Raw genomic sequence first — 68575 nt, forward strand, 5'->3', positions numbered from 1 at the left:
GGCCAGGCCCAGAGAGCAGAGATAAGGCCCCTGGGCTAGCCGACCACAAGCTCGGGGTGGGAGGTCTTCCCCTCACCCAGTGAAGCTAGAACTCTGCTTCCTTCCCTAGAGGTAAAGACCCCAGGAGGGCATCTGGGCAACTACCCCAGCCTTTTGGCAGCTTGGGGCCTGCCTTTCACCCTCCAGCACTCAGCATTGGTTACATCCCAATTAACTCATCTCTTGTTGGAGTGGGCACCAATCAAAGAAAGAAAACCTTGCCTGTCTGTGCACCAGGGAAGCAGGAGCATGCAGTGTTGCCTGCCAGTGGTTGGAAGAAACTTCTCCGGACCTTCAGACAGTTAACCTGATGGCCACTGGGGACCCCTCAGGCCGGAAGGCCCAAGTCCAACACCCCAGTTGTTCAGCGCCCTTTCACAGATACCTCCTCCATGCCAGGCCCCATCCTGGGTGCTTGGGCCACAGATCCAGTCACTGCCTTCACAGAGAACATGGGATTGATTCCATGCAAGCCGCACCCAACCCACCCTGGGAAAGCCAGGGGAGCTTCACAGAGGAGGTGATATGCAGCTGGGTTTTAAAGGGTGAAAGGGATTTTCTCAGACAGAGAAATAAGGAGAAAGGCACTCCAAGCAGCAGGAATGGTGTGGGGAAGAGAACGTCTCACAGGCCCGTGAAGAAAGAGCACATACAGGATTGGACAGTGATGGTAAATGGAATGGCTGGAATGAAGGGGAAGACAAGGTTGGGAAAGGGAGCAGGGAGAGACGAGGCCCCAGTGTCGAGGAGGATTGGGGCTGGTTTTGAAGGCCTCGAGGCCGTAAGGAAGACTTGGAACTCTATCCCATGGGCAGCAAGGAAACAGTGGAGGGTTTTCCGTTGGACTAGGGCTTGTGTTTCAGAAGAAGCTCTTCAGCTGAGTTGAGCAAAGGCAGTATCCCAGGGACAAAGTCAGGGGACCAGGAGGAGGGCTCTGGGGTCATTCCAAGGGGCACCAGTGGTGGTCTGACTCCTGAGATGGCAGTGAGGTAGGAGGAAAGGGGCAAAATCCACAGGGAGGGTTGACAGGCAGGATGTGGGGCACAGGGGGCCTAGAGAAGTCCAGGTCAAGTCCAGGTCAAATCCAGCTTTCCAGATGCCACGCAGCAGGACAGAAAAGCAGGTTTTCAGGAGAAAACGTGGAGGAGTTCAGTTGGGGGCCTGTTTAGTTTGGGATATCTGTGGAGTACCAAGGGTAGATGAGAATCTGAGAGGCAGGGCTGGGAGGTGCTACCCAAGGTTGTGCACGGTCGGTACCATCTCTGGGTCTAGAATGCAGGCCTGGTCCTACCTATCCCCACCACGCCATTCCCAGGCCTGGGCTTCCTCCTTCTACCTCTTTCATGGCTTCCATACACACTCTTCCCCTCCCAACCTCCATGCGTTTGCTCTTCCTTCCTTCCTCTGTACAAATCCTACCCATCCCTCAAGTTCCAGCTAGGGTCCCACCTCAACCCAGGGCCTGGAGTAAAGATCCAGGCCCAGAGGCAGGGGAGGAGAGCGGGGGATTATGACAGCAAGTGCAGAGAACTGATTTAGAGCCCACCTCTGCTGCAAGCTGGCTGTGTGACATGGGGTAGGTCACTTTCCCTCTCTGGGCCTGTTTCCCACCCCTTTCAAAGGAGAATTAGGAAAGGCCCTTGGCCACAGGGAGCTCACAGTCTAGAAAGGACCATAAGGCAAAACATGATCAGTGACTTTAGAAGTATATCGAATGCCTGAATTATGCACATGGGGAGAAGTTTCTGGAGAAAGACTGAGTGGTGTTTTCTCTGAGCCTTGAAGAATGGATGGAAATTCAACAAGTAGAGATAGAGGCAGAGGCGAGCACCCCAGGCAGAGAGAACAACCGGTGCGGGCAGGCAGAGAGTTCGGGGTGTGTTCAAGGAAGGATGAGTATTGAGATTCTGGTTTCTTTCTGAGTCAACAGTTCGGGCTTTTTGTAAGCTGGCAGCCCAAGCCAGGCAGCCTCCAGTAAACACCTGTTTGCACAATCGAGGTCACACACAGGGAGGTGTTTGCACAATGACCTGTTTACACAATCTCAGCCGACTGCTGTATTCCAGCCAAGCCAACCCCTGGTGGACGAGCACAGCCACCATTTCCGGGTACTCACCCTGGCTGGCCCACCTGCTCCTGCCTGGGCCCCTCTAGAACAGGCGGCCCCTCGCTCCACCCAGAAACCCCACACGTCATGTGCAATAACAGAAACTGAAACCCTCCATCAGACCCTCCTCAGGGCTCCCTAACTGGGGTTTTCCAGCCCACTGAGGACACTCTGTCCAACGCAGGACAGGGCGGGGCCAGAAGTGCCAGAGGAGGAAGTATCCACAAAGCAGGCACTGGGGGTGTGTGGAGGGGATGACTCCACATCTGTCTCCTGCTTTCCATCTCACCAGAGTAAACATTTATTGAGCATTTACTACGTGCCTGGCTCCATTTCACAAGCATCACATGCATTAGTTCACTGATTTCTTTCAAGAAACCCATGAAGCAGAATCTACTATATTCCTCATTTTAAAGATGATGAAAATGAGACTCAGAGAGGTTAAACAACTTACCCAGGGTCATAGGGCTAGTAAGTGGCAAACTCAAGAAGTCTGACTCTTCAGCCCCTGCTCCTCACCTCGCTACACTCTCATGACTCGGCCTGAAGTCTAAGTTTCACCTCAGCGCTGCACCTCCATTTCCTGACGCAGGTCCAAAGTGGAGAATGCAGCGCAGAGGGGATCAGTAAAACCTTGTTCTGAAATACTGAACTATACAGGGAGTGAAAAAGAACGGAATTTTGTTGAACACCTATTATGTGCTGGTTATTGTGCAAGGCTCCCATAGCTCATTTAATCCTCTGAAAACCCCTGGGAGGCTCCTTATCCCTGAGGCAGATAAGAAAAATGGTGCTTGAAGAGGGTAAACAACTTCTCCAAGCTTCCACGGCCCAGTAATACGGCCCAGTAATACGCTGAGAATCCCCTGCCTGGAGGCAGAGATGGTTTCCACCCTCAGGGAATTCACAGCCTAACGGAGGAGGCAGACAGCCCACAGGCCACCGCAGTACGGCAGGATCACCAGGAAAGACACTCAGAGCAGACTGTTCGTCGGAGCTGCCTCGTCGTAGGGCAGGACTGCCCAGCGTCGCTGGAGGTAAGGGGATCAGCGAGAACAGACAGGGGTGTTCCAGAGCCTGAGGCAGGTGGGAAAACATCAGCGAATTCTGCATGACGTGTGTGACTAGAGCGTGAAGTGGTCGCCTGGAGAAATGGAGACAGACAGGCAGAGGGAGGAGGTGTTGAATCTCAGGGGATCGTGATTGTCCGATTAAAGAGTTAGGATGGGAGGAAGGTACCCGGAAGAAGGAGGACCAGCGTGGTCAGGTGTGTGCGTGTAGGACACTCACTCTGCAGGGCGCTGGCAGAGAGCGGAGGAGCCCAGCAGGCAGGTTGGTGCATCCCTGTGAAGGGTGCGGAGACCTGACAAAGGCAAGGAGAGGAGGTGGAGTCAGCGCGGTGGACAGGACAGGGCTCCATAAAGGCAGGCACTAAAGCTGTTTTTGCACACCCCTGTACCCGGGCAGCTGCTCTGGGACCATGTTTTCCGAATGATGAACAAAAGGCCCATTCTCCTTCATTCTGAACTGCTTGGTGTGGGAATGTGGAGAGGGGGTGTGAGGAAGGACTCCTGGGTCCCTGGTCCGGTGAATTGGGGGAGGTAGGGATGGTGCCTGATTCACCAAGATGAGGCGCGTGGGGGTTGGGAATGGGTTTGGTGAGGTGGAGGAAGATCAGTCCATGCATTCAACAAGCCTATCTCGAGGGCTCACTGTGGGACAGGCAGTGTTGTACATGCTCCAGATAATGTTTTAAGTAAAATAGACTAAAATCCTTGCCTTCATGGAGCTTCCACACTGCTGGGAGAGGAGGGGCGGGAGCAGCCAATGTCAGATGGGGAAAGGGGTACAGGGGGAAAAAGAAGTAAGGGGTAGGAGGCTGCAACTTTTTTTAAAGGGTGGTGTCAGAGAAGGCCTTGATGAGAAGGTGATATTTCAGCCAAGACCGGAAGGAGAGGAGGGAGTGACCCATAGCATTATTCGGGGCGGGGAAAGAGTCCAGGCAGAGAAACAGAAAGTGCAAAGACCCTGAGGCTGGAAAGGAAGCCTAACAAGTTCAAGCAACAAGGAAAACAGAGAGGGGAGCAGAGCAGGAAGGGGAGAATTATAGGAAAGGGATCAGGGAGAGAACGGAGATACCCCGTGTTGAAGAGGACCTTGCCGATCACTGGGACGGGTTGGACTTTGACGCTGAGTGAGGTGGAAGCCGCTGGGGGTCCAAGCAGAGGATGACATGAACCGACTTCCGCTTGGTCAGCATCGCACCGGCTGTAGGTGGCACCGCGGACAGGCGGAGGGATGAGGATGAGCGGAAGCAGGAGACCAGGGGCAGGTCATCCCAATGACCTAAGTTTAAGTGATACTGATATTTTCCAACTTTTTATCATAAAAATATTCAAACGTAGAGCCAGATTGAACTTTACAGTGAATGTCCGTCTACCCAGGACTTGGGTAATTCTGTCGAAAGAATCCATGGGACTTGCTGAGCCTGCAGGGCCTATGAGACATCTCCGGGGAGGTGCCGCAGGCGGCCGGGTATCTCACCCTGGAGCCAAACTGCAGCCCAGGTCTACCCCGTCACACCAGACTCAGAAAGCCCATTGTTTCCGAAAGGATCATAGGTTATGGACACTCTGCTAGTCCGCTGGGACCTAACCTTTATTAAAATGTTGTAAATCCAATACACTATGAATAGTCTGACACTTCTTCAGGAAAAGGCACTGAAAATTATAAACAATTGCAAGGGAATCATAGGTGTAGACAATGAAAGATATAAAATGTAGTCTAGCTCACTCAATCCAAAAAATGGGCACACCCCAGCTGGTGTGAATCAGTTGGTTGGACGTCATCCCACAAACCAAAAGGTCACTGGTTCGATCCCCGGTCAGGACATGTGCCTGGGTTGTGGGTTCAGGCCCAGGTTGGAGCGCACACAGAAGGCAACTGATAGATGTTTCTCTCTCACTTCAATATTTCTCTCCCTCTCTTTCTCCTTTCTTTCTCTCTAATATCAAAAATAAAATCAAAATTATTTTAAATGTTTGGTTTAGCTAGCAGAATCCTTGTGCTTCAACATTACTAACTTCCGGTGAGCAGATGAAGTCCTGAGCCTCATGGGTCTTCCCTCTGTGGTCCCAGAGCCCCCATTTCTCCATCTGCTCAATCTACAGGCAATGATGGAGAATACGCTGTGAAGAGGGGGGCAGTGAGGAAGGTACTTTGTCTCACAAAATTCCCTGCAACCTGGAAGCTGCCCCCCTGAGTGTTGTGATCAGGGCCCCGAGGTTGGTGCCAAAAAGAGGCTTAGAGCTGAGCAAACCTTCCAGCCAGGGCCTGTCTCTGAGCGATGCTCCCCCAAGGCAAGGGGCATGGGAATGGCCCCCCGCTGGGTTGGAGCCTGGGCCGACTGGGCCTCAAAGCTCTGAGGTCAGGAAATCCGGAGACAGAGGAGCAAAGAAGGGGAACATCGTTGCCACATCCCCTAGCCCCTTTAAGACCCCCGAGGCAGGAAGGCTGCCCAGGCCTCACCAGCTTCCCTCCCAGGCTCCTTCCTGGGAGGAAGGGGCTGCCTGTGCCGCAGCAACAGGGCAAGGGAGGGAAGGAGGCTGGCAGGTGTTGCAATCCACAGTCCCCCGGCCTGTCAGAGGCCAAGCCATTAACGACAGGGCTGGGGAGAGAAGCCAGACTGCAGCTGTTTTCAGGAACTTGCCTAAAGAGAGCAGAGACCAGGGAGGCCAGGCGGCTGCAGGGCTGCAGGCTCCAGCGTGAGTAGCGGGGCCCCGGGGAGAGCTGAGCCTTGATGAGGGCTCCCAGTCCTGTGGCCACTCCCTGCCCCGAGCTCTGCCAGCACACAGGGGGCCCAAGCCTGGGACCAGAGCTCCTGCCTTTCGAGCTTGTCCCTTGGAACCAGGAGCCCCGGACACTAAGTCTCTTTCCTAGAGATGTCCCCACTTCGGGGGGAGGGGGACATTGCATCAGGTAAGTCACGAACAGCCCTATCTGAGGACACCGAGGTGGGCCCAGGGAAGGGCCTAATTGTTTTCCCTCTCAGCGTTGCCGCCTCTCGGAGCCTCTGCGTCTCCACCCCTCCCTGTCTCTAGCTCCGTATCATTGACGCTCCATTTCTCTTTCTGTTTCAGCCCCTCTCTGGCTTGCCTGTGCTCCGAGTTCTTTCTGTCTCGGAGTCTCCATGTGCCTCTCTCTGTCTCTCACGTTTCCCTCTGTCTTTAGAATCTCAGACTCCCTTGGGTATCAGACCATTTATCAGCCTCCAAGTGCCTCAGTCTCTCTGCTGTCAACATCCTTGTCCCTTGGGCTCCTTCCTCTCCCTGTCTGACTCCGTGCCTCTCCTGCCTATCTTTGTCTCCACGGGTCCCTCTCTGTCACTTCAGCCTGTGTGAGTGACTTCACATGCTTCATCTTTCTGCCTTCTGTGTCTCTGTCTCTCTGAACCGAATCTGGGAAGGTCTCTTCCCCTGTTCATTCCCAGCTCCCTCCTCCCTCCCCCCTTCATCCCATAGAAACAATGTCCAGGTGAACTAGAGGAGAAAGCACAGGCAGAGAGGGGTGTGAACAGGAGAAGGGAGGGCACGGGGAGAAGGCTGAGTGGAGGGACAGAAGAGGGAAGCAGAAAGCGGGGGTGTGTTGCAGGACTCCACAAGCAGTGCAGGTTGCTGGGACCCGGGAAGAGTCCAAAGTGCCCAGAGGAGATGCTGGAGCCAACGGAAGACTGGAGGGTCACGGAGCTGCAAGTAGGGGGCCCAGAAACGGGAGTCTTGCAGCCACGCAGCATGACCTAGACAAAAAAGAGGGGCAGTCCCCACAGGCTGTGACCACACAGCCCTTAGGCAGAGCAGGGGGGCACTCAGCCACGCTGGGTTCCACAAGGTGGTGCCCAGCTTCACAGCACGTGAAAATAACAGAGTTATTGAGTGCTGTCTCCTTGCAGGCTCCGTGCTGAGAGCTTTTGTCACGGATCATCTGGTTTCATCCACACCGCAGCCCTGAGAGTGAGTGCTATTATTATCCCTCTTTCACAGATGGGAAAACTGAAGCTCAGAAAGTAACTTGGCCAAGGTCACGGAGCTGGTAAGTGGCAGCGCTGTGATTCAGACCGGCTGAGCTGACTCACAGCTGGGCTCCCAGCCCCTCTGCCCCAAGAGAGGAGACCACGCTCCAACGGGCCCCGATCTCACTCAGCTGGGCTGGGGGCACCCCAGGCAGCCATGGGGGACCAGGGACTGATGCCAAGGGTGCCAACACTCAGCAACTCAGGGGGAGTAACACCTGGCCTTTGGGGTTTGAGGTTTGGTGGCCCATTCTGGATGGGAGCCAATGGCAAATGGTCCCTCACTGGGCGTGGCTGGGCCTGAAGCTGACTGGTGCAGCAGGTCTGAGGAGGCTCAAAAGCACATAGAGGTAGAAACCAGAGCCCCCAAATCTGGGCCAAAGAGGCTAAATCTTCCCCAGCAAGTGTGTGGGGGTGTGGGGAGACAATCAAACGGCATGCTGTAGTGAGAAGGTTGCCAACCACTGACTGGCAGACTGAGGGGCTGTGAAAAATGGGGCAGGTTTCTCACTACCACAAAGCTACCTGGCTGAGTGGCAAGCGGAGGCTGGAATCCAGCTTCTTCTCCACTGGCCTGGTCCTGGTGTGGGGCTGCATCTGGCCAGAGGGGCACTTTTCTCCCGATTGGCAAAAAAAGTGGCTTGTGGGCCAGCAATATGAGCAGATCCTGCAGTATGAGCAGATAGACTAGGACAAGGTGTCAAACTCAATTTCACCAGGGGCCACATCAGCCTCACCATTGCCTTCAAAGGGCCGAATGTAACTTTAGGACTATATACATGTAACTCCTCCTTAACTAGGGGCAAGGATCTCAGCACTGCCACTGGATAAAACAAGGTGGAGAGCCGGATTCAGCCCTCTGGCCTTGTGTTTGCCGCCCGTGGACTAGAGGTTTGGTTTGGTTAAGGGCCCTACAAGCGAGTAAACAGTCTCTGGTATCTGGCCAGTTCTTGTTCACACCTCTGTGTGGGAGGGAGAGAAGGGAGAGAAGCTTTCTCTCTTGTGAGCACAGGGGATCTCCCGGGACACCGCCTGTGTTTTTGTGGATGTACAGGCTGGCTCGTCAGCAACTCCCACTGGCCTGCCACCAAGAGTGTCGGTTAGTGCGGGGGGATCGGGTGTCTGGACCCAAGACCCCGACGGGATCAGAGCGGGGGGTTAGGTGGGAAGCCCACCCCCAGCATACTTCCTGAGCTTGGAACTAGCTCCGTTCCAATGCTCCCTCCACCCGGGGAACTGTCACCGTGACTACGGGACACCTGGCCCTGGGACACCGGGTCCCAGAAGGCCTCCAGAGGTCTGTGCTCAGAATGTGGGGTGTATTAGACACCTTGCGTGTCCCTCCCCTGCACCCTTTTCCCTTCAGCCATTGCCAAGGCTTCCCACAGGTGTAAGCCGACAGCCCCTTACTTCAGCTGCTCCATGGAGTTGTCCCTGTTTGCCAGGGAGCATGTCTGACACTTCTGCCGTGGCTCACCCTGGAGGACCTGCCTCATACTCACGCATGAGCAACCTGGGTGTGCCAGGCGGTTAATACCCCAAGGGACATCCCTAGACCAATGGGGACAGGTGTCAGTGGATAAATGTTTCCATCTTCCCTCCCATTCAAGGGACAAACTGTCCCTTGGGTGGACACTTCTGAGGTGTGTACACAGATCCTTGGAGAGTTCCAGCAAGATTGAGTCCCAACTGTTCATAGAGGCGGCGACCAGCTTGATGGGTGACCTGCCCTTGCACTGGTTTTCCCTTCTTACCCGTTTCATTCTCCCTACTCCTTCACTCTGTTCCCGGGATCTCCCTAAAATAAACTACCCACAGGCAAGCCCTCACCTCAGGCTCCTCTTTTGGAGTGGGGCGGGCAGCTAAGACAGAAGGGAAGGGGAGACAGTGCTGTTCCTTGCTCCTCCTTTCCCTGCTCTCCCCTGGAAGGCAGTATAACAATAGCAGTGGCTGTCACTCATAGCCATTTCCTGTGTGTCAGGTCTTCTTTCCAAAGCCCTGTGTAGTAAATGCTATTACCCCCATTTTGCAGACAAAGAAACTGAGGCTCACGGAGGTCAAGTAACCTGGCCAAGGCCACATTGTGGCAGAACGAGGATTGAGCTCGGCTCTGACTCCAAAGTCCAAGACCTTAACCATCCCCCCACCCCACCCCACCCGCCTGCATGTGAACGCCCAGCCGGCACCATGGTGGGGCTTGGAGCCTGGAGCCTGCCCACAGCTGCTCTGATCCTCCTGCTGCTCCCCAGAAGTGAGTGGGGCTGGGGCTGGGGGGCTGGGGTGAGAGGGGAGTTACAGGGAGAGATATCGGGGGTAGAGGACAGAATGAAGTCCCCGAACTGACACACTGCCCAGGGAGTTCCTAGAAAATCCCTAATGAATCAAGAGTGGACCACAGATATGGGATAGCCGGGCTCCTGTCCACAGACTTTGAGGAAGGTGAGAGGCTGAGCAGGTCAGCCTGGAAAAGGCCAGAGTCCCCAGATCCTGTCTGCAAGTTTCTGCTAGGCTGTCAGCAGGAACCTCTGACTTCTGTGAAGTCTTCACGGGCAGCAAAGGGATCAGGGCAGGAGCCATAGGAGGTAGGTTTCATCCTGAAATAGGAAGCCCAGGCAGAGTTCTCCTACTATCAACACTCTGTCTCAAGAGGTGGAGACCCTCCCATCTCTGGGGGTACACAAGTTGAGGCTAGGATTGACAGGGATCTTGCATGACAGGGGTCAGCAAACTTTGTCTGACAGTAATATTCAGGCTTTGCAGGAACAGGCAGTCTCTGTTGCATGTTCTTATTGGATTTAGGTTTGGTTTGGTTTTATCCCTTTAAAAATGTAAAAGACCACCCCAGCTGGTGTGGTTCAGTGGATTGAGCACTGGCCTATGAACCAAAGGGTCACCAGTTCAATTCCCAGTCGGGGCACATGCCTGGGTTGTGGGCCAGGTTCCCAGTAGGAGGCGCATGAGAAGCAACCACACATTGATGTTTCTTTCCCTCTCCTTCTCCCTCCCTTCCCCTCTCTAAAAATAAATAAATGAAATCTCTTTTTTTTTTAATGTAAAAGACCTTCTTAGCGGGCAGGCCATACACACACAAACAGCAATCCTCGCCCTGTTGTCGAGGACATAGCATCAGGTGGAGTTTTGAAGTGAGCAGTTTTGCAAGGCTGCTTCCTGTCTGAGATTCTGAGTCTGGGAAGTGGTGAGACCCCATGAACTTGCTCTGTGACCCCAGACAAATTGTTCCTTTTCTTAGAGCCTCAGCATCCCCAACAGGAAAATGGTCCAAAGGACGCGTGAGAGAGAAGGCACGGTGGGCAAAGGGCAGTGCTTTATTCAATACCTATGCACCTCGGGCTAGGCTGTGCTAGGCACTGGGAATGCAGAAGTGAGCAAAACAGGCAACATCTCCGGCCTCGGGGAACCTATGGTCTAGCTGGGGACACAGACAAGCAAGTAACCACATGACTCCAGAAGTATGGAGGATATTCAGAGCTTTAGGAAAGCTCAGGGGGCTTGGCCTGGTCTGGTTGGTCAGTGCCTGGTCTGGCTCTCCTCAAGATGCCTAAATGTTAACCAGGTGAAAGAGGGGTGGGAGGAGAAGAGCACCTCAGAAAGCAACAGCAGATGCAAAGATTCGGAAACTGAAGAGAGCATGGTGTGTTCAAGGAGTAGCGAGAAGCCAGGGTGACTGGAGCTGAGAGAGGCTGGCCTGAGCTGGAAGTGGGAAGGTCAGACGGCGGCAGGCAGGCCACGCGGGCCATGAGAAGGTGCTGGGTCTTTATCCTAATCATGGTAGCAAATACCCACCAGTCAGATACTGTTCCAAGTGCCTTATACACGATATCGCATCGACTGACTCCAGCAACACTGAGGTAGAGACTATTTGTGTCCCCACTTTATAGATGAGAAACCTGAAGCACAGAAAGCATCAATAACATACCAGCGTCACAGAGTTCCTAAGCAATAGGATCCGGCTCTAAACCTAGGCAGTCCAGTCCCAAAATCTCTTGCTCTTATCCATCCCTCGATGCTGCCTTTTGGAGCAGTAACGCGCTGCTGAAGTGCTGTGGTCGAGGTGTGGAAACACAATCAGATCTGAGTTCTGAAAAGATTGCTGTGGCTTCAGGGTTCTTATCACTCTAATCACTGCTTTCACCATCCTCGGGGAGGGTTCCAGGGAGGGGTGTAGACTCTATCTGGTCGTGTGCTGGAGCAGGCTTGCAAGAGCTAATTGTGCACACCTCTTCTTCCCAAGTTCACATTCAGTGAAGTTGTGCCGGTAGCTTGCAATCCGCTGCAGTGGGAATATTTCACCAGGGAAAGCAGCCCATACTACACATCGGGATCACTCTGCCTCTGCATAGCCAGCTGATGAGCTTTCGCCTACACTTCACTACCTCTGTCTCCTCCCCAAGAGCCTCCCACAGTCCCAAACACAGCTCCCCATTCCAGCTCCTACATCTTGGGGGGTGAGGCAAAAAGGGGGAGGGCCCTGAGTCTAGGAGTACAAAGTCCTAGCCTCCAGCCCAGCTCTGCCAGGCAGAGGAGTCACGTGTGGCCCCCTGTCTTCCATCCCAGGCCTGGAGGAGTGCGGGCACATCAGCCTCCCGACCCGCATTGTCCACCTGGGAGATGCCGTCACGGCCTCCTGCATCATCAGCCAGAACTGCAGCCACCTGGGCCCAGAGTCACAGATCGTGTGGAAATTGGGGACAGAGCTTCAATCCGGGGGGAGGCAGCAGCACTTGCCGGATGGGACCCAGGAATCCACCATCACCTTGCCCCACCTCAACGACCCACGGGCCCTTCTGTCCTGCTACCTGCGCTGGGGCCACAGCCTGCAGATCCTGGACCAGGCTGAGCTGCAGGCAGGCTGTGAGTCCCTGCAGCCATCCACCCGCTCTGCCTCCAGTGCCCGCCTGCCAATACCAATAAGAGCTATTCTTCCTTGAGCTCTTGCTCAATAAGCACTTTATGGGCTCGACATTAGGTCATCTTCCTTCCTAGTGGATTGTGCTGTTTAGCCCCATTTCTCAGATGAGGACAGTAAGGTTCAGAGAGGGTAAGCAATGGGCTGAATGAAGGTCACAGACTGGTAAGGATGGACTGAAGATTGGCAACAGGCAGTGTGGCTTGGCCGCCTGTATAGTGACTGCTGCTCTCCGTGGCTGCCGTGTACGCCCGACCCCCAGCCACAGGAGGGTGTGTCTGGGGAAGATGTTCCCTCCCAGCCGGGCTTGCTCCCAGCTTCTCCCCCACCCCAGCTGCAGCCTTCTGCACACATTGTGAAGAATGGAGTTTGAGCCAAGCCCACACCTAAGAAAAAACAAAGACAGACAAGGTTGTTATATAAGAATCAGTAATAGTAGATAGAGCTAATGCTTACATAGCACTTACTAAGCGCCAGGCACTGCTCCGAGCACTTGACATTAGTAAGTCACTCATCCCTTACAAGAACCGTAGGGGTAGGTATATTACCATTTACCCCATTTTACAGAGCAGGAAATGAAGCAGTTAAGGGACTTCGAGATCACACAGCTGATGAATGGCAGGACCAGGATGAAAACCCAGACTCCACTCTGTCACTGTTGAAGGGGGTGCAGTTGAGGGGGTCGAGGTTCCCTGATGCTTGTCCCTGGGCGTGCCTGTAACTCGGTTTCCCCAAAGGCCGCACCCCCGGCCTTTGAGCAAGAGACAGGCGGATAAACAGAGTGACCCCAGAGGGAATGGCCCCGAGCGGGGAAACAAAGCCAGCTGGTCCCAGTGGCAGCTTCCCCAGTGGTCCTACCCAGACCCTCACGCTCCCTATCCTGTGCGCAGACCCTCCGGCCACGCCCCACAACCTGTCCTGCATCATGAACCTCACCACCGACAGCCTCACCTGCCAGTGGGAGCCAGGACGTGGCACCCACCTGCCCACCAACTTCACCCTAAAAAGCTTCAAGTGAGTAGGGGTCTCCGCTCCAGCTCCGTTCCTTGGGGTCCTGGGGTGGGGCACAGGGAGGACCATGGGGGTGGAGGAGGCCGGAGCAAAGATGGCAGGGAGAAGGGGGCCTTGGTGTCCCCTCTGCTGACACCCACACCTGGCCCGCTGGCAGGAGCCGGGGCCACTGCCAGGTCCGAGAGGAAGCCATCCCCGACTGCGTGCCTGAGGACGGGCAGAGCCGCTGCTCCATCCCCCGCAAGCATCTGCAGCTCTACCAGAGCATGGGCATCTGGGTGCAGGCGGAGAACGTGCTGGGGACCCGGGAGTCCGTGCAGCTGTGCCTGGATCCCATGGACGCTGGTGAGTGACGCACCGGGTTGGGGGGGGGGGGGGCAGAGGCCTCCTCCACNGGCACCGGGTTGGGGGGGGGGGGAGAGGCCTCCTCCACAAAGGACAGACCCAGAGAGGCACCAAGAGGGAAACACAGACCCAGCAACGGACAGACAGACCCTGGGAGACCTAGAGATAGAGAAGGGGGACGGAGACCAGGCGGGTGCAGCTGCAGGCAGAGGAACGGAGAAAGCGCAGGCTCAGAGACACCCATTATTAATGCTTTCGGCAAATTTCCTGAAGCGCCGCCTATGTGCTAAGGCACTGTTCTGGGTGCGAGGGATACAGCAGTGAACAAAAGGGCAAAAATCCTGTCCCTGGAACGTTACATCCTAAGGGGCAAAATAAGTAAAATAGAATGTCGCTGAGGGTAAGTGTGATGGGGAAACTGAAGCAGGGGAGGGACAGGGAGAGCTGGGGGTGGGGAGCAGTCGCTATTTCAGTAGGTGGTCTGGAAAGGCCTCACTGAGAAGGTGACATCTGACAAGATCCTTGAAGGAAATGAAGGAGTAAGGCACTGGAAACATGGAGGGACAGTATTGCAGGGAACAACCAGGGCAGAGGCCCTGGGGCAAGACAATGAAACAGACCTGGAGAGAAAGACACATATTCAGAGACAGGCCACAGAACCACGATGACATAGAGATGCAGAGACGCAGAGAGGGCAAGGAAGAAGGACACAGGGACCACATGGATGGAGAGCCAGGGAGAAAAATGGAGCCATAGGCAGGGGGAAGTAGGAGCCAAGGCAGTGCCCCATACAATGGGGCAGAGAAAGGGCCTGACCAGCCCTCTCCTTGCAGTAAAACTGGAGCCCCCGACACTGTGGGCCCTGGACCCCAGCCCTGAGCTGGCCAAACCCCAGCCGGGCTGCCTGCAGCTGCGCTGGGAGTCACGGAAGGAAAGCCTGTACATGGAACAGAAGTGTGAGCTGCGCCACCAGCCACAGCTCAGAAGAGTCGGCTGGACCCTGGTGAGGTGGAGGGCCACCTCAAGAGCCTGGGGTGGGGTGGCTGAGGAGAGAGTCAGTTGAGCTGGCCCTGAAGGGCACAGGAATCCAGGCTCAGACCCAGGTCCTACCCCACCAGGTGGGACCCCTGCCCTCCAGCAGCCTCCAGCACAAGCTCTGCGGGCTCCTCCCTTCCACAGTCTACACCCTGCAGATGCGCTGTATCCGCTGGCCCCTGCCTGGCCACTGGAGTGATTGGAGCCCCAGCCTGCAGCTGACCAGTTCACTACAGGGTAAGTGGGCAGGGCGGGGCTGGGAGCAGCCGTCAGGACCCAGGCCCGCCTCCAGGGCCCTCCCTGCCCAGCACCCCCTCCTCTCACTCCATCCACAGCCCCCAGCATCAGACTGGACACATGGTGGTGGCAGAAGAAGCTGGACCCCAGGACCGTGGATGTGCAGCTGTTCTGGAAGGTGACCCCCTCTGAAAGCCACCCCTGAGACCTCCTTCAACCCACACAGACCCCTGTGGGCTGGGGCTCAGGAGTCTGCCCGGTCTGGGAGGCTTGGACGCATTTGCATGAGATTTGCATGCAACTCTGCATGTGCCTAAGAAGCAGGGCAGTGCCCTTCTGGACTCACCTATAGCAAAGGGTTGGCTCGGGGAATAGTTGAGTGCCTGCTGCACACACCGACTCGCTTCTCCCCTCCTAGGACCTGGCACAGGGCAACAGAGGGAGGGAGGGAGGGAGCCTCCCACCCAGCCTGGAGGGCTCAGCTCCTGTTGTCCAGCAACCCCATCTAGAAGCTCTCCCCCACTCAGGGTAAGATGGGCATCCCCCTTATCTTTTTCCTCCTGTGCCCACCACAGCCGACGCCCCTGGAGGAAGGCAGCGAGCAGATCCAAGGGTACCTGGTCTCCTGGAGACCCTCAGGCCAGGCTGGAGCAGTCCTATCCCTCTGCAACACCACGGAGCTTAACTGCACCTTCCACTTGCCTTCCGAAGTCCAGGAGGTGGCCCTTGTAGCCTATAACACCGCTGGGACCTCTCCTCCCACCCCTGTGGTCTTCTTGAGGAAAGGTGAGGGGGGCGGCAGCTAGGAGAGCATGGTGTTTAAGCATGTACATCTGAAGGCTTGACTGCCTGGGTTCCAACCTAGTCCTGTTGCTTGCTAACAGTGTGACCTGGGCAAGTTACTTAACCTCCCTGGCCTCTGCTGACTCATCTAGCAAGTGGGGATGATAACAGCACCCACCTCAAAGGGTTGGCATGAAGATTACATGAGCTAAGGCATGCGCCTGGCACCAAGCAGCTGCTCGCTAGGCGAGAGCTATGACCATCAGGAGCCCGACCCAGGTTAAGCTGGTGGTGGCGCCTGCACACAGTCCATCCTGCCGAGCGAGACAGGAGAGAAAGCCCGTCTGCGGTCTGTGCTTTCCCAGCTGCGGCACGGTCCCTTAGCAAACTGCTCATTCTCCAGGGGTCAGCTGCCGCCACCCCCAGGGTCCCCTGAACATGGGTCCTCACAAGGTGAAACTGACAATAACAAAAGCTAATATTCCCGCTGACTAGCCAAACGACCTTCGATGTTACTTAATCTCTCTGTGTATGTTTTCTCATTGACAAAACAGGAGCAGCAGTAGTGTGCCCCCCCACCCTGCACCATGGGACTTAGCACACACCAAGGACTATACCGGGCACATACCAAGAACTACACAGTGATAGTTAGGTTTGTGATTGTCGAGCAACGCTCTACACCAGGCACCACATACTAGGCTTGTCCCACGCATCATCTCACCTAATCTGCACCAAAACCCTGTGAGGGAAGAACTTTTATCATCATTTCCATTTAACAGATGAGGAACCTGAGGCTCAGATGTTAACTTGCTCAAGGTCACCCAGTTTGTAAACAGCAAAGCCAGGATTTGAACCCAGGTTTCTGGCTCTAGGGCCTGCTTTCTTTTCACCTCCATTCCATCTTCTTCTAATGTCTACAGGCCCGCCTCTGGGTGGACTCCATACCGTGGCCAGAGACCCCCACAGCCTCTGGGTGGGCTGGGAGCCCCCCAGCCCTCAGCCTCGGGGCTATGTGATTGAGTGGGGTCCGGGGCCCCCCAGCCCCAGTGGCAGCCATAAGACCTGGAAAACGGAGCATAATGGCAGCATTGCAGGGACCCTGCTGCAGGGTGAGGCGGCCCTGGGTGGGGGCAGGTGGGCGGGGCTGGGAGGTGGGGAGGCGGAGGGCCAGGGGCAACCTGAACCACCCCAACAAGCAGATTCCCGAGTCTTCCATGATCCTTCACTGGTCTCACCTTATATATGCAGAATCAGGAAGTTCTTCTTACAGTCTAACTGGATCCTCTCTTGCTACAGCCCTGACTCTGCTACCTTTCTAGTTCTCTTTCCCAATTTTTTTCCCCTCACCCCTACCAAATGACCTGCAGAAGAGACTGCAGAGGCCAACCCTGCAGTGTGACGCCCAGGTTATCCCTCACGAGAGGTCTGAGGTCAGCCTCTGAGGGTCAGCAGAGTTTATCCCCTAATCAGGGTGCCTATCCCCTCCTCTCTCTGCAGAGAACATCAGGCCCTTTCAGCTCTATGAGATCACTGTGACCCCTTTGAACCAAGGCACCATGGGAACCTCCCAGCACATCTACGCCTACTCCCAAGAGACGGGTTCGTCAGCCACCAGGCCCCTTCTCAGAACCCTCTCCTCTCTCTCTAGTCCTGCTGGGGCCCCAAGAATCAGGACTGAGGGAACATCTCCTTCCTCCCCTCTGTCTGGCCCAGACATGGTTCCTCCCAATCCTGAGATTGCCCCAAGCTTACGCTGGACCCTGGCGTAAGCAGCTAGAAAGAAGTCAGGTGGTGGGGTGATAGAAATTAGGCAGTGAGTTCGGCAGAATTCAGGGAGCAAGTCTGGCAAAAATCAATCAGTTGTCCTGACAGAAATGAGGTGCCACATGGGATAGAAATAGAGAGAGGGCCTGGCATAAATTCAGAGAGTGAGTGGCAGAAATTGAAGACTGAGTCAGGCAAAGAGGCCTGGCAGCAATCAGGGAGCAGGGCTTCGGAGCCAAAGAGAAGCAGGTTCCGACCCTGCCCGGCTCAGCCACTTTTTAGCTGATGGGATTCAGTCAAAGTTCCTGAAAAAATGAGGCTTGGACACAAGTCCCCTGGGACTCTCTTCTGTCATGCACCCGGCGCTACGTCCCCGTTCTAGGGTCTGGGGAGCCACAGGAAGTCCCGCTGGGCCTTCCACTCTGCCCCCCATCAACCCTGCACTTCTCTCTCCTCTGGCAGCCCCCTCCCATGCCCCAGAGCTACATCTGAAGCACATTGGCAAGACATGGGCCCAGCTGGAGTGGGTGCCCCGGGCCCCTGAGCTGGGGAAAAGCCCCCTCACCCACTACACCATCTTCTGGACCAATGCTCAGCACCAGTCCTTCTGTGAGTCTATCCTCAACCCCAGAATGCCCAGGAGGGGGTGCTCAGCAGCCAAGGAGAGAGCCTCAGCCTCCAGGCCCAGGCTAACCATTCTCTTCTACTCCCAGCCACCATCCTTAACGCTTCCTCCCATGACTTTGTCCTCACTGACCTGGAGCCTGCCACCTTGTACCACGTCCACCTCATGGCTACCAGCCAGGCAGGGGCCACCAACAGCACAAGCCTCACCCTGATGACTTTAGCCCCAGGTAAGGGGAGAAGGGGGCTGGACAGACAAGGTCAACAGGGAGGGTGTCTCATGGAAAGGATCTCCATTTTGGAGTAGACTGGGCTTGTCTGGATCTCCTGGTCCGAGGAGGAGACCCAGCGCTTCCCTCGGATCCCAGTCTGAGGGAAGCGGTCCAGCCTTACTAGTGTGAACGCTCACCTCTTTGGCTTTCCCCTCATCCCAGGGGAGTCCAAGCTGCACATCATCCTGAGCCTGTTCAGCCTCCTGCTCTTGCTCGTCTGCCTCTGTGGGGCTGCCCGGCTCTGCTGCAGACCCAGGTGAATCAAGAGACCGGAGACCCTGATACCCCTCCCCACCAGAAAGTGCAGGCCGGAGTGGGCCAACCCTTCCCAGCCTTCCCAGGCCTCACGGCCCATGTCCGGGAGTCAGGTCCCCACCTTCTCCTCTCTGCCCTTAGCAGCTATCCCTTCCGCTGCTGGGAATGGGTGTAAGAAAGGATGGAAAGATGTGAGGGCATGCCTGACCCTGCCTTCGCCTGCCCCCTTCTCCAGCAGGAAGAATCCCCTCTGGCCAAGTATCCCAGACCCAGCCCGCAGCAGCCTGGGCTCCTGGGTGCCTACCACCATGGCAGAGGTGAGAACTCTGGAGGAAGAAGGACATGGGGCTGGGGGTGTTGGCCCAGGCTCAAAGCGAAGGGATGCCCCTCTGGGAATGATACTCAGGTCTTCCCTTCACTTCCTGGCAAGATGCCCTCCCTTTTTAAGTAAAGCAGACCTGAGTTTGCATCCAGTTCTACCCATTTCAAAGGCTCAGACATCTCACTGTGAAATGGGACTAATCCCACACAGAATCGCTGGGGAGAGGAACCAAGCTAAGTCTGAACAGCACCTAACACGTATTATGAACACATGAGGTATTCTGCAGGTGCAATGCTTCGAGTTCCAGCAGAGGGCAGTGGGAAGGTCCCCACTCAGGACCTTCCCCAACTCAGGAAGGGGCAGTGGCTGGGCAGACATCTGAAAGGAATCATGCCCTTGCTACCTGTCCTTTTGTGCAGGAGGCCTTCCAGCTGCCCAGCCTCTGGGACCCCAGCTTGCCACCCATCACCAAGATCACGGTTCTGGAGGAGGAAGAGAAGAAGCCAGGGCCCTGGGAGTCCAATGACAGCTCAGCAACCAGTAGTCTTCCCACCCTGGTCCAGGCCTATGTGCTCCAGGGGGACCCAAGAGCACCTTCTATGCAGCCCCAGTCGCAACCTGGCAGCAGTGACCAAGTCCTTTACGGACAGGTGCTAGGCAGCCCCACCAGCCCAGGACAAGGGCACTACATCCGTTGCGACTCCACTCAGCCTCTCTTGGGGGGCCTCACCCCAAGCCCCAAACCCTATGAGAACCTCTGGTTCCAGAGCAGCCCACTAAGGACCCCAGAGCCTCTAGTCCCAAACCAGGAGGATGACTGTGTCTTTGGGCCACTGATTGACTTCCCCCTTCTGCAGGGACTCCAGGTCCATGGGGTAGAAGGGCTGGGGGGCTTCTAGGGTTTCCTGGGATGCCCCAGACTGTCTGCCTCAGGAAATGCAAAGACACTCCCAGTTCCCCTGAGGCCTAGTTCCCCTGAGGCTCCTGGCATGCCTCTGCCACGCTCTCACTGTCCATGGGCTGGGCCTCCCTTTTTTTTTTTTTTTTTTTAGAAAGAAGGGAAAGGAGGGAGAAATAGAGGGAAACATTCATGTGTGGTTGCCTTTCATGTGTCCCCTACTGGGGACTAGACAGCAACCTAGGCATGTGCCCTGACTGGGAATCAAACCAGTGACCCTTTGGATTGTAGACCAGCACTCAATCCACTGAGCCACATGAGCCACGGCCCTCCCACTTTGAAGGGCAGAGACTGTTTCATCCAGCCTGCCTACTGATCTTTTGTGCTTATTTCCTGCAATTTCAGTCTCTCAAACTGCTTTATGGTTTGGTTTAGTTTGGGTGTTATTTTGAGGAACACTGCATGTGCCTGAGTCTGGGCTCTTTTTCTTTTCAGAGGGGCGGAGGGATGCACCCTTCAAAAGGCTGGTTGGTTTATTTTTCCTTCATTCATTCAGTCAACCAGAACCCCATGTGGCAGCAGGGACTCAAAAATGACACAGCTCAGTCCATCCTCAAATAGCTCCCACGCTAGTGGTGGAGACTTGAAAACAGGTAACTGGGACACAGTGGCCAAGGTACCTGGAAGTAGTCACAGAGCAGGATACAGACCTCAGAAAGTGGTAACCCCTGTTGGGAAAATATAATTAAAAACAAAATCTCCCACCAACCTAGAAAACCTCTCTAGAAGGAGAGAACAGGAAGAAAACAGTTTTATTATTGAATGAGCATCAAGCCAAAATGGGATGCGTATCACAGGCAATTAGAGGGCTTGCAGAGACAGAAAGAAATGGTACTTTTACATAGCCAGGTGGATATGACTTCTTGCACACATTTTCTCAAAACAAACAATAGTTCTCAAGCAGGACTTGACAGAACCATTAGTCACACAGAAATCATCCTCAATTCACCTGGCAGATGGGGCCCTCACCGGTGTTTGCTAATTGCATTTATCCAAAGGAAAAATAAATCTCTCCTATCTTTATGAAAGGAGGTAGTTTGCAAGTTGGAACTAGGCACCAGGTGAAGTTAGGCTCCTACGTCCCTCAGAAGATGGGAGCTAGGGGCACTGTCTTCCTTAAAGATTGCATTTCAAAGAAATGGCTCTGAGGGCCTCGAGAAAGACATTTCTGGGTTGTAAAACTGGCAAGAGGCTTACTTAGCTCTAGCTATTAAAGAGATTTACATACATTTCAAAAGGGCAAAAAACATTCACAATTACAAGTATTCTTTTCCCCTTTTTTTGCATGAAGAATTAAAATTTATTTTTCCTACTTTCAATTTGTATTTGTTCTTACACTTCACATTTCACAAATATTATCACAGCTAATACTTACTGAGTGCTCACTATATAAGGGGTGCTTCGCACACAAGTTCCTCAGTCCATCCTCTAACAACCTGAAAAGGACATGCTGTCATTACCATCCTCATTTGATGGATGAGTTCACGGTGACCCAGAAAGGATGAGTGAGTTGCCCACACAATCGCAGTGAGTAAATGGCGGCGTTAGGATTCCAACCCAGAGCTGTCTGATTCCACAGCCAGCGACCTTCACCATCAGGCTACAAGGCTGCCAGAGAGGAGACTTAAATCAAGTCGTTCTACTGGGCCTCATCCTGGGTTTGGGGGTGAAAGGGATGTTGAAACACTAGATTCGGGGGGAGAAGGGTACCACAGACCTCAAGGCTACCCCCCAAAAATCGCAGCCAGGATCAGGAATGTAGAGTGGGATTAAGGGCGGGATGTCACGTCCAAGGAAAAGTGGCATCTTAACATGTATACAGCACTGCGGCCAAGTACACTCCACTAATGCGGCCAAGCAACCACCACGTCCCCGACACCGAGCCACGGCTAACCAGACCAGACTTCGCTCAACCCACTTCCTCTTCCAATCCACCCTCTCGGTCCTCCTCTGCTCCGGCCTCGCAGCTGCACTCGATTGATCAAGCCTGAGCCAATATGGCTGCTCCCGTGTGACCCGGTCTGTACCGCGAAGGCGACCGTGTCGCCGCTCGCTGGGGTCAGAAGTCACCATGCTGAGGGTGGCGTGGAGGGTGCTGAGTTCCATTCGCACCCAAGCTCCAGTCCTGGGGCCACCGGGAGGAGGGTGCGCCCGAGTTCCATCTGACCGCTGGGGCATTCCCTCACCTCCTCGCGGTGAGGAGCTGAAAAACGGAATAGTAGGAGTAGGGAAAGGGTGGATGGAGACAAGGGAAGACGAAGATAAGGGAGGAAGTGCCGCGTTAGGATTAGAGAGAAAGGGTGGTGGATGGGGAAGAAGTGAGGCGAGGTGGGCGAGACATGGGGCAGCGTGATGCCCAAGAAATGGGATGGCGGCTAGGCGCAGAGGTGCAAAGACCGTGGAAGGAGGGTCATAGAAAGGAAGAGAAACTGAACTATTTAAGGGTATGGCCTCAGCCCTCTCTTTTATGCATAGGTTTCATCCTCCGGGCCGCCCGTGGATATGCCATCCAGAAACCAGGTAGGAGCTCCTGGGTGGGACTTGGGCGGAACTTGGGGTGGAAGAGCCTGCCTAGAAGACTTGGGGTGGCCAAGGGGGCCGAGGCGGCCAGTTTGGCCACTGGATGGTGTGGGCCAGAGATCCAAAGCAGAAGACCCCCAACGTCCCCCTTGTCACAAAGCAATACCCTGAAACTTCCCTGCGGGGCAAAGGAGGTGGAGCGCGTGAGCAGGTGAACCTTCAGACTGGGTAAGAGGAAATGAGGTAGCCAGAGGGAGCCTACCCAGGCCTACCTGATGTATAGAGCTTTGTGCCTGCCCTTCTTTGGCGGAGGGTATGGTTTCCCCTTCCAAGGCAGCCTGCATATCGGTAAAGATGCTAGCCAAGTTAATTCTGCAGACTCTCATTCTAAAATGAGTGTAAGAGTATCTGCTTGAGAGGATCGTCGTTAGTATTCAGTGATAACACATGAAAAGCATCCTGAGCACTGTGTGCGGTAACCTGTAGTGTATATTAGTATGTATTGTTATAACTTGCATAGTGGCAGAGTTGGGTGTGCCTGGAGAGGACAGGTTACTTTCCCCCATCTCTCTCTCCCTTACCTCTCAGGAAGGATTGGGATGCACATTCCCGGGCTGAGTTTCCTGTGGTCTGTGTTTTGTGCTGACATTTCAAGTGTTCTAAAGCTAGGAATTCCTTCTCAGCCCCCTTATTTCACTCATTCGGTCAGCTGGCAAGTGTTTGTTGAGTGCCTGTTCTGTGGTGGGCTATGGACCAGATTGGGGAGGAGGATTCAAAGGGAGTCAAATTCAGTCCCCCCACAAGAGGACCCATCCTATTGGGGATCTGATAACAGTAGAGCCAGACAGGTGTGAGAGGTGAAGGCACAGTACAGGGTCTTAGGAAAGGCCATCCACTCCCAGCATGAAACATCCAGACAGGTGCCTGGGGAGTTTGCAGAGGAAAACTGAGCCCAGAGATACCCAGTGCCTTGCTTGAGACCTTGTTTGTCTCTGAGAGAGTTGGTAAGAAGAATCAGTTAAATCCGGAAGGATGGACAGTGGGAATTGACTCTGGGTGTTTTTTCCATCCCTCCATTTGACAGTCCAGCCCAGCCGAGAAGATGATCCACCCCCTTCCACACTGCTCAAAGATTACCAGAACATCCCTGGAATTGAGAAGTAAGCAGGAAGAAATCTCTTTGATGAAGCATGGGGCTCTGGGAGGATCGCTGGGCAGTGGGGAAGACAGTGGCCTCGAGGCCTGGCCTGCTATATTTGAAGCTTCATTTAGAATGGGGCAGAGAACTGTGGAAGCCCAGGCTTGGTGAGCGTCAGAGGCAGCAGGGACAGATGGGGCTTATGGGGCTCAGCTGCTTGCTTTTCGTGTGCTGTGAGTAAAGACCCTATACTGTTAGATACCAAGGAGGCAACATGCCTCGAAGGTCTTTGTAGAAATTTCTTATGTCTAGATGCCCTCAAAAGTTCTGTAAGGGAAGAAATATTATCCCCGTTTTATAGGTTATCAAGCTGCCCAATGTCATACAGCTCCAAGGGACAGCCGGGGTTTGAATCCAGGGCCAAATGACACCAAAGCCAGGATCCTTCTGCTCAGCCCCTGTCCTGAGTGGTAGCTGAGGAGTGGTAGCCTCTATCTCCCCACGGTAGCTGGGCAGCCCTTCGTCCCTCTCACTGTGCAGTGGGACTTGGGAAAGAAACAGTGATTACAGAATTGAAGTGTCTCAAGACAGATTAAACCTTATTCTAGCTAAAATGGAAACCCTCCCTCTGTCCTCCCTGGGATGAGCCTGGAACATTCAGGCTGACAGCTGTGATTTTCTGTAGTTACCATGTTGTTCCACCTTCTCAACCCAGCAAATCAGATTCATGCTGACTTTTAATTTGTGGGAAGTGGCCCCCGGTGTCCAGAGAGACTCATTTGTTGTAAAAGAAATTTTCAATCATCCCTGCTTTTCAAACTAAAATGAAACAGCATTGCGTCCCCTTTCCCCTCTGCCCCAATGTCTTTCTCTCATTTCTGTGATCTCCCCACAGGGTTGATGATGTCGTGAGAAGACTCTTATCTTTGGAAATGGCGAACCAGGTAAGTGGACTGTGCCAGACCTTGGCCTCCCTCAGTCCTCTCCTCTGGTAACACCTCCCACCCCATGCCTCTCAAGTCACAGCACTTACACCAGTATCATTCTCTGTCTGCTTGTTAATGTCTCAAGACCAAACAACTCAGGGCAGGGATGATCTTGTTTCCCCTTTATGCCCCCAGCACCTGAAAAGCAGTAGGTGCTCAATAAAGATCTGATGCCTGAATGAATGAAGAAGCTTTAGAGACATTCATCCAACAAGCCATTTCTCCTATTAGTAGCACTGGCCTTGGGCTCACCTAGATGTGAAAAGCCATGTGGTTGGCCAGAGGCCAGGCTCTGAGCCTTATGATAGGGTCTTGTGGCTATGATTGCAGCCATGACATTGGAAGTGTGAGGGCTAGTTCTTAATGGGGTGGCAGACTTCACAGATTCTCTGTCTCTATCTTCAACAGAAGGAGAAGCTAAAAATCAAGCAAGAGCACTTGATGAACAAGGTTGTGGCAAACCCTGAGGATACCCGTTCCCTGGAGGCTCGAAGTTGGTCGGGGGCCCTTGGGGAGTGGGGGTACAGGGAAGTCTGGTAGCTGGTACTTGATCCAGGGCTCTCACCTACAAGTACAGTGGGAATTAGACGCAGCTTATTAAAAGAAAAGACTGGGAGGGCCAAGGTCTGGCACAGATTGAAAACTGACTGTGTATCCTGAGCGGTGTGATGCTGGAGTCAGCACCCAGGTCCTGCTTTGTACCTGTGTGAGCTCAGCAGGGCTCCTTGGGAACCCAAATTCATCTCTGTCTCTCCACTCTGCAGATAGGGTGATGTGAAAGGGCCTATGGTCAGAGCCAAGGTTCCCACCACCCTATCCGAGGGCTCCCAGAACTCTTTGTGTACATAGTTACAACCTCTCCTTGGGGCTACCTTGTGCTTTTGCCTTGACCCCCATTTTTGCAATATTGGTAGAAATCAAACAAGAATACCTGAAGGAAGGGTTTTCTGGGGCTTTAGGAGATGAGTGGGCGTTGATAATTCTAAAAATTCATTAGTAAAATCACAGAGATAAGGATGGCAGTTGGAAGGGCAAAGGCAAGGAGCAGACCCTTCGAAGTTTGGGAACTTGATCTTATTGCATTGGCTAGGACCTCTAGTGCAATGCTGAACCGATAATAGGAATACTCTAACTTACTGCACTGTTAAGAATGCTATTTGCTATGTTTGGGGGATGATACTTTTATAATATTAAGGAGCTTTCCTTCCTTGGGCTTTGCTTTCTGAAGGAAAGATAATCCAAAATCTTTTGGGATCTTGAAATTCAGAGTGCTTCAGGAATTACAGAGGGCTGTACAAGAGCCTTGGTGATTGTTATTCCTTGAGGTCTTAATACATAACCCAGATCCACGCCCTTCCTTCCTCTGTTCCTGGCTCTCATCATCTGTGGTTTGTGGTTTCAGTTGTTGCTTTGACGGTCAAGATCCGCAATTATGAAGAACACATGCAGAAACATCGAAAGGTAAGCCTTGAGCATTGCTCACAGCTAAACACCAGCAGCAGGGGCAGAGAAATCTCCAGGTGAAGGGCTCTGGGTCCAACGAAGCAGCTTGAGATGCCAGGAAGTTACAGCACCATGGTGCCCACCCCTCAGCTGCAGTGGGAAAAACACTTCCCTCCCACCTCCAGTAGAGAAATGGAAGCCTTCCAGTGCTGTGCTGAGTGTCACCAGTGGTCAAGAGCACAAACCTTAGAGCATGGTCACAGTGGCTGGCACATAGTAGATGCTCAGTAAATATTTATTGAATGCATGAATGGGGCCAGGCCACTCTGGGTTCAAATCCCAGCTCACCACTTCCACTTAATTCGTTATGTGATTCCAGGAAAATTACTCTACATGTCTGAGCCTCAGTTCTGTCTATAAAATGGGGGCCATAATAGTATCTACTGACAGAATTGCAAAGAGTATATGAAATAATACAAGCAGCCAACATGATGCAAATAAAGCATTTAGGCCTCTTCCTAAATACTTTACATGCACTAGCTTATTTAACCTTGATACCCATCTTTCCATCCCATTTTATGGAAGAATCATCCAGGCAGGCAGTGGTTAAATTGTTCCTCAAGGCGTAACCCTGGGAAATGATGGGCTAGGACAAGAAAGGAGGTCATCTCACTCCAGGGCCCATAGTCTTAACCGTTATGCCATATCTCAACAGTGTTGGGCCCACAGCTCTGGTATTTTCAGTAAACACACAGTTGTGAATACAGACCAGTTCAGCTCCAGGCTGGCACCTCAGTGTTCCCTGGCACGGGTTGAGCCCGCTCCTTGGAAGTCAGAGCTTGTTCTGGAGTGTGGATCACTAGCCTCACTGCAGAGTGTTCTCTAGGAGCAGCACCTAGCTGTGGGTGGGGGCCTCCCAGAAAAGCGAACGTTCTTCCCTCTTCTCTACTCCAGCCCACAGTTTGCTGAGCTGTGAGAGGCTGAGTGGATAGTGTGGGGAAAGGGCATGAGATTTAGAGTGAGACCAGTAGGCCCATATTGAAGACTTGATAACATCATTGAGCCTTTATTTTCTCATCTGTAAAATGGGGATAACATTACCTACCTCAGATACTAATATTTGCATGAGACTGTTGGGAGGTTTCAGTGAGATGATAAAGTGACTATCCCTAGTTACTATGAGGTGGCACGCCGCTTACGTATATAAGCAAAGGAATACCAACTCTTACAGGACAAAGCCCACAAGCGCTATCTGCTGATGAGTATTGACCAGAGGAAAAAGATGCTCAAAAACCTCCGCAAGACCAACTATAAAGTCTTTGAGAAGACATGCGAGGAGCTGGGGATTGAGTACACCTTTCCCCCTCTGTACTACCGAAAAGCCCACCGCCGCTGGGTGACCAAGAAGGCTCTGTGCATTCGGGTATGAGTCCAAACCGCTGTTCCGGGTGGCTCCATTCTGGGACTGCAGCGGAGAAAGAGGGGAGGGGTGTCTCTTTCTGATCAAGGCAGAACTGGCCCCAAGGTCTTGCAGTGGCTCACCGGCCACCAACCCCGTGGAGAAAGGCTGGGGTTGCTAGCTGGGGTGTCAGTTTCCAGCCCATCTGCTCCCAGTCAAGGTTTTACATGGGATTACAAAGTCTTTTCCTGCTCCCTCCCATCTCCAGGTTTACCAGGAGGCTCAAAAGCAGAAGAAGCAAAAAAGGGCCTTAAAAGCCGCAGCTGCAGCCCAGAAACAAGGCCAGATAAACCCAGAAAGCTCTTCCAAAGTCGGACCAGAGGCAGTCAAGGAAAACCAATAAATTCTGTTAAAGTTGTATCTTTCTGCCTTGAAGAATAATAGGAGAGAAGGCAGGGCTCTTCGTGGCCTGAGGAGGATTTCGTTCGTTCTTCCATTCAGCTCTAGGATCCCAGGGTTGTCTGAGGCAGAGTCCCTGCCCTCAGCCATCAGAGGACACACTCCCGTAGCACACCTCACACACACACAACAGGCGTCATCTGGGTGGTGTGTCAGGGGAGGTGAAACAGCACAGCAGCACAGAGGTGGTGTAGAACTGGCTGGCTGCTGGGTGAGAAGGCCAGGGGAGTAGAGGAGGTGTCTCTGAAAGGCAGCTGGAGATAGAGTGGGGGCACTGAATGCCATGCCAAGGCTATCTGCCCATCAGTAGGAAGCCACTGAAGGAATATGTCATGTTGAAAGTGATGTCTTCTGAAACAGACTAGCAGCCAGTGCAGGTGGAGGAGAGGAAAGAGCCAGTAATATGGACGAATGTAGTGTTGCAGACAAATGAAGAGAAAAATACAAGATTTTGGCAGACAAAGCCGATTTGGTGACTGATAATAGGATCCAGGGCAATAGAGCTGGAAACCAAGGCTCAGGTTTGAAGTCCGAGTGGCTGGAAGGAAAGATGATCAGTAGGTTTTACGATTTGAAATTTACAGAAATGGTTGCTCATCAGTGTAAAAGTGTACAGCAGACGGTGGAAGGTGGTCCAGGACTCGGGATGGCAGTGGAGTGTGGGTTCCCTGCCCTCAGAGCGGAGAAGTAGATGGGAGGCCGGCTTAACAGCTGGAAGGAGGGGGCTCCAGAGCCTCCAGCACATGTCCTCCGGGATCGGGACTGACGAGAACAGGCCTGGTTTGCTTCACGGAATAGGGGACCTGGTGGGACTTCACTCCAAGTAGCTTTTCAGGAGGGAATGCAAGTAATTCAAGGACTTCTGTTCCTTCCCCCATCTAAAAGGAAAGTCGGTTACTTTATTAGTGATTTCATGGCACTTTGCATGATCTCACTGATTTCTCAGCAACCCTGTGAGATGGGTGTGCCCTCCAATTTACTTAGGAGAAAGCTCAGCCTCCAAACAGCTGCGCAGTCACTGCTGGGAAATAACGGCGGAGACAAACCCAGGTCCATCTGCTCAGAGGCTGCTCTAAACTGTAAATCACGTGCTGTTGGCAGGTCTGCTGGGCTGGGTGATGCCCTGCCAGGGGTGGCCAACCTTTTGGCATCTCTGGGCCACATATTATATACATTGCAACAATAATCACCAAAAAAATCATAGTTTTAAGTAAGTTTACAATTTTTTGTTGGGCTGCATTCATGACCATCCTGGGTCAAACACCCCTGCAAAGTTTCACTCGGCTGTTTCTCATTCCGGGCCACCTACGTGCACCGCACGGCAGGGTGAGGGGTCGTGAACATAGCTGGGCCCGGTGTCTGCTGCTCCCTCAGCACCAGCCCTTGCAGCCCAGCACCCTTTCCGGCCTTCCCCTTCCACACAGCCTCCGAAACTTAAAACTAGCGCTCCACCTGGGGCCCACAAGACCTGCCTCTGCCCGGAACTCACCCACCTCGTAGGTCTTGGGCATCCAGCCCAATAAGCATCCTTCCCTGGGCACCTCGCAACAAAGAGCTTGCTCATTGGCTCCTTTTGCTGTCCACTGTGTTGCTCTAGCAACCAGACTACGGAGACGCGGTGGAAGGGCCCCCAGGTCTCTAGCTACCCAGCCTCGGGTCACCGTCAGCTCTGCTATCTTTCGTCGTCATGTCGTTGCGGACGCTACCGCTGCTCTTCCTGAACTTGGGCGGGGAGATGCTTTACATCCTGGACCAGCGGCTGCGAGCCCAGAACATCCCGGGAGACAAGGCCCGCAGAGGTGAGAGATGCCCGGCCTTCACAGCCAGCCCCATGCCCCACAGTCTACCCCGGTACAAGCTGACCTTACAACACCGCTCCGCTGTGCACCGCGCTCTCTATAGCCAGAGATCTTTCTCACAACCATTCAGAGCCCCTCAGGAGTCAGATTCCCAAAAAGATCTTTTCACAGCAGAGATATTTAATAACCTCGTCGAATATCATTGCAGTACCTCATCTCCTCTCCCCCACTTTCCTCATCCCCCTCAAATTGGCAAGGTAATTTCCGAATCTCCCTTGACAACTGGTTCCTCCCAAACGTAAGGAGCTCAGCTGCCCACAACCTGGCGACACACTCTGCTAGTCGAGACGTGCTCCTTCCCTCCCCGACCCCATGGACCAGGTTCCGATTCTCCAGTCCTCTGTGCAGTATCCTCTGTCGTAAACCCGAAGCCAGTCTCACTAATTTCAGAAGCTATTTCTAGAAAGGTGAGGTCCTGAGATAACATAGATAAATAAATAACTATAATTCTTTCCCTTCACAATTGTTGGAAGAGAGTACAATTGTGGAAATAATTATATGAGAGTTTCTAAAATGTAACATCTCTCCTCCTACACACGCCACCTAATCTCCAGAGAAATGACCGCCCAGAACTCTCTGTCACCCTCTTTTTCTCCTGCTTTTATTCCCTTCTCAATCAACAACTGCTTTCACCAGCTTTCCTGGAATTAAGTATTGTACTTCAGGGTAGAGGAAGAAAGGTGATACAAACGTAGTTGACATGGCCACTGATTAAAACATGGGTTCTCTCCAGCAGTCTTTGTGTACTCGGTTGACATGAAGCATATGCATTCAGATACTCACCATTGTGTCTGTGTGACTGAATCCAGGTCCATTCATAAAAGAATAACAAGAACTCCCCATTGCATACACCCTCCCCTCCATTCATTCTGTGCACTGCTACCAGTGAGCGCTCGAAAATGCAAATCTGTCCATACCCTCTGCTACTTAAGACCCTTTTTCAGCTTTCCACTACTGTCTGGATGGAGGCCAAGTCCCTGGCAGGACACATCACTGCCTTCTGATCTGATTTGTGTCCACCTCTGCGGTCCTGCCTTCTACCACTGCCCGCCTCCTACTTTGCATCTTAATACCAAACCGTTTGTGGGTCTCCATTTAAAGCATGTTCATTCCTGTTTCCATACCTATTCTACCCCAAACCTCCCATTTCTGTGCTAGTAACCCCCCTTTGATGCTGCATAATTCAGCTGAAGATTCCTTTCCTTCAGGAAGCCTCCCACGTTGGGGAAAGGGCCCGACCATACTCTCATAGTGCCCATGCACACCTCTCTACCTTACCACTAACTGCGTCATCCTGTGATGGTTTGTGCATGTCTCTCCCACAGGACGGTCTTACTCATCATTGTAGTCTAGCACCTAGCGTAATACCTAGACCAGCACAAAGTGGTGCTCAGTAAATGCTGGCCTGAAGACCTAAATTTGCTGCTTTATATGACATTGCCATTTCTTCTTCAACAGGGTCGTGTTTTCCTTGGCACCTCTGTTGTGTAATTGCATTGGGGCGAACAGCGGTAGTGAGCTGACAGGTAGTTCCTGGACGGGTAGTCTGCCTCTGGGAAGGCAGCGTAAACCGGCAATTAATGGCGCACTCTCCAGAGTCATACAAACATCAGTCTCAATTTCAGCTTTACCATTTAATAGAGTAGAAGCTCTATGAGCCTATTTCTTTTTCCATAAAATGGGAATAATACATCCCGTAGAGCAAAGTTGTAAGGAATGAATGACATAATGTGTATATCTAACATATTTAGCACAATAAGTAGTAGATGTTGTCTTTCAAGAGGAGGTTTGGGCAAGACCCTATGAGTAATGCTAAGAGACTGGCCTCCTTTGCCTCCAGCAGCCACAGTCCTTCGGGGTTTGCTAGATCCAACCACACTCACACTCATTCCTCCCGCAGTTGGGATGAGTGGCAGGAGACGTGTGAGGTGCTGGGTGGAACATCACCCAGCCCTTGTGCACATCCCCTGCAAGCAGGGCTTTTGGTCAGTCTGGTCCAGTAACTGATCAGTAACTGATTCTGAAATTGGAGGACATGTTTCTTTTCTAATGACAACAACAGCGACGTTTATTGAGCACTTACCAGAAACCAAGGGCCGTCCAGAACACCTCTACCCAACAACTGTCTTATCACGTAGGTGATATTGCTGTCCCCATTTCACAGATGGGGAAACTAAGGCTGATTTCCCCAGGATTACATATTTGAACCAAGATCATTGGGCTCCAGCGCTCATGCTCTTCAGCAATATGTCCTTAGCCACTGTACTGCCATCCCGGGTGGAGGGGCAGGGGTTTGCTGCACCAGAACCTGTGTGGCAAGAACCTGTGTGGCAGTCGGAAGGTTGGCAGGAGAGGGAGAGATTTGAGAAAAATAACCAGTATGCCCAGTGAGTTTTTGTAAAGAAATGACAAAGTACTGTGGCTGGCAGATGGGGACTTAGAGAAGACAGCGAAAAGGCAGGGTTGCCAGTGCGGGATTCAAAGCGGAGAAACGCCCATCTGAAGGGGTAGCGGCAGGAAGCAGGAGCCACTGTGACGAATGCCTGGGCACAGAGACCTAGAAAACGCCGGAGTAAACTAGTCTCCATGGAAGCTCTGAATGAAAACCGCATTTCTTCCAGATGTTTTCATTATCTTACACACTCATTGCTCTCCCGGAGGCCGTCCAGCTCCCACAAGGCTGGGCCCATAGTGCAGGTTCCGCCCCAGCACAGCCTCTGGTCCCGCCTTCAACAGAAAGGAAGCGCCCTCTCGATGGAGCAACTTCTCAGTGTTGCATATTGAATGTTGTCCCGCATTTTAAGCAACATTGAGAATAATAAAGCCTGCCTTCGCCTCACTCCTGTCCTCTTAAAAATGCTCGTAAATAAGACTGTTACATTTTATTTGTATGCCTCCTATTACAGGAGGGGAAACTGAGGCATGGTGCCATTCAGTGATTTTTTTTCCAATACGTGAAGATCACGGTGTAGTTCTGAACAACCAAATGGTGGTGAGGTTCTGTTTTTATCTTTCTAATTTCAATGGAACAGGCAGGCAGCTCTGGGTAGCCTTGGGCATGCCTCCCATGCAAAATATAACCCAAATGGAATTCTCACAAACAAGTCCTCAGGAGAAATAATAGAAAAACGGTGCATCATTTCCCTTCCCCCGAATCCTCGAGTGGAAGGGCCCAGGAGCACACAGCACTGCAGCGGCCTCTGCTTCATCGCCTGCCGAAATGCCTCCTACCCCAGGCCTGTATTTGCCAGCTCTGTTTTCTCAGCAGTCGGTAGTCACTGTCCCTTAGAGTAGGTTGGAGCCCTGCTTGCAGCACCACTGTTCCCGAACAGGCCTTCAAGGGGGCGGAAACTGCACCTTTCTGAATTCCCACAAGCCTGTTAGGCAAGCCCGCCTATGAATAAATGCCACAAGACAGAAGATGTGGACATTATGCTACAGACACCAGTATCTGCTTTAAGAAAGCCTGAGTCTTGGTGCTGCTTCCTTACTGTTTTCTCTACAAATCCCTGTGACTCTTCTGGGAGAAAAACAGTGAATTTTCCCTGGGGAGTCTGACCTTGCAGTGGGAACCCTTTGCAGCCGGCTGGGGCTCGGCACTGGCTGTGCTTCCAGATTGGTCTCCCAGGAGCCCTTGGTATTGTGCTTGGAGACATGTATGTTTTGGTTATAACTGCAGAGATCACGTTGGAAGCAATCTGGTGGCAGATTTTCCAAGGGACACCGTTAATGACAAAATGTTTTTTTAAATTGGGATGTGCGTAGAACCATGTTTATCTGGGAGTGGTTTTTCTAGACTGAAGTCTCCCCAAAAAATAAGGAAAGAAAGGAGTCATCTTTCATCCTGTGTGGGTGGTGTCCAGTGTCCTTCAGTAGAGGGAGGAACAGAACTAGGAGAGAAGGCAGCTCGGTGCTGATGTTTCACATTCCATCCCCACTACAACCCTACGAGCTCAGTTCGATGATGAACCCCGTTTTACAGATGGAGAGACTGAGGGTAAACAAGTTGCTTGCAGTTATATAGCTAGTAAGTGGTAGAGCCAGGTCTCAACCCATCAAGGGTCTTGATTCCCACAGATTTCTCTAGCCAAACACGTTGCTCCTGCTCTGGTTTCCTCTGGAAATCCGCCGACTGCTTTGTCTGTGGGAGTTTTCTTCACAGTGGCTCCGTCATGCGTCTCCTCTGTCACCTGCAAGTCACACATCGGTGTCTAAAAGGGAAATCAGGAGTGAACGGGCACTTTTCGTTTTAACTCACATTTGACGTTTTCTCATTTGAGCAGTTCCATCTGTACTCTGGAGAGGGAAATCTTACATCAATTTTTTAAGAACTCAGGTTACACGCCAAGAAACTCCCTTGTCTACCTTTCTTGAAATTATTGTTCCTCGTAGAAGTTAGTGTTTTTTAAAAGCCTTGTTCTGAGTAACATGCATTCTCGCAGCATAACACAGGAGGACTTCTGGAACCTTTCGAGGCTCGCCCCGGGGCAGCTGGCCGTTCTGCGTTTCCTCTCCTCCTCAGCCACTCGTGCTATAGGATAGAACCACTCTGGGGCTTTTTTGGAACTTGTTTATCCATCATCCTTTTAAAAGTTTCACATGGAAAGCAGGGTATTCACGTTAGACGTTAACGCAGACATGAAAAATGAAAGTTTCATAGAGCAGGTCATTGGAATTGGTATTTTTAAAGCCTCCTTGAAAATGACGTTTCTGCTTCACGAACTGGTGTTTTCTCTTTGTACGCTTCGTGTAGACGAATGGACAGAGGTGGACAGAAAACGAGGTACGCCATCTCCGGGCTGCATGTGTTCCGTCTGCATCCACAGGTTCCCTGAGGCCTTTACCGCGGGGGCGTGAAGTGGGGCCACGCTAAATACTTTACAGCAAAAAATATGTAGAGGCATGAGTTTCTCTTTAGCCAAGACATCAGTCATATATTTGAATCATTCATGTAAATACAGCATGTGGGATGAGAACCAAGCAAACTTAGGCACAACGACCACATTGTACTGGAGGGATTTTTTTCCCCTCTCTTCGTCAGTTCTAAGCTTTGTGGGGACAGCTGGGGCAGAAGCCACACTTCTGGGTAGGTCGTCCGATTTTGCAGTCCCTAGAGCAACTCTGAGAGTACCATGTAACCCAAGAATTGCGGCTCCACCCGAGGGACCTTCCTTGAGCCGTGTTCCTTAGCACAGAGATGGCCGTTGGGCCCTGAGCAAAACGGAAGCATGTGGCTGCATGGCTGCCCGGGCGGAGGGAGGAGGCATGGCGTCACGCATGTACGTGGAGCAGCCCCTTCACCTACCGCCGGCAGCAAGCCTGGAGAGGCTGCCAGTTCCTCAGGGTAAAACTGTAGCCTTTCTCATCTTTAAGTGTCACCAGTACTTCCCATCACGTGACATTCGGGTGCAGTTTGTGCATGTCATCAGCCATTGTCCTCAGCATTTGGAATGTCTCACCACACCGAGCGTGCTGAGGGGGGAACATATGTAATATTGAAGAGCACAGGCAGGAGAATCAAACAGCTGCCTTCTAATTTCAACCCTACCCCTAGCCGTGTGACCTTAGACCTGAGCCTCTCGAAGAGTCCGTTCTCCTCCTTGATAGAATAAGGATAATCATTCAGAATTGCCTTGTGAAGGGGAAAGCTAAATAAGATCGTGCATGGACAGCTCTAAGCCCGGTGCCTGGACCATAGCGAGGATGTGAACCATGGTAGCCATCCAGAAGTAGCAGCTTCTCTCTTTTACCCTTAGTTCCAAAGTGCATGTTCCCATAACCAAATTGACAACAATGGCTTAGTAAATGCTCAGTCACTTTCATCAAGAGCATCATTTGATGAGGCCAGGCTCAAAGCAAAGCCCAGTTAAAGTGACCACTTTTATCATACTTCACAGCCACCTTTGCCCACTTCTCTTAAGCAACTTTGGGCCCACCTCTGAACATGTGGCAGAATTTCAGGCGAGAAGTGTGGATTTTTTAAGCTTTTTGTGTGCCTAATTGAATCACTCAAATTTATTTTAACTGAAGCATTCAAAAATACTGAACAGAAACTAACGTCATAATCTGAACTCAGGACGCACCTGTGGAAAATCACTCCCCGCCCTCCGTCTCCTCCTGACGAAACCCGGCTCCCAGCACAGTTATAACTGCACACTCCTTTGTGCCGTTATACGAAGCTCACGTGAGTGCCGACAACTCACTGAGGGAGACTGACACGTGTGGTTAAACCTCTTTCTCGGGTTTAACTTACCTGTGACCTGGGCTGCTTCTTAGTAGCAAGGGCATGTCCTTTCTCTTTGTGTCCTGGTGTTTATCTCAGTGCCTGGTGCATACTGGGCCCGCCACATCCAAGTGCAAGGTGAAACGTGCTATGAGGCTCAGGCATGTTCATCTGTGCCCCAGATTCCTTCCAAAGGGTTATGTGAGAGGAGGGACCCTGGGTACTGGGGCCCAACCATAGAACTGCCACTTTCTCCTGGGGAGCGTTTGTGGTCACTGCTCGGCCCCCAGGGTCAGGGTCTGCTCCACCCTCTGTCCACCCAGGGGACTTTATGGCTGTTCGTGTGCGAAGAGCCACAGAGACACATGGCCTGTTCACTCCCCAGAGGGAAAGGTTCCGGTTTGCTTGTTCCTTTGCTGCAGCAGCTAACAGTCTCCTTGTGACTTTCTTTATTCTAGAACTGATTTGTCAGGGCCTAAGCCACTTTCCTTCATTCTGCCAAGGGCTGAAAGACCCGGGAAAAAGCACTCAGCACCTGGGTGAATGGCAGATATTTGCAAGCATTCACGTAATCAGAGCTGATGTGATTCTTTAACCCGACTTCCTCCTCCCTGGCTACATAATAAACCTGTGGAAAATTCAAATTCTCTCTTTTGAAGCCTTACATGTGGCTTTTCAGTTGTGCCTATTTCCTTGCAAATTCTGCATTTCATATTGGCTGCTGTAAGAAAAACGCTAAAGAACCCAGTTTACTGTGGGTCCTTGATGACTTAGACCAAAGGCAAAAGGCCATGCCTGAGGCCAGCCCGAGGAGATGTGTCTCCAAGCTGTCCACGCTGGGGACATGGTAGCGAACATGGAGGGCAAGCTGCGATGAGCTGAGGTCAGATGTGAGGGATACCCTGCACTGGTGATGGAATTGGTCCTTCCTCACTAACTGGAAGGAGTCTAGAATGAAATCCAAAGGTCAAGTGTGAGTTCATCACTTCTGTAAGGGGTGTCCATTAGCTCATTAGAGGCAAGTTGCAGGGGGGGCGGGGTTCTTCCCCCCACTTCTCTCTGTAGCCCTTCCATTTAAGATTTAAATACTTATAGAATTGTACACCTGAAACCTATATAATTTTATTAATCAATATCACCCCAATAAATTCAAAAATAAAAAAATAAAGATTTAAGTATTACCAGCCCTGCTGCCTTCCCCACAAAATGGGGAGCTGCTTTAAAGGGGACCGACCCTTCAAGCTGCTTTAAAATGCTGACCTGGGCCTGCAGGGCACTTCAGGTGCAGAGAGAGCCTGAAACCATGGCCTCAGTGCTCTGCCTTCTCTCTCTTAAGATGTGTGGCCACAGCCACACCTGCTGTGTCCTTTGTGTGGCAAAAGAAAGAGGCATTTGTATCTTTCAGGAATAATTACTCATGTTTAATCATTGATTGTGTGTAACTTAAGCAACCAGCTTACTTTCCAATTTTAATTACTATGAATATATATTCTCAGTATCCATAAGCTCTCACCTTTAGGCAAGAATAGATAGGGTTTAATTAAGAATAATCGGTGTTCAGCCCAGATTAGCTTGTTTCTGTTTCTTGTACCAGAGGGATTTCCTAGCCCTCAACTAATGATATTTGAGTAGCAAAAAAGTGTCCATATGAATGAGTGAATGAAGGGCTAGAATTGCAGACACACCTGTCTGCACACACCTCAGGACGGGTGTCAGACTCATTGTCACCGGGGGCCACCTCAGCCTGGCGGTTGCCTTCAAAGGGCCGAATGTAACTTAGGACTGCATAAATGTAACTGGTCCCTAACTAGGGGCAAGGAGCTCGGCGCTGCTGCCGCTGGGTTAGAAACAAGGTCGAGCGGCCCTGGGTCTTGTGTTCGCCACCTGTGCCTTGGGGCCTTTATCCTCACGGGATGAAAGTTTTCCATCTGAACAACAATGTATGAGGTAGCACTGCAGTGAAATATTAATATTATAAATCAAATCCCAAAATTAAGTCATCCTAAAATGGTACTAATCTGAAGTACATACACATCGAGTAGGAACATTAGAGATGTTTTACTCTCTAACCACTGAGTAAACTTGTCTATTTTCATAAACTGTTTCTCCAAAAAAAAAAAAAAATCAATTACCATTCCTGGTCCCATTTTTATAAAATTTAATTTTAAGTAAAAATGTTATGGATTTGCTGAGCCAACAAGAGTGCTGCTGTTTCTCAGGTTAAGGAAGCAATCTAATCTAAAATGTTTCCAGGAACATTTTTTAACGGGAGAAGCAGCACCTCCCCTCTCATCAGGTGAGCCAGTGCCCATAAACGTGGCTTGTGACCTCTGAAGCACGGCACACTGTGCATCGTCACATTTGTGTTTGCTCCGAGGGGGCCTCATAAAGCACTCTGGACCCCGCCGCCGTCTACCACAGCACGGCGGTTTCTCCCCGGGGAACAGCCCTCCCCAAGCACGTCCCAACCCCCTCTGCCTAGGCCCAGCTCCTCCACCCCATTCGTACACAGAGAGCATTTCCTGAGCAAAGCTTCCCCCAGTGCCTCGCTTAGCTGCATTCCCTCTTGTCTCTACAGTTCTTCACGACATCATCTTAACCATGTTCAATAAAAACTTTATAGAGGAACTGTTCAAACCCCAAGAGCTCTACTCCAAGAAGGCCCTAAGGACTATCTACGACCGCCTGGCTCATGCCTCCATTATGAGACTGAACCAGGCCAGCATGGACAAGGTGAGCAGACGGCTGCTTCTCCCCCGTTTGATTGCATTTCTCGTGCCTTTTGTGGATGATGGTAGACTGGAATCAAATGAGAGGACGTATGTGACATTGCCTTGCAAAGAAAAGAGCCTCATAAACATTAGCGGTCGAGTTTCAGAGTTGGAAAGGACCTTAGCAGTCATCCCGCCTGCCCAAAGACAATGCTGGTCTTCATGCCCTTGATCGTAAATGCCTTAACCCAACGCTAAAAACGAATTCTGCTTCATTCTTGACAAATCTCAGACCTGACAATCAGGGATTTTTTAAAGCAAATTCAAAACTTCTCAGTCTTTACTTCTAACATGAACATATCTATCTCTTTGAGAAACCAACTATTAGGGCTCTCTGGCTGGTGTAGCTCAGTGGATTGAGCGCGGGCCTGCGAACCACACGATCGCAGTTCGATTCCCAGTCAGGGCACATGCCTGGGTTGCAGGCCAGTTCCCAGCAGGGGACTCACGAGAGGCAACCATACATTGATGTCCTTCTCCTTCTCTCCTTCCCTTCCCCTCTAAAGATAAATAAATAAAATCTTTAAAAAAATAATAATAATTCCAAATAAATTGCAAAGAATAGACAGATCTCTTATTCAGAAAAATCCCAAACAATTTATATAGATACTCTGTTCTCAAGAAAGGACAGCATGCCCCAGTGGGTGTGTCCCAGTTCGTTGGAGCATCATCCTGTACACCAAAAGGCTGTGGGTTCGATTCCCAGTCAGGGCACATACCTAGGTTGTGGGTTCAATCCCCATTTATGGAGCCTACAGGAGGCAGCCAGTCGATGTTTCTCTCTCACACTGATGTCTGTCTATCTGTCTGTCTCTCTCTCCCCCTCCCTCTTCCCCTTCCTTTCTAAAAGCAATGAAAAAATGTCCTCGGGTGAGGATAAGTAAATAGATAAATACATAAAATCGTGAGAACTGACAACGGGTGCTAGCCAAGCAAAGTCAACATTCATGTACTGCCTGCATCTGGAACTCGGGGAGACAGACTGCCTTTAACTGTGCACTCTTACCCCTGCCACTTCCCTTTGGAACTTATTTTCTGTGCCCAAGCCTCCGTTTTCTCACCTGTAATATGGAGCTGACGAGAGCTAATTCATCAGTGCTGGGAGGATTGAGTAAGAAACATGGGTCATGACAAACCTAGGATTGGCACATAGTAAGTGTTCAATAAAATGTTAGTCACCTCTTCTGCTCTGCTTGCTCTGCTCCCTCTGCCCTTAAGAAGGTTTAGGTGTCCTAGAGAAGGTACGGTGTCTCCGGCGTCTCCCTTCTTTCCCGCCTCATCGTTGCCAGACCAATCTTGCTTAATCACCACTTTTATCATGTCGGCTCAGAAGACCTCAGTGGCCTCCCACACCTACCACCCCTGGTCTAAATTCTTTTGCCTGTCTTTTTAAAACCTTTACTATTCTAACTTAGTCATACTTACTCAACTTCCTTTCCCACCACCCCCGACACGAACCATCCTCTCCAGTTTCGCTGTTCTCCTCGTTCCCCCAGGAGATCCCACAGAAGAGCATACCCATGGCTGCCTGCAGGCCCTCACACGGGCCCTCCCCTTGGCTGGAACGCCCCTCCCTCTCCCTCAGCCAGTGGGAAGCCTCTGACTGCCTCTCATTCATAAAACCTATCTCCACCACTTTCGGCCCCACCAATTTCTAGTCCCTGGTTTTTATAGCTGGTCGTACCATACATGGGGTTTGTTGACTGATAGCCTACTGAGTATTTTTTATCATTTTCTAAAGATTTTATTTATTTAGCCCTGGCTGGTGTAGTTCAGTGGATTGAGTGTGGGCCTGTGAACCAAACAACCACGGTTCAATTCCTAGTCAGGGCACATGCCTGGGTTGCAGGCCAGTTCCCAGAAGGGGACGCATGAGAGGGAACCATACATTGATGTTTCTCTCCCTCTCTCCTTCCCTTCCCCTCTAAAGATAAATAAAATCTTTCTTAAAAAGTAATGTTAAAAAAAAAAGATTTTATTTATTTATTTTTAGAGAGAGGGGGAGGGAGGGAGAAAGAGAGGGAGAGAAACATCAACTGGTCAGCTCTCACATGCCCCCAACCAGGCATTTGGTCTGCAACCGAGGCATGTACCCTGACCCGGAATCAAACCCACCACCTTTCGGTTTGCAGGATGACACCCAACCCACTGAGCCACACCAACCAGGACATATTTTTATTATTAAAATTGTTCTTATACAGTTTGTAGAATTGTATACTTGCCACTCTCACATCTAACTCATTTACCCCTCTCAGCAGCTCTGCAATGATAGGAAATTTGGAACTTTTAAAAAATATATTTTTTATTTATTATGTCATTACGGTTGTCCCATTTCCCCCCTTCACTCCCCTCCACCCTGCACACACCCCCACCATTCCCCGCCTTTAGTTCATGTCTATGTGTCATAAGTTGTTTAGCTTTTACATTTCCCATACTATTCTTGCTCTCCCCCTATGTATTTTCTACCTACTGTCTATGCTACTTATTTTCTGTACCTTCTCCCCACTTCTCCTCCTCCCACTCACCTGTTGCTAACCCTCCATGTGATCTCCATTTCTATGGTTCCGCTCCTGATCTAGCTGTCCTCTTGGTTTGCTTTTCTTTTAGGTGTGGTTGTTAATAACTGGGAGTTTGCTGTCCTTTCACTGTTCATCTTTTTTATCTTCTTTTTCTTAAATAAGTCCCTTTAACATTTCATATAGTAAGGGCTTGGTGATGATGAACTCCTTGAACTTGATCTTATCTGAGAAGCACTTTATCTGCCCTTCCATTCTAAATGAAAACTTTGCTGGATAGAGCAATCTTGGCTGTAGGTCTTTGGATTTCATGACTTGGAATACTTCTTTCCAGCTCTTTCTTGCCTGTAAGGTCTCTTTTGAGAAATCCGCTGACAGTCTGATGGGCACTCCTTTGTAGGTGACTGTCCCCTTATCCCTTGCTGCTTCTAGGATTCTCTCCATTTTAGTCTTGGCTAATGTAATTATGATGTGCCTTGGTGTGTTCCTTCTTGGGTCCAACTTCTTTGGCACTCTCTGAGCTTCCTGGATTTCCTGGAAGTCTATTTCCTTTTCCAGACTGGGGAAGTTCTCCTTTATTATTTGTTCAAATAAGTTTTTCACTTGTTGCTGTTCCTCTTCTCCTTCTGGTACCCCTATAATTTGGACGTTGGAACATTTAAAGATGTCCTGGAGGTTCCTAAGCCTCTCCTCATTTTTTTGAGGAAAATTTGGAACTTTTTGTTTTTTATCCTTAAAAAAAAAAACCTTTATTTTTTAATGTCTTTTCCACAGCTAGTCTTATAATATCCCTTTGCAACTTTTCAATTAAAATATAATTTGCATAACATAAATTTCACCATTTTACAGGGTATAATTCAATGGTTTTTAGTTCACTCATAATGTTTATAACCATCACCACTGCATAATTAGAGAACATTTCCACCAGTCAATAGTAATGTCCTTTGTTTTATTTCTGATTTTAGTCATTTTCTTTTTCTCTCTTATTTGCTTGTCAATCTAAGTAAATAATTGTCAGTTATCAAGCTAAAGGCTTGCTGATCTTTTCAAAGAACCAGCTTTTGGTTTCATTGATTATTATCTAGTTTTCAACTTTCTAGTTCATTGATTTCTGCTCTAAACTTTATTTTCTTTCTCCTTGGTTTGACTTTAGTTTGACCTTCTTTTCCTAGCTTCTTCTTTTTAAGACTTTATTTGTTTATCTTTAGAGGGGAAGGGAAGGAGAGAAGGAAATATCAATGTATGGTTGCCTCTCGTGCGTCCCCTGCTGGAAACTGGCCTGCAACCCAGGCATGTGCCCTGACTGGGAATAGAACTGCGATGCTTTGGTTCACAGGCCCACGCTCAATCCACTGAGCTACACCAGCCAGGGCAGCCTAGCTTCTTTTTAAAAATATATATATATATATATTTATTGATTGATTCCAGAGAGAGAGAAAACAGCGACCAGTTGCTCCTCACAGGCGCCCCAACTGGTGACTGAACCCAAACCCAGGCATGTGCCCTGACCAGGAATCAAACTGGTTACATTTTTTGGTCTATGGAACAATTCCCAACCCACTGAGCCACACTGCCCAGGCTTTTTTTTTTTTTTCTAGCTTCTTAAGGTGAAAGGTTAGGTTGTTGATTGGAGAAGTGCAGGCATCTGCCACTGTAAAGTCCCCTCCGAGCACTTCCTCAGCTGCCTTCAAGACGGCTTTTACAATGAGAAGCTCAGGCTCAGGGAGCAGGGTGAGGCCTTGGCCAGGGCCATTCAGCTCGTCAGTGGCGGTGGGTTTCAGCTCTTCAGCTCCAGCACCGGGCCCAGGGCCCCACAGCTGCCAGTAGTGTTTCTCACATGTTCCATCCGCAAAAAGCTGGCCAGAAATCCTGGCTTGCCCAGGAATGTCCTAGTCTCACCATGTTGTCCTGGCTGAATTATTAGTACCGCCTCCCCCACTTTACTCTCAGAGGTATCTTGGTCCAGGGGATAACTGTTATGGTCACCCGAGGTATATGACATGCACAGTACTGGTTTTTAGTAAATGCTTGACTGCTTCATTGTTTGGGGGGTCCTGACACCTGCTTCTGTGACCCCATTTATTTATTTTGTTCATGGACGGGTCGGCAGCTCTATGACCTGATGACTATGGCTTTGAAATATCAAGTATTGCTGTGTCCCCGCCCCAAGGACGTGTTGCTGGTCACTTTCAATCATTTAGATGCCATCAAGGGATTCATCCGAGACAACCCAGCGCTCGTACACCTAGTGGATGAGACTTCCCGGCAGCTGATTGAAGTAAGATACCGTCAGTGTCTCACCTCAGTGCTTGTTCTCGTTCCTCTGTTAAGAGCAGGAAGAGGCCGTGACAGAGTACAGGATGAGGAATGGCAAAGCCTGCCAGTCCCCCAGAAATCCTGAAGATCTCCAAGTGTCCCTTTTGGGGTTACAAGAGGCATCGTCATCTTTTGACCTTTTCCTGGTGCCTTCAAAACTGGGAAAAGCAGTGATACAGAGCCCAGCCACTTTCTCCTACCTCTCTTGGAAAGGGGGTTGGTGTGGAGGTTCTGCTAAATCTTGGGGAAGAACCTCTAGGGTCTGCGGGTGACAGGAAAGGTGGTGCACCCCTTCTCTGGGGGGGCATGATGGGGTTTGTGAGAGAGCAGCGCTGGCTCCCCTGCTGCCCCTCTTGCCCCAGCAGCTGAGCCTCCTTTGCCCTGCTGTGGCTCCCATCCCTGAACACCCAGCTGCCCCTACTTCTCTGCACTGCTGTCTCACTTCTGAAAGTGAACTGCTTCTTGCTGCTTTGCCCCTGGCAGGCGTACGGCAGTCTCTCTGCGGGGGAGTTCCAGCTGATCCGGCAGACGCTCCTCACCTTCTTCCAGGACCTGCACATCCGGGTAAGTGAGTGGGCAGCCGCAGGAGCACCCTGCCGTGGCTGTCCAAGGGGAACAGCTGAGATTGCCCAGTGAGCGATGTCCTCAGTGCTTGGCTCCATGATGATAAACTTTCTGATAACAGCCCTGGCTGGTGTAGGTGAGCATGGGCCCGTGAATCAAAGGGTCGCCAGTTCGATTCCCAGTCAGGGCACATGCCTGGGTTGCGGGCCAGGTCCCCAGTAGGGGGCACACAAGAGGCAACCACATATTGATGTTTCTCTCCCTCTCTTTCTCTCTCCCTTACCCTCTCCCTAAAAATAAATAAATAAAATCTTTTTTAAAAAAGAAAAAAATCCCAGAAGATCGCGGTTCGATTCCCAGTCAGGGCGCATGACTGGGTTGCAGGCCGGTTCCCTGCAGGCCAACTCCCAGCAGGGGATGCACGAAAGGCAACCATACATTGATGTTTCTCTCCCTCTCCTTCCCCTCTAAAGATAGATAAATAAATAAAATATTTTTAAAATTAGAAAAAAACCTTTCTGATAACAAATCTCTGCAGTTTTTTAATGGAGCAAGGAAGACAATGATATCAACACTCCTTCTGTTACCTTACATGTTTCTTTAAAACATGGTTTCTTCCCTTCTCCAGAGGAAATGTGCTCTTGAGGCCACCAGCCTGGTCTCAGTTGCAAAGCCTTTTCCCAGACCTTTAGTATTGTTGAGGAGGCTGCCCTCCTGCTCCATGAAGCTCTCGCCTTCTCTGGACTTCCGTGGCTCCGTGTGTCCTGGCCTGCCCTTACCTTGCCCGTCCCCATGCCCCTTACTCCTTCCTCTCCCTCTGCCTGTCTCCATACTTCCTTCTGCCCCCACCTATCCACGTCCCTCGGGAATCGCTTCCCTCCCACTGTCCAGCCCTTTCATCTGGTCCTCCAGAGTCTAACCTACCCTCCCGCTGCCTCAGCCCTGCCGTCTAGACCAACATCCCAACCTGAAACTCAGTGCCTATGATGTAATGTCTGCACCTAAACTTATCTCCGAAATTCAAATTCTGCCCCAACTTCCTAATTTCTTTCAAGGGCAGCTTCATTCACTTGGCTCAGACCAGAGCATCGCCTGCAATTCCCCTTCACTGACCTTCATCCCATTGCTTCTAAGGCCCCCAGAGTCTGCCTTTGCAATGTCCATGCCCTCTTCCCGTTCCCCCGGCCACCAGCCCAGCTCAGGCCCTCAACCTCTTGTTGGCTGCTGCCTCCCAATTGACCTTGCCTCCTCCGCTCCAGACAGTTCTGCCCCTCACTTTTAAAAGCGTATTTCTGAGCTTCTGAATGTGGGGCCTATCTCTCTTGGACAGGACTTTGTTCCTTCCCATAATTGAACCCACTGATGTGGGAAAGATGGATGATACGGCAAAATGAGCCCAGGCTCTGGAGTCCGACGCTCTTGCGTTTGAGTCAGCACAGCTCCATGGCCTTGGGCAAGTTACTTCTCTTGAGCTGTAGTGTCTTCAAAGTGAGGATCATAAGCCCTTAGAGCTTGTGGGGAGGGTAGACTGGTGCGGCATATGGAATGGATATGGGTGTGCCGGTACAGGCAGAGTGTAGGTGCTCCTGGAAGCCTACACAGGAAACTGGTCACAGCGGTCGCCCCTAGGAGCAGGAGCAGGTGCACGGGGGACCATGGTGCAGAAGAGACTCACCTCCCATCGTACACCCTTTGAGCCCTTTGAGGTTTATACCTATCACAAAAGACAATGCAAAAAATAGAAGAAATAGAATGTGTCTAGCCCCTGGTTGTTATTAGCTTTCCATGGACTGGGGGAGATAAACAGATTTCAACTCTGAGGCCAATTTTATTTTTCGACCTCATGAATAATTATATTTGTTATGGATGGAGCAATAATAACATCAATATAAATTAAGGTCTCTAATAGTCATTGATTAAAACAAAAATATGAAGGTATAAATAAGATTAAGTTTTGCATTGCTGTAAAATAGTGAAAACTCTATATCACGTTATCAAGACGGCACATTTGGACATTATTGTATGAGTTGTAGTAACATGAGTAGCCATATTGATTTCTCAAGTCTGATGAGATAAAATTGATTATAATGAAAAAACACTCCTAACAAGAAGTCTATAACAAAACCATTAAAATATATTAAACTACAAAATCTATTAAGGTTTGATTGCTAAATGGGCAAGCAGCGAAACACCAGAATGTTCATCAAGAGAAATAGGATTCCCACACCCTGCAGGGTTCAGCCCGGGATTTGTAACATTTGGCTGGTTTTCCAAGTCTGGTCTTTAATGGTGTTTCTGCCTGGCTGCAGTTCGTGATTGCCTAGACAGATTCTCTCCGTTTTCAACAGTGTTGATAGTTTTTAGATTTGTTAGCAAAACCAACTCAATGGATAAAAGCTCTGCTGTAGCATTGCCTTGCTCATCGTTTAACCAGAACCCCTCCTCTGATGTCCACAACTTTCTGCGAATCACAAAACACCCAAAGTGCTCTAATGTGTTCCAGGCCCTGGCCTGCTCTCCAGGCCCGGCCAGAGACGGCCCCAAACCAATTCCACTTGGAATCCTGGGCACTTACTTCAACCTTCTCTGTTTCCAACCCCATTCAGCCCTACAGAGCTCCTCCAGAGTCCCCTCCTAAAGGCTCCATCATGGCATTTCTTTCCTGTCATATGCTTATGTCCTGTGTCCATTGGATTCCAATACTAAGAGTATTCACTGTAATTTATTGAACACTTACTATGTGTCAGACTCTGTGATAAATGCTTTTTGTTCATTATCTGATTTAGTTAGCACATTAACCCACTGCATAGGTACCATTACTACCCCCAGTTTACCAGAAAGAGAATTGATGCACAGAAAGGTTGTATAACTTACCAAAAGCCCAGAGGCATGGCCCAGCTGAGATGTGCCCAAGACGGTCCACCATCAGAATGCTAAACTGGCAGCTTGCAAATTCTTAACACTTTGCATTTTCACTGCCAGCACACAATATCCTTGACAATAGTACAAATATACTCTTGTCTGCAAGTATATTTGTCTACTAGAGTTTGAAGGGACTTTCAAGTGAATCTCATTTGACAGGTGAGGAAGCTAAGACCCAACAGAACTAGCTAACAGCCTCAGTAGTTACGGGATTTAATCTGACTAAGACCTCAACACAGAGCGCACAAACCCAGAAACGGAAAGAAGCCTCAGTCACATAACAGACCTTCAAACAATTGCCAACTGGGTTCACCTACACGGGCCCCTTCTCACCAGCCCAGCGCATGGCTCAGAGTTTGTGCTCCAGAGTCAGAAACACAGGGGTCGCTCTGAACCCTCAGCTCTGCCCTTTATGAGCTGACTGGCCTTGAGGGAGCGTCAGCCTCTGAGCTGCCAAATCCTCATCTGTAAAAATGGAGACAATAAGGTTCTCGGAAAGTTAGCAGGGAGCAGAGGCGTGAGAGTGAAATGTGGAGTCAGCCTGGGTGTTGAACCCTGGCCCGGTCTCTTATTGTTTTATTGTTCCCTTTGGGCAAGCCACTTTACTCTGTGACCCTCGGCTTTCTCACCTTTCAAATGGGGCCATTACACCTCACCTGGAAGATTTGTTCTTAGGCCCCAAAGGAGTTCTATTTGTGAAAACGCTATAACTCCCCAGGTGTTAGCTGTGGTGAGTTTTTCTTATTGTTCTAAACTCACCAGGTAACATTCCCAGCCCATTACACACTTCCCATCCTCACAAGGCTTATGTCTATGAAAATACACCAAGAAAAATCACAGTAAGTGTATTTTTTTTCCAGGTGTCCATATTTCTAAAGGACAAGGTTCAGAATTCTAATGGTCGCTTTGTGCTGCCAGTGTCTGGGCCTGTTCCCTGGGAAACTGAAGTTCCCGGGCTCATCAGGTGAGTTCTCAGCAGTAACTGTCAGACCCATGTGTGGGGTCCTGGGAAACCAACATGTGGGCCACCGCGCGGGATGCCTCACAGGGGGCCTTCCCTTCCTCCGTAAGCTCAGCGGTTAGAAGGTCAGGTTCTAATCTCAGCCCTGCTGCTTAGTAGAAACACTCCTAGGAGACCGCCCAGTTCTCCAGCATGCATCGATTAAAAGGGCTCATCATTTGTTTTCCCAAACCTGCGGGTGAATAATAATGCTCTCAAGTACTTACATAGCACCTGGCACATAACATGTACCCAATACATATCATTGTATCATTATTATGAGCACAATTGGCATCTTTATCTTGAGAGAGCACATGAATTCCTTTTTGTCCCATGGTACAGAGAGGAAAGACGCCTCCGGGACTGCCCAAGCTTGGAGCACATCCCCCCCTGTCACATTTTGTGTTGTAGAATGTTCAACCACAAAGGCGAAGAAGTGAAGAGGGCAGAATTCCGGCACGGGGGAAACTACGTCGCCGCGCCGAAGGAAGGATCTTTTGAACTGTATGGAGACCGAGTGCTGAAACTGGGAACTAACATGTAAGCAAATTCTCCCTCCCTGAGTGAATTCCAGTCCCAGGGGGGTCGCTTCGTTTGAAAACGCCAGCTTGACTTCTGCTGTGAACGTCCTGCTGAGAACTGGAGTGGTTTCCCTCAGATACGACGCACGCAGCGCCCTGCCATTTCCAAAAGGCGCCTAAGATTTCCAGACATACGTAACTCAACAAGTTAAAACAGTAAATCATTTGACGTGGCCAAAGAGAGTCAAAAAGGCCACTTCCACACAGCTTCCCAGGTATTTTTCTTTGGGAAGAAGTGAAATATGAGAGGCTGACAAGCACTTCATTGTATTCTGTATTCCTAACTCTTTTTCTAGATGCTTTTAAACTCTCCAAATAAAAGCTGTGAGCTACAGTAGAGCTTACAGCGCATCTTGAATTTGTCTAGTAGGTCTTCCTGTCTTTACCAGAAGACCCACACACACACAAAAAAGCCGTGAGCTATGTTTAGGGTTAGCAGGGAGTCAGTGTAAGGGCTGGACAGTGTTTTCACGGTTTTCTGTTGGCAACCAGGTACAGTGCGAACCGGCCTGTGGAAACCCACACATCTGGAGCCTCAAAGAACTTAGCTTTGCAGACACAGGTGAGCTTCTGCCTCCCTTATTTATCTCCTGAGCTTATTTCCAGATATAAATATCTGGATGTGGAGAAGGGTGGGAACTCTAGATTTCAAAGCTAGCCAACTTTTCCCTCCTTGTCTGCAATCTTCTCGATTTGGCCTTATAAAGCACACAGCTTTTTAATTGTACTTTCCCATGGAGACCTCCAGTGATCTGACTAATTAGGTAATTTTAGGGTTGGCTCAATCACCATAATTAAATGGGAACCGCACACCAGGACATGGGAAATAAGCACTCTCCCAGTGCCATTAGGTCCCCAGTTTGCCGACTCCACACCTGTGTGTGTCCCCATCATTAAAACATCCCTTTTCAGTGCTTCCCTATATGATGCCTCAGTTCAAAGGGGGGTTGAGGGCCTCCAAATTCCATCTTTACAAATGTTCACTGACCTGGCTCCCAGCTAGCTACAGGACAAATCATGGAGTATTCAGTTACTCGGCAAATATTCATCAAACTATTTCTATGGACTGGGTGCCCAGGGATGCAACGCTGGCTTAGACATGGTCTCATCCTGAAGGGACATATAGAACTCTGGGAAAGACAGCGACAGGAGCAAAGCATTTTCACACAGTGGACACAGAGGTCACTGGGCATCTGAACGAGGTGCCGTGCCAGGAGAACACGTGTTCTGTCCAGTGGGGCAGGGGCAGGGCACAGAGGTCAGGAAGGCTTTTCAGAGGAGGTGACATTCAGGTGGAGTTTTAGAGTGGACAAGAGACATCTGTGAAGGAGACATCGGCCTGCAGGCTGAGGTGACAATTTGGGCAAAGGCATGGAGGTCAGGAGAACACAGTGTTTGGGGGAAGCAGGGAGCCAGCGTCTCTCCCACGCGACTCCATCACAGCCCAACCGAGGTGGGTGGTCAGAGAGCGCCACACTGCACTGCCCAGGGACCCTGGGGCCTGAGCAGACATGGGCTTAAACAGTTTGGACTCTGTCCTTTAAGCAGAAGGCGGAAGGGTTTATTTCAAGCAAAATAGAAGTGGGATGGGAACTGTATTTTAGGCAACTCTGGTGGCAGAGTGAGAGCAGAGGCAGAGCAGGGGAAGGCTGGTTGAGAGAGCCCAGGGGAGGGGAGAAGGTTGGTTAAGCAGGCTAGATAGCGAGAGCAGGGAATCGCGTCAGGGTGTGTTTGCCATGGTCACCACCTGGGGGCAGTGTGGTAGCTCCTATGGACCCAGTGCCAGTGGACCTGGAACCTTCAGTTTTGGGGAAGCAATCTGAAGGAAGAGGAAGCAATGTTCTTCTCCTTCAAGAAGGAAGGTAGTTTGAGGACAGTGGGCACCCTTGGGGCCTTCCACTCATCTTGCAAGTGTGAAAATCTCTGGTTTACCCCCTTGCTGGAGTCCCTCTGCTTCTTCTGACACAGATTGTTTCTCTTTTGGTTAAGCCTGTTTTCTATGCTTTATTTGGACCTAGTTCTTCCCAGAAATAATTGAATGTTGTTATTGTGCCTTGTTTTATAATACCGCCCTGGGTCTCTGGGTCTCAACAGGAAATATGATCACCTTCATGTGGCTAAAAATCACGAACTTTTTTTCCACAGCAAAGCATTGCTCCAAACCCTCTTGCTAAAGAAGAGCTGAATTTCTTGGCCAAGCTGATGGGAGGAATGGAGATTAAGAAACCCAGTGGCCCTGAGCCAGGGTTCCGGTTGAATCTTTTTACCACCGATGAAGAGGAGGAGTATGTTTTAAATCTGTTTCTTTAAAAGCATATATAAAAATCCTAAGTGTGTTAAACCAAGCAACTAACCATTATAAACCAGTGAAACCTATAAATACAGATGTCAAGATCACAGATGACATACCTGCAAATTCAATAACCTAACTAAAGAAGAATCCACCAGTATTAGATAGCCTGAACTTTCTGGGTTCATTCAAATAAGAGTTCTAATATTTCACTTAGCACAGTTGAACAAGAAGTATCAGAAGTCAAGACAGTCAGATTAAGAAAAGTCTGCTAAGAAACCAGAGAGAGGTCAAGTGCACGGTGCTGCACAGCTCACAGAGCGCATCGGTGTTCACTATCTTATGTGATCCTCCTCACAACCAAATATTTGGGGCGGGGAGTTGCCTTCTATTTCCCTACCCACTGAACTAACTTATTCTGTGTGATCGATTCTATGGAGAGTGCTGGGGACACCGAGATGGAGCGTGTGACCTAGGGCCTATTCTCGGGAGCTCCCTGCCTGGTAAGGACAGTGAACGTGCACGTAAGCGCCATGTCACAAATGCGCTGATGGAGGACGCGGTGATTACTTGCACTGGCAGGTTGAAAGATTTGGCATCTGAGCTGGGTCTTGGAGTTTGCCAAGCAGAGGAAGGGGAAAAACGTTATTGGCAGTGTTTAGTGTGCACAAAGGCACAAGACATAAAAGGACGTAACTTTCTAAAGTGTGGGGGACATTGGTTGGAAATACGGAGTACACAGCTGAAGGGAAGTGGCAGAAGATGAGGCAGAAAAAAATAGGTTGCCAAATTATCAAGCGCCAGTTTGCCACGCGGGCAGGGAGAAACCTCTGACCTATGACCCATTTCTCTGCCCTGCCCCGCCATGCAGACAGGCAGCGCTGACCCGGCCGGAAGAGTTGCCCCACGAAGTCGTCAACATACAGGCTACTCAGGTGTGTGCAGGGGGTTCCACAGCCAAATGGTTTCCCCTCCTCATCCTGTCATAACTTTGAACTTCAAAGGCCTTACCTTCTCTCTAGTCAGTATGTATATAGTCCCCATTCTGACAAACAGGTGAGGCACTGAAATGCATCACGCTGGTGGGGTGAAAATCAAACACCACTCAGCTGGAGCATTGTCCTGTACACAGAAATGTTGCGGGTTCAGTCCCCAGGAGAAGGCCAATCGATGTTTCTCTTTCACATGGAGGGATAGAGGGGTCTCTCTCGGAAAATCAATAAAACATAATATCCTCGGGTGAGGATTTTTTTTTTTTTTAAATCAAATATCAACAGCATCTCTCATTTCTCTGACAGGACCAGCAAAGGAACCAAGAGCTGGCCCGGATCATGGGGGAGTTTGAGGTCACGGACCAGCCAAAATGGAGCGCCAGCAAGGGAGACGATTTGCTGGCCATGATGGATGAGTTGTAGCCTTGCTGACCAGGCACACCCCTCCCGCTCTGGGGGCGGCTGCCTGTTGAGGACCCTGGGGGATGCCCAGGGAGCAAAAGGATGCTGCTAGTTTTCCACTGAGTGAAGCCGTTACCTCTGGTTCCTGTTTATGTTGGAATGAACCGAGCAAGCCTCTCTCAGGGAGCACACTCTCTGGAAGGCACACACATACACACATTTTCAGCAAAATGTATTCGAGCTTTTAAATTGGACCTTTCCCGTTTCCTCCTGACTTTATGGCAACCAGCCAAAGCATCCTGGGCCACAGGTTCAAGCCTTGGAGTTGGAAAGGGGCACTCCCATTGCCACTTTCAAGGACAGATGTGGAGGCTGATAGCCCCCAGATACCTGAAAATTGGCACAAAACTTCGGAGCTTTCCGGGGTGTGTTCTGCCTTGTGAGTTTGAAGTAAGTGGAAAGGGCAGCTGCCTCCAAAGGTGGGGACCCAGTTTAGACAGCCCTCCCCTCCCGGGCACACTGGGGACTGTGGCCTCAGAGGCAGAGGAGGCAAGGCTGTGTGGCAGGAACACTCAGCTGGGGCCCGCACAGAACACGTGGGTATCTGGAGGTCTCTGCACATCCCTCCATCCACACGTGGTGTGGGCTTCTCCCACGCGGAGGTGTGCACCAAGGAAATGCTTTGCTTTTCAGCAAGTTACGTGCTCCTCAGCCCCACAGGCTTCCTCTGCCACTTCGTGTTCTTGCATTCTTCTACAGACACCCAGCACAGTGTGCCAGGACATCTGTCCCCTCTGCTTCGCCAGCGGTGACCAAACGGGGCCTTAAGTTGGATACATGGGAGGCTCACATAGTGAGTCATACTCCCTCCCATGCACCAGACGAGCTGCTTCTGTGGGCATGATGCCCAGTCTGATTGGGTTCCCTGTGAATGTCAGGCTGGGGCTGCCTTCCTTGTTTCAGGAAGGCCTGGGACTGAGAAGACTGGTGGGCTCAGGACCAACCAATGTCCAGAGGTCAAGGTCCATTCAGCCCCGTGGAAGGAATATCCAGAATGGAGGAGGCTAGGAGAGAAACAGAGCTGAGTTGGTCCAACCACAGGGAACACTCGGGCCCCTCATACCCGGTGAGAGTGGAGGCAAACACAGTTCCACAGTGTGAGGGCCAGGGAAGCTGTCCTGTGGCTTGCCGAGGCACAGTGTTTGGTCACAGAAAGGTAAACCCCAGATAAACATAATGTGCTCCCTGCCCGTGAAAGTTACGTTTCCTTGCCTTGAAGACGCCTGAGAAGTCCCGTTGCAGAGGAGAGTCATGTCTTGCTGTAAAACACCTGTGACAGGCTTGCAAAATGCCTTCTGTTTTAGTCTCTTTTAAGCAATCTGGTCACTACTTGGGGTGGCCTGACAACCAGGGGACAGATGAAGGTGAAAGTTCTGTCCTGTTCTGAGTCTGGCCCCCACCACACTGCCACAAACCTGAACTTCACTGTCTGTTCTGAGCATGTCCTGGGACCTTGGATGTCGGCCACAAGCTGCTGAGAAGTAGCAGCCTCCTCCCTCCACCTACTCCAGAGCGACGCCGAGGATTTCCAGTGTGTCTGTCCTCTCAGTAAACAAACAAGATACAGATCTCTGCTAAGGCAGCCTTGTGATGAGGCAATCTTTGAGTTTCATGTCTCTAGACTTGCCCAAATATTGAGAAAAACGAGTTTATTTGCTAAGTGGTTCAGGGCATCCAGAGAAAACAGGGGAGTCAGGAGGAGGCAAAGAGAAGAGAGGAATTAACTCTGGCAAGTGTGTGGACTGAGTAAGAACAACACATTGGGGTCCATTTAAAAGCAGGCCTCAGGGTACGAGGGTATCGCACGCAGTAGCCTGTGCGCTTCAAGGGGAGGTAAGCCGCAGGCAGAGTCAGGATGCTGGGCTCTGGTCCCATTCCTGCCCCGAGTTCCCCTTGTGTCTTAGGTACCCTTGCTGAGCCTTGGTTCCCTCATCTGTAAGAATGACAAAGAACTAGTTCACTGCCTCAAGCTGGCCTGCTCACATAAGGTGTCGGATTTACAGTTCCCCAGACCCTGCCCCGGTGGGACCTGGGAATTGGAAGCTTCATCCATGCAGGCCCCAGCTTTATGCTCTGGGGGTTTGTCTGCTCTTTCAGCTCTCCGGTGACTAATTTGCTCCTCACCTAAGTCTCAAACTGCCCCACTCCGTTCTCCCTGGGGTTGGGATGCCCTGCGGACCTGCAGGACAGGGCTCCGGAAAAGCCTTCGGAATGCAAGCTCTCTAATGACTCCCCAGAGGAAAGATGCGGTAAAAATCCAAGAGGGAAGAGGGGAGAATGAGTGGGAGGGGTTCTGTTCAGCCCTCGGTTCTAAGAGGCAAGTCGCCCCGCATGTAGTGCACATAGGTGTCTAACAGTTTTTAAAGTAAATTCACTTTTTGCCTTTGACCCGGATCCTGGGAGGCGAGAAAGACACTTCCGCATGGTACCCAGATCCTGGAGCCCCCAAGGCCAAACAGGATCAGGTTCCCTCATCCTCTTTATCTGCTTCATGGTGCTGGTCTGCATCTAGTGTAGAGACCAACTCAAGCCACAGGAAACCACAGGGGGAGAAATGCAAATTTTAGAAAAAATATGTATATATGTGTCACAATAACTAATCATAAAGACCCAAATTAAAATTCAAAAACTGACCCTAACATTCATCTACCCCCAACTCCCTTTATTTTTTAAAAGATTTTATTTATTTATTTTTTAGAGAGGGGTAGGGAAGGAGAGATGGAGAGTATGTGGTTGCCTCTCAGGTACCCCCTACTGCGGACCTGGCCTGCAACCCAGGCACGTGCCCTGACTGGGAATCAGACCAGCAACCCTTTGGCTCACAGGCCAGCACTCAATCCACTGAGCCACACCAGCCAGGGCCACCCCTAACTCCCTGTAAAAAATGCCCTGGATAGCTACTCTTCAGCTGCTCAATTCCTGGACAGCTGGTCATAGACAGAGTTTGCAGGGATCAGGCCAGGAAACCCCTTCTCACTTGAGAAGTAAATTCTCAAGTCATAACTCACCCTTTCCAAAAGAGAATGTTGAGATGCATTCCAAGGGCCAACGGTAATCATTGTGGATTATTTGATTACTTTAACTGCCCCCGCCACACACACACTCTACATTCTCTTCATTTCTGGCCAGTGGTGCCTGTACTGACAAAAACAACATTACCTTCTCTGTTAGTTCCCCAAACTACACAAAACCCCAATCGAATTAGCCTTGTGGGGGCACACCCCCCGCACAGCCTGAGAAGAAGTGGGGGCAGGACCCGGGACTTCTAAATTCTAGATGTGCACATTTGCATCAGGTCACTCCCTTCTCTCTATAAAATTCCCTTTCTTTTGAAACATTGGGGCCAACGTTTTTTCAGGTATTCCAGGGGAAGGGATGGTATCAACCGAGAACATCTGACTCGTGTGTCCTGGATATCCTCAAGACCCCTCCCTCGGGTTCACTCACAGTTGAGAAAATGACACTTTGTGTGCTGTCCCTCACCTCGCTGCTGCAGCGTATCTTTTATCTGTGCTCTTCCTCCCCTCAGTCGCGCCCTGCCTTCTTTCTGCATCTCAAACCCAGCTCGTATCCGAATGGCTGCTGAGGCTATCCTGGCCTCCCCAAACCGCTCTCGCCCACATCTTCAGCCTCTGCTCCTCCAGGGGCTCCTTTCCATCTTAATCCATCGGGCTGCCCAACATCCTCTCCACTCACTTACCAGCACTCCAGGCTTCCTAGCTGCCTCACTCACCGTCCCTCCTTCCCCTATAGCTCCCGTGACTACTCAGGTCTCAAATCTCCTGTCCCCAGGCCCCGACCTTACTAGATCTGACAGCCTTTTGTCCTCCCCTTGTCCTGGCTTTTGCAGACCCTTGGCCCTGCCAAACACCCTTGTCTTTCTGAAACTCTCTCAACCTCACCCTCAGGCCCTGGTGGCTCTAATCATATTACTTTCTGACTGCTCTTCCCCGCCCTTCCTCAGTGGCTTCTGGTTGAGGATTACCCTGTGTGATACAGATGTTAATGTGGCCATTTGGAAAAGCCTGTCACAAAGGCCAGATGATCTGCCAGATGACCTTTATGTCGTCCTTGGCTTTTCCCTGTTCCTCAACCTGGTTTCATCTCTCACTCTCACCCCACTCCTCACCCTTGCCCTTACTCTGACCCCATTGCTAACGCTCTATGCGCCCCTCAGTGCTTAGTTTGCATTTTTCTGCAAACTGTTTTGCATTGTTTGTTTTTCTTCTCTTTTCCAGAGAGGCCATTGCTTTCAACCATTATTATCAACTCAAGAACCTGTAGTGTCCTGAGGGGAGAGGGGAGGGAATTTCAGGGGAAAAGGGGGTCGGGTTTGCAGGAACAAGTATAAAGGACACATGGACAAGAACTAAGGGGGGTGGAAATGGGAGGGAGGGAGGGAGCACTGGGCGGGTGGGGGGGCTGGGATGGGAGTAAAAGACAGAAAACTGTACTTGAACAATTAAAATAAATTTTAAAAAAAGAACCTGTGTACCCTCTCTCACAGGCTCACTTTCCCTGAGATGCCCCACATCACCTCCCACGTCAGTGTCATTTTTATTTACTTAGTACCTTCACTTTCAAAAGGCATGAAAAAACTTAAATATGATACAAAATAGGGCAGTTTTCCATTGAAAAAAGCTGGAAGTGAGGGATACCAAAAACTTCCTAACATCAGAGTCATCACCCAGTAAAGAAATGAGCTGCTGGTCCCTGGAGTTGCCTGGGCAGTGGTACCTGTGGGTGCTGTGGGGTCCTGGGGCTTGGGTGGCGAGAGGGAGCAGGCGACGCGGGAATCTCCCTCCCTCAGGATCCTGTCCATTGGAAACAGGAGCACAACTGAGCTCATTTAAAGGGAGCGGAGACATTCAACCTCCTGAGTGAACTCAGTTCAGGTGGGCCTTGTACTGGCCTGGGTTGTCAGTTACAAGAATCTGAAACCAAATCCTGGCTACTTGAATAGAGAAGGAATTTACTGCAAGGAAATGAGGCAAACCACAGAGTTGCTGGGAAGATGGAGAACCATGAGAAAATGGCCAGGAACCAGGGGCAGGCGGGCAGCACCCCGGGAGGAGGCACTGGATGACGCAGACACGAGGACAGAGCCTAAACAGTCCCTGCTGGTTCACGTCGCTCGCTCCAGATTTCAAGTCTGATAACGCCGGAGTTTAGGTCACACTGCACAGTTCACAACAATCAGAGGCAATATCTGACCTTTAAATCATCTGCGGTGGGAACAGATTCTCACCTGCCACCAAAATCCACAAAATGTCAGATTCCCCCAAACATGGGGAAAGGAACTCAGTGGCTGAGTGGCCAAAAAATGGGATTACCTCCACAGACAAAACCCCAATTGCCCCCCGCAACCCTCTTATTCCTATCAATGGGCCACCATCTCCTTGGATACCCAGTGTTAAAATTGAAATCACTGATTCTTCAACACTCATCCTTTCTTCCCCATTCCCACTGCCATCTTCATTCAGATCCCTGTCCTCGCTCCACAATCATGAAACCAGTGTTCCTCGTGCAACTGTGGTTTGCAGGGTCAAGCATGTGGGCCTCCTAAGGCTTCTCTCTGTCCCAACACCCTGGACATCAGTAGGGGAGGTAAGATCTCTGTAAATAACTATCAGAAATCTGCAAGCGACAAGCAAACATGTAGCAAGCAATAAACTCTAGGGGTCAGAGGGGAGACATCACTTCCAACTGGAGTAATCACTGAAGACTTCGGAAAGGTACAGCAATTGAGCGGGGCAGGCTTTGAAGGGGGAATTGAACTTCGCATCCAAAGGTAACTGAGAGAAGCATATGGAGGAGGCAGGATTGCAAAGGCAGAGACCGGAGTGTAGGGTGCGTCTGGGGGTTGCTGAGGGGCTGAGTCTGACTGGAGAGCAGGGCAGCAGGTCTCAAATTTTAGCGTTGCCTTGTCAGGTGTGCAGATGCCCTGGGCTCTACTTCTGATTTCATAGGTCTGGGGCTGGGTTTTAACCAGCTTTCCAGATAATGATGAAGCCAGCCCACACCACACTTCAAGAAACACTGCTTGGAGAGTTTGGGTAGAAAACCTGAAGGAGATTCAGCTGCAAGGTAGGCTGGAATCAGCTGTGGAGAGCCATGTCAGTATTGGAACCTTTATTCCGGCGGTAATTAAAAGTTTTATCAGCAGGTAAATGGCCAGATCACACTTATGTACAGAGAATCTGTTAGCAAAGGATCATGAGACACAAAGGCCAGTAAGACACATTTTAGAATGATCAAGTGGGGAAAAAAGGGTCTCAGGATGGTGGTGGTTAGAATAAAAAGGCAAGTGGGAGACACACTTGGAAGAATCTGCAGGGCTCAGGTGACTATAACAGGTGTGGGGGTGGGGTAAAAGTTGTCAAGTTTATTCAAGGTGCCCCACCTAGGTGGTTGCAAAATAAAAATAAATGTTAATGAGGAGGACAGGCAATATGGCTAAGCAATGGGGAGGACCACGGAAATAAGGTCCAGGAAAGGAGCTGAAAGTTTTCTGAACAAGATCATTAGTAATCTTTGCCAGAGACGTTACGGGACTCTTGGCAGGAGAAGCCAGATTCTAGTGAGTTGAGTAGGTACATGCAAGTCCCCAGACGAAAGCATCAGTTCTCAAACTTTTTGGTCTCAGAACCCCTTCATACTCTTAAAAATTATTGGACACCACAAAAAGCTTATGTATTTTTCGGACTATAAGATGCCCCCTTTCCCACCCACCCCCAAATTGGGAAGGAATAATGGTTGTTAATGCTGCCGTTGAGTTCCGTTTACATTTCCATTGGTGAAATATTATGTTATTTATATTATTAAATATTTTACCACATTTTTGCTTCAAAAAATTTTTTCCTATTTTTTTCTAAAACTTAGATGTGTCTTATGGTCTGAAAAATACAGTAATTCCATTTAAAATAACAATAAGAAACTCATCGACACATTTTATACCAAAGGTATATTCTCCAAAAGAAAAAATTGAGTGCCATTGTTTTTTGGGGGTTTTTTTTTTGAAAGATTTTTATTTATTTTTAGAGAGAAGGGAAGAGAAAGAGAAAGAGAGGGAGAGAAACATCAGTGTGTGGTTGCCTCTCACATGCCCCCTACTGGGGATCTGGCCCTCAACCCAGGCATGTGCCCTGACTGGGAATCAAACTGGTGACCCTTTGGTTCCCAGCCCGCACTCAATCCACTGAGCTACACCAGCCAGGGCTCAGTGCCATTGTTTTACACAGGGTCTGCTAAGAAGATAATCTACCTTGTCTTCAGTTTCTCTTTGACTTCTTACCATGTAAGTATATGGACATATAAAGGTAATGAAAGACCACTCATTCCCAGTGCAGAATCAATAAAGAACAAAATGGAAAAAACAGATCCCTCACTATGTTTCAGGAACGCTCTACCTATAAAAATGAGAAGAAATGTAGGGAAAACTATACTTCCACCTCAAATGATTTAAAGACAATCTTTTAAACCAATAGTTTAACTATATAGTTTAAAGCAACCTTAGTTTAGACCAATCTTTGAACAAGAATGGTGACATCCCATTCTGAAAGAATGGCCTAAGACAGGAGAGAGCAGGCCGCTATTTTAAGCTCCATATAAATGAAATCTTTTATGAATGTAATAACCCCCATTTATCTTTTAAGTACATAAACATTTCCTCTTTATCCATCCAAACTCCCATGCAAAAAGATGAAATCTAACCCACAGCACAAATGTAGAAACCAAAGCAGGAGAAAGAGTAAATGACATATAGGTTATGACATTACCAACTGGGAACGAAGTGTAACCTCATTAAATGTGTTACAGACACACTAAAAACATCAATGAAATGATGAAACACTAAACTTGGTCTCATCTTCTTGGGTGGAAGGGGAGTACTAAAGTACTTAAAATAAAACTTGTTAATTATTTTTCTAGAGATTCCTTAAATTCCACTTTCAACTTTTTGCACTAATTTACACAGAACACAGTACCATTTACTACATGACATTAAAGTTTCCAGTTAAGAAATAGGTCACCAATGGGATGAGAAGCACCAGGAAGAAAAGCTAGCCTACCGAGGAGGAGCACTGAGGGAAAAGACAGACGGGGGGTGGGTCCTTGATGATACAGTTTAGCCACTGTACTGATTTGAGAGCCATCCAACTTCTTGTCATGAGAAAGAAACATCTTGGGTTTTGTTTTTTAATATTTTATTTATTTATTTTTAGAGAGAGGGGAAGGGAGGGAGAAAGAGAGAGAAACACCAATGTGTGGTTGCCTCTAGCATGCCCCCTCCCGGGGACCAGGCCTGCAACCCAGGCATGTATGTGCCCTGACTGGGAATCGAACTGGTGACCTTTCAGTTTGCAGGCCAGCACTCAACCCACTGAGCCCCACCAGCCAGAGCTTGCTTGTTTGTTTGTTTGTTTGTATCAAAAAGAAAAGAAAGACAAAAAGGAAAGAAACCTGTCATAAACTTTTACATAGGGTCCATCAAAAACCTTTTTTTCTTGGATCAAAGTGGTTCAAAATATGGATTTTCTAAAGAGACTTACATGAATGTGAAGCTGCAAAGATACACCAAGCTGAATTATTTTTCTGCCTGTCATCATCAGCAAGATCACAAAGGGCTCAAAAGTTCTTTGACCTTCTCAACTAGACCGTCAGGTTTGTCTCTGAAGTCTTCTTTAACGTCCAGTGCTCAGACAGGCATTTCTTGTAGATCCCAATTGGTTTTCAGTGTTCTCTGCAGCAACCAGCTGCCATGCGTATAGTAAAGCTTCTCTAAATATCCCAGAGGAATACCTTATTCTTCATTTCTTCCCCGTAAATCAAGCATTTCTCTGGAGTGACTCAAAGACAAATGATTCCACCTAGTTCAAGGCTTTGGCCAAACTGGTTATTCATCCAGTCATGCCCATCTTGATAACTTGTCCACTCTGTTTCATTCATGCAGTCAGATTCATACAAATTTGATACAAAAATATACTTATCACTCACTATACACAAGCATTCAAAAAGTAAACGTGTCTCTGTGTCTTTGAGCTTGCCATTGAGAGAGGCAAGCTGAGCTCCTATTCACTGAGGCAGTCAGATGGCTGGAAGGTAAAAGCCCATTCTTCAAGTTTCTCAATGTCTCATCTGAAGAACATTCCTATCACTTTTCTGCAATGTTGTCAGTTCCTGAAATGCATCTCGAATACTTTCAACATTGCACCATCTGGCAACAGGTTCTGGGAACCACTTCCCAACCCTGGCAGATTTGTTTAAGGATATTCACAAATGTTGACTTCCCTGCAGTGATGTTCCCTCAGTGGGAGATTTTCTTGAGGCAGGTTCCCTCAGAGCTGGTCGCAGGAGATGTACAGCCCCTCTTGGGTGGGGGAGCCATTCCTCATCTTGTGGTGCCTGGAGCACACGTGGCAGGCAGAGCTGGAAAAGGCCACGGGTCCTTACACCCGCAGCTGCGGTGGAAAGAGGCCTGACTTGCAGGCTGAACTCTGGGCCTTCACAGGATACCCCACCTGCAGGTCTCTGGATTGATTCTGGTGGACGAAAGCAGCTGGCAAGGGAAGAGCACCTGTGGCTGGGGTGCACCTGTGGCAGGACGCCCCCCCCCCCCCCATGACAGCTCCTCCGACTGCTGCATATCCTCCCCGAAAGTCAATTTACCACTGCTTTGGCATTTAATCTGTTGTTCTGGGTAAGGTACATAAAGAAAATCCAGTCTTGCATGGATATGAGGGTGAAAAAGAGATTATACTTGGAAAACCAATGGTACAGAGGACTCTCTCAAGAAGTTTGACTATGGAGGGTAGTAGGAGAACAAGAATAACAAATGTAAAGAAGAAAGTTTTTATTCTTAGGATAAAGAAGAGATCAACTGTTCTGCCAAGATGGAGGCGTAGGTGGAAACACTGTGCCTTCTCCCACAACCAAGTTTGAATACAACAAAGGTTTAGTAAACAAAGATGCAGCCAAAGAACAGAAAATTGAACTATACGGAAGTCCGACAACAACAAACCATTCAACCGGACCGGTAAGAGGGGCGGAGCCAGCAGCGGAGCAGGGTCAGGCAGGAAAGATCCCCCGACCCCAGGCACCCAGGCAGCCGGGGTAGCATTGGGCGAATCCAGTGAGGGTGTGGGGCAGCAGGTTGACCACGGTAACACATTCGCATGCGCAGATAAACCAGCAGAGGAGTGAGCAGTGAGACGGACCAAGCAGGCCCCAGCAGCGGGAGGCAGCAGAGGGGACCACCATTGCTTTCCTTTGACCCTGCCCCCACATACAGCATCACAACCCAGCAACTGAGTTGCCCCACCCTGGTGAACACCTAGGGCTCCGCTCCTCATACATAACAGGCACAAACAGTCCAAAATATGGCTCAAGAAGAACTCAAAGCCCCAGAGCCAATAACTCTAAGCAAAAAAGAAATAGTGAGCCTCTCGGATGCACAGTTCAAAACACTGGTGATCAGGATGCTCACAGAACTGTTTAATTTTAGTCACAAATTAGAGGAACATATGAAGGCTAAACTAATTGAAATGAAGGGAAATGCACAAGAAACCAATAGTGATGGAAAGGAAACTGGGACTCAAATCAATGGAATGGACCAGAAGGAAGAACAAAACATCCAACCAGAAAAGAATAGAGAAACAAGAATTCAAAAAAATGAGGAGAGGCTTAGGAACCTCCAGGACATCTTTAAGCATTCCAACATCCGAATTATAGAGATACCAGAAGGGGAAAAGAAACAGCCACGAGTAGAAAACTTATTTGAACAAATAATAAAGGAGAACTTCCCCAGTCTGGAAAAGGAAATAGACTTCCAGGAAATCCAGGAAGCTCAGAGAGTCCCAAAGAAGTTGGACCCAAGAAGGAACACACCAAGGCACATCATAATTACATTAGCCAAGACTAAAATGGAGAGAATCCTAGAAGCAGCAAGGGATAAGGGGACAGTCACCTACAAAGGAGTGCCCATCAGACTGTCAGCCGATTTCTCAAAAGAGACCTTACAGGCAAGAAGGGGCTGGAAAGAAGTATTCCAAGTCATGAAATCCAAAGACCTACAGCCAAGATTGCTCTATCCAGCAAAGCTTTCATTTAGAATAGAAGGGCAGATAAAGTGCTTCTCAGGTAAGATCAAATTCAAGGAGTTCATCATCACCAAGCCCTTATTATATGAAATGTTAAAGGGACTTATAAAAGAAAAAGAAGATAAAAAATATGAACAGTGAAAGGACAGCAAACTCACAGTTATTAACAACCACACCTAAAAGAAAAGCAAACCAAGAGGACAGCTAGATCAAGAGCGGAACCATAGAAATGAAGATCACATGGAGGCTTAGCAACAGGGGAGTGGGAGGAGGAGAAGTGGGGAGAAGGTACAGAAAATAAGTAGCATAGACAGTAGGTAGAAAATAGGGGAGAGGGCAAAAATAGTAGGGGAAATATAGAATCTAAAGAACTTGAGACACGTGGTCATAAACTAAAGGGGGGGAGTGGTGGGGGAGGGGTGTGCAGGGTGGAGGGGAATGAGGATGGAATAGAACAACTGTAATGGTATAATCAATAAAATATATTTTTTTAAAAAAAGAAGAGATCAACTGTGATCACTGGTAAAAAGAGAAGGTTCCTGGGGGCGATTGAAATAAATGAATGAGAAAGTGAAGAAATCACATGAACCTAACTCTTAGTGAGTTTCTCCTATGTGCCAGGCACTGTCACACATTAATGAAGGCCACTCAAACCTTTCAAGTCTCTGAGATTGACATTATCTTTTCTAATGAGGAATTGGGAACTGAGAGAAGATAAGCAGCTTTTCCCAGGCCAGACAGAGTTACCTTTAAAAATACAAATCAGATCATGCCACTCCCCTTTGATAGCCCTATCACTGCACTTCTAGTAACAGGTGAGAAAACCGAGCCACAGAGAGGGTAATTAACTTGTCTTAAGTCATACAGTTTGCAAAGCGCAGGTTTGAACCCAGGCACTGCCTCCAAAACCTACATGCCTAACCAAGAACTCCAAACTCCTTACCTTGGCTTATAGGATCCTACAAGCTCTGGCTCTTGTCTTCCTCTGTGATCTCTCGTAACACCACTCTCCCCAGTCTCACTGGCCTCTCTGTTTGACCAAATTGGCAAGCTCATTTCCGCCAGATCCTTCACACAGACTGAAAAGCTCCTTCCTAGTTTTCACAAGGTTAATTTTATGTCATCCATCTCAATTCAGATGTCACATTAGGACAACCCTGACTAATAAAAGTCCATCTAGTCTCTATCACATTACGCTATATTAGCGCTCTGAAGAACTTGTATAATTTTCTTGTTTCTTCTCTTATAGACCTATCCCCCGCCCCTGGAATAGATATAAGGGTTTTCAGATCAGGGAGCTTGTCTCTTTGGTCACCGCTATGTCCGGAGCCTTGGAAGGAGCCTGACATACGGTGAAGACTCAGTGAATATTTGTTGCATGAATGAATGACTCTTCAATGAAGGAGACAGTCCAAAGTTGTGGGCCGGCGGTTGCAGGAGAGCGAGTCGCGGCGCTCGCGAGGCATTCTGGGGATTGTAGTTCGGCCTCCACCAACGGTGGCACGGGCTTGCGTACAGAGCGCTTATAACGCTCCGGGCGGACTGAAAGGCGCTGTTGTTGCTATGGCTTCTGAGTTCCGCCGCGGGAGGAAGGCGACCCAGCTAGGCGCCCGCTAACTTCCGCAGCGACACAGACCCGGCAGCGGAAAGAATCCTGCGCAGTGCGTCTGGGGAACCGGGGAGCAGGGCGGGGCGGCGTGGGGGATCCGGATCCCCAGAAGCTGGTGGGGAGCCGCGGAAGTGTTTTCTTCCCGATTTGCTGAGTATAGTCCACTCCCACGGCTCTGTGAGTAAAGGCTCGCCACCATCCCCATTTTATCCATTGGCTAACTGAATTTGGATAAGTTAAGTGGCTTGCTCTAGGTCTCCCTCCCAGGAAGTGGCAGAGCCAGCGTTGGAGCCCAGACCTGCCTCTTTCAGTCACTGTGCAGCCCCCCAGTCTGTGCTTGGGCTCACACTCCTGGCGAAGCGTCCCTCATCAGTGGTGTGGGCTGGCTTCCCGCGCTTAGCCATCCTGTTCAGCCCCGTCGGGGTTCTAAGTGAGTTCTTCAAGTGAGGTTCAAAGTGAGGCCTTCAAGAGGTCTTCCACCCCTTCCGCCCAGAGTCTGAAAATACGGATAGATAAGACAGAGTTACATCAACAAAATATCAGGGCATGTTGAAAGCAAAGGAAAATACATTCAATGCAGTGAGATTCTGTTGGCCTCATTTAACCTGTGGTTTAATAGACGTGGAAACAGGTTCAGAGACATTAAGTAACTGCCCTTGGTTTACAGAGTTTGTGGGTGGAGCGGAGATTCCAACCTAGTTTTCTCTGCCTTCAAAACCAATGTGCTTTATGTACTACCTTTTTTTTAATTAATGACCTAAATTTCTACTTATATGGCAGCTGCACTGTGTAGACCAGTTATTCTCAGTGGGCCCCAGACCAGCATTCAGCAACTAAGAACCTGTTAGAAATGCACGTTCTTGGGCCCCACCTCGGGCCCGCTGAGTTAGAAACTGAGTGGGGCCTAGCAGTGCGTTTTAACAAATCCTCCAGGTTACTCTGATGCGCACTAATGTTTGAGAACTACCAGTGGTTCACCTGGGGATCAGGTTAAAATGCAGATTCTTTCTGAAAGTCTTGGGTGAGACCAGAGATTCTGCCTTCCCAACAAATGCTTGGGTAATGCTGAAACTGCTGGTCTACGGACCATACTTTGAGTAGTGGTTTTCAAACTTAGATGCACATTAGAATTACATGGGGAGCTTTTTAAAAATTAGGACACCTAGGCCCCACCCCTGACCAAATGAATCAGAACCTCTGGGGTGTGGCAGCCAGCAAAAACCCACTGGGGTTCATACAGTGAGGGTTCAGAACCCCTGGTGTGGGGTTTGGAGTAGAGCAGCCGTGGATTTGAATCCATGCACCTCCATTTGTCAACTGTTTGACCTTGGGTAAATGACCTAACCTCTCCTGGCCATATTTGTAATGTTTATAAAATGGTTATAAGTAATACTTGGCTTACAAGGTGGTGAGAGGATACTATTAAGTGTGTACATGAAGCACCTGGCTCATGAGGGTGCTCCAGACTGAAAAACTGGGGAGGTGGGCAAACCTGGGGAAGTCTGTGCTGGGGATTTTGCACGCTAACCTGATGGAGGTGAGTAGTACGCTGCACCCTCTGGCCGGTAGCTGCCATCTGTGTGCTCTTCCCACAGGCAGGCAGCAGTGTGGGGACATGGCAGTGAGCCACTCAAGGAAAGAACAGACCATCTCTGAGAACAGCCTGATCATCCTGCTGCAGGGCCTCCAGGGCCAGGTAACCACTGTGGACCTGCGGGATGAGAGCGTGGCCCACGGACGCATAGACAATGTCGATGCTTTCATGAACATCCGCCTGGCCAAGGTCACCTACACTGATCGTTGGGGGCATCAGGCTGAGCTGGATGACCTCTTTGTGACGGGCCGTAACGTCCGATACGTCCACATCCCAGATGACGTGAACATTACCAAGACCATTGAGCAGCAGCTGCAGATGATCCACCGCGTGCGCAACTTTCGCAGCCTGGGGCAAGGCCGACGGGAATTTCCCACCAAAAAGTATAAATGAGCCTGTCCCTTCAGCAAGCCCTAGTCACCACTCAGGTTCCTCCGGGGTTCTACTGAGCCAACTTCCCACTGTCTCTCCCTGCCAAGAACCTGGGAAGGGAGCAGGGCCAGCCCAGAAACTGGGATCTGACAGACGGCATCTATCACAGCTGCCTTTCCCAGGGTTCTACCTCCCAGACTCACCCTGGGGTTCTACCTCCAAGACTCACCTGGAATCCTGTGTATCTGTGGCCTTGGGGGAGGGGACAACGCCCTCTCTTTTGATCATTTGTATTTGAATCTCTGATTTCCTGATTCAGGAAATCTGTCAAATAGTTTTCAACCCTCTCCCCATGAGGATTATTCAGTGTGCTCAGCCTCAGCCATCCCTAAGTGCCCCCATTTGTCTTGCAATTGTGTTTGTTTCTCATAAAAGTAAACTTGGACACAAACAAGTGTGTGCTTCATGTTTTCCCTAATGAGGGCATCGTCCTAGGGTGCTGGGTCTCAAATTTGGCTGCATATTGGAATCAACTGTCCCATTCTCACCTATTTCGGATTTAATTGGTATGGGGTGTGGCCTGGGCATTGGATTTTTGTAAGTTACTCACAAGACATTAACATGCAGCAAAGTTTGGGAATTGTGATTCCAAAGTTTGGGAAAGTTTGGGAGGGTCATTCGGTCAGACTGATTAGGTACAAAGTGGCTTTTCTGTTTAGACTCCCTATTGAGGGGCTGTTGGTCTCATTGCTATTTCTTGAGGTGGAGAAGTTGGATAAATACTGGGCCCACCTCTCTCAAGTGTGGGAACTCATCCAACAGCTGGGAATCAGGCTCTCATTCTGAGAGTCATTGGGTCCTCAAAGGACAGGGGGTTCTGGAAGTTGGAACCCAAGTCTTTGTTATCGCTGCCTTTCAGCCATAACAGCCCTCCCACAGGCAAACAGCCACCTCAGTAAAAGCAAATCCGTGCTGTGGAACTGGAGGGTTTGTCTTCATCAAACACATCCACAGAGCAGCTGCTGTGCCAGGCCTTGTACTGAGCACACACTGACGATAAGATTCGGTCCTGTTAGGAGGGGGCTTTTAATCTAGTGGGAGAGGTGATCAGGAACCACAGAAACGAAATCCGGCCCAAGAACTGCTTCACGAGAGTTTTGAATAGGGCAGGGTCCTCCACCTTAAGCTGCTGTCATGTCTTGAGGGAGATTTGAGAGGAGTGTTCATTTGGGCACTAGCAGCTCAAGGTCATTGCATTCACATTCCGGCACAGTCTGTTGAAGTGTCGTCCTTGGACTGCCTCATCAGAACCAACTGGGATGTGTCTAGAGGAGCCACCCTCAGGCTCCTGCTTTCCCTAGACATGAACCAGAATCAGACCTGACTCTGCATTATTAATTTAAATTTAAACTGAGACAGAGCCCGCCATTTAAAGAACCAGGTACCCCTGACAGGCATGGCTCAGTGGATTGCGTGTTATCCCTGAAAATGGAAGATTGGGGATTTGATTCCATATCAGGGCACGTGCCTGGGTTGTGGGTCTGGTCCCCAGTTGGGGGTGTGTGAGAGGCAATCCTTCAATGTTTCTCTTGCACATCCCTTCCCCTCTCTCCTTCCCTTCCGCTCTCTCTTTAAAAAAGTCTTTAAAATATATATAAATAAGAGCCAAGGACTCACCATGAGGCTTCTGATACTGTACTTCATTGTAGCCCAGAG

General features: G+C 50.0%; 4 protein-coding genes, 1 non-coding gene and 1 pseudogene across 11 annotated transcripts; 5 read left to right on the forward strand and 1 right to left on the reverse strand.

The window, feature by feature from the left end:
- The first annotated feature begins 5666 nt into the window (after window positions 1–5666).
- CSF3R (colony stimulating factor 3 receptor) lies at window positions 5667–19834 on the forward strand. Of its 3 annotated transcripts, none has more exons than XM_037032617.1 (16): window positions 5667–5910; window positions 9247–9465; window positions 11790–12086; window positions 13032–13155; window positions 13310–13497; window positions 14331–14500; window positions 14616–14769; window positions 14868–14947; window positions 15345–15555; window positions 16473–16661; window positions 17050–17151; window positions 17779–17925; window positions 18030–18170; window positions 18375–18468; window positions 18703–18784; window positions 19209–19834. In XM_037032617.1, exons 2-16 carry the CDS (start codon window positions 9402–9404, stop codon window positions 19686–19688), a joined length of 2523 nt encoding a protein of 840 aa, XP_036888512.1. In that variant the 5' UTR covers window positions 5667–5910; window positions 9247–9401; the 3' UTR covers window positions 19689–19834. The 3 variants fall into 3 exon arrangements, with proteins under 3 accessions (XP_036888512.1, XP_036888513.1, XP_036888511.1); XM_037032618.1 differs by lacking the exon at window positions 5667–5910 and adding an exon at window positions 6810–7234 and having other exon boundaries at window positions 18706–18784; XM_037032616.1 differs by lacking the exon at window positions 5667–5910 and adding an exon at window positions 6813–7234.
- A 1880-nt stretch (window positions 19835–21714) lies between these two features.
- MRPS15 (mitochondrial ribosomal protein S15) lies at window positions 21715–27651 on the forward strand. The gene is made up of 8 exons (XM_037032611.1): window positions 21715–21942; window positions 22223–22267; window positions 23352–23427; window positions 24301–24349; window positions 24800–24884; window positions 25794–25852; window positions 27066–27257; window positions 27502–27651. Exons 1-8 carry the CDS (start codon window positions 21819–21821, stop codon window positions 27634–27636), a joined length of 765 nt encoding a protein of 254 aa, XP_036888506.1. The 5' UTR covers window positions 21715–21818; the 3' UTR covers window positions 27637–27651.
- Window positions 27652–29291: 1640 nt separating this feature from the next.
- Window positions 29292–54744, forward strand: OSCP1 (organic solute carrier partner 1). 3 transcript variants are annotated; one of them, XM_037032600.1, is made up of 11 exons: window positions 29292–29491; window positions 34305–34334; window positions 38353–38507; window positions 43172–43339; window positions 43861–43941; window positions 47724–47827; window positions 48275–48403; window positions 48937–49006; window positions 50590–50729; window positions 51606–51669; window positions 52033–54744. In XM_037032600.1, exons 1-11 carry the CDS (start codon window positions 29380–29382, stop codon window positions 52147–52149), a joined length of 1170 nt encoding a protein of 389 aa, XP_036888495.1. In that variant the 5' UTR covers window positions 29292–29379; the 3' UTR covers window positions 52150–54744. The 3 variants fall into 3 exon arrangements, with proteins under 3 accessions (XP_036888495.1, XP_036888498.1, XP_036888497.1); XM_037032603.1 differs by having other exon boundaries at window positions 43232–43339; XM_037032602.1 differs by lacking the exon at window positions 34305–34334.
- Window positions 48780–48842, forward strand: LOC118977693 (U7 small nuclear RNA). The gene has a single exon (XR_005064587.1). It is a non-coding gene; the product is annotated as a U7 small nuclear RNA (small nuclear RNA).
- Window positions 54745–60789: 6045 nt separating the features above from the next.
- Window positions 60790–61573, reverse strand: LOC118977664 (deoxycytidine kinase-like; annotated as a pseudogene).
- Window positions 61574–64808: 3235 nt separating this feature from the next.
- Window positions 64809–67310, forward strand: LSM10 (LSM10, U7 small nuclear RNA associated). Of its 3 annotated transcripts, none has more exons than XM_037032631.1 (2): window positions 64809–64945; window positions 66489–67310. In XM_037032631.1, exon 2 carries the CDS (start codon window positions 66509–66511, stop codon window positions 66878–66880), a length of 372 nt encoding a protein of 123 aa, XP_036888526.1. In that variant the 5' UTR covers window positions 64809–64945; window positions 66489–66508; the 3' UTR covers window positions 66881–67310. The 3 variants fall into 3 exon arrangements, with proteins under 3 accessions (XP_036888526.1, XP_036888527.1, XP_036888525.1); XM_037032632.1 differs by lacking the exon at window positions 64809–64945 and adding an exon at window positions 64952–65074; XM_037032630.1 differs by lacking the exon at window positions 64809–64945 and adding an exon at window positions 64952–65070.
- Window positions 67311–68575: the final 1265 nt, after the last annotated feature.

Source organism: Sturnira hondurensis, unplaced genomic scaffold (assembly GCF_014824575.4).
Source record: "Sturnira hondurensis isolate 20B ecotype Veracruz unplaced genomic scaffold, ASM1482457v3 Scaffold0021490, whole genome shotgun sequence".
Taxonomy (NCBI): Eukaryota; Metazoa; Chordata; class Mammalia; order Chiroptera; family Phyllostomidae; genus Sturnira; species Sturnira hondurensis.

Coding starts and splice junctions, on each gene's coding strand:
- CSF3R (XM_037032617.1), top strand. CDS start 9,402: ATGGTGGGGCTTGGAGCCTGGAGCCTGCCCACAGCTGCTCTGATCCTC. Junction 13,498..14,330: donor CCTGGATCCCATGGACGCTG/GTGAGTGACGCA, acceptor CTCTCCTTGCAG/TAAAACTGGAGCCCCCGACA. Junction 17,926..18,029: donor TGCTCAGCACCAGTCCTTCT/GTGAGTCTATCC, acceptor TTCTACTCCCAG/CCACCATCCTTAACGCTTCC.
- OSCP1 (XM_037032600.1), top strand. CDS start 29,380: ATGTCGTTGCGGACGCTACCGCTGCTCTTCCTGAACTTGGGCGGGGAG. Junction 43,340..43,860: donor CTTCCCGGCAGCTGATTGAA/GTAAGATACCGT, acceptor TGCCCCTGGCAG/GCGTACGGCAGTCTCTCTGC. Junction 43,942..47,723: donor TCCAGGACCTGCACATCCGG/GTAAGTGAGTGG, acceptor TTTTTTTTCCAG/GTGTCCATATTTCTAAAGGA.
- LSM10 (XM_037032631.1), top strand. CDS start 66,509: ATGGCAGTGAGCCACTCAAGGAAAGAACAGACCATCTCTGAGAACAGC.
- MRPS15 (XM_037032611.1), top strand. CDS start 21,819: ATGCTGAGGGTGGCGTGGAGGGTGCTGAGTTCCATTCGCACCCAAGCT. Junction 21,943..22,222: donor CATTCCCTCACCTCCTCGCG/GTGAGGAGCTGA, acceptor TTTTATGCATAG/GTTTCATCCTCCGGGCCGCC. Junction 24,350..24,799: donor CTTTGGAAATGGCGAACCAG/GTAAGTGGACTG, acceptor TATCTTCAACAG/AAGGAGAAGCTAAAAATCAA.